This window comes from Panthera tigris, chromosome A3 (genome assembly GCF_018350195.1).
Source record: "Panthera tigris isolate Pti1 chromosome A3, P.tigris_Pti1_mat1.1, whole genome shotgun sequence".
In the NCBI taxonomy this organism is placed as follows: Eukaryota; Metazoa; Chordata; class Mammalia; order Carnivora; family Felidae; genus Panthera; species Panthera tigris.
The window spans coordinates 95,792,003-95,864,091 of NC_056662.1; the positions used below are offsets into that span (position 1 = coordinate 95,792,003).

At 35.3% G+C, this 72,089-nt stretch overlaps 1 pseudogene; it reads right to left on the bottom strand.

Moving 5' to 3' along the window:
• Nucleotides 1–557: 557 nt before the first annotated feature.
• LOC102950582 lies at nt 558–44,290 on the bottom strand (annotated as a pseudogene).
• Between the last annotated feature and the right edge of the window lie 27,799 nt (nt 44,291–72,089).

Sequence of the window (72,089 nt, forward strand, 5' to 3'; positions counted from 1 at the left end):
GTCTGGAAGGATTACCAAGATAAAGAGGAAGAACACATTACAAACAAAGAGATGAACAGAGAAAATTTCTTGAACGAGGGAAAGAGCAAGAGAACTTGTTACATAAAATAAGCATCTCCTGCCTCCATCCACAGCACCGTTGGTTGGGGATTACTATCTGAACTGTGCCTCTGTGGCACTGTGTTACTCTGGAGGGTAGCGTCCTTTAGACGGGTGTGGGGTGGACACTACTAGCCCTGGGTTTTTTTCACCCAACAGCTTCTCCAAACTCAAGGAATCAATGCTTTGCCAATTCTTAATTTTTTATTCTTGGGTTTTGTATTTTGCCATCTCCTCCTTCACCAACACTTATTTTCAATATTTAAAATATTAACCACACACATTTCTCTCTACTTTGATCTGTATCTTTTAAAATATTTCTAGTTCTTTATGCCTATCCATGTATCTATTGGGAGATGAGAAAGAATGTGAAAAGGCCAGAACCAGCCATCAGGAGGGTCAATTACGAACAATGAACTTTTATGTAAATAGCCTTTAATCCCAAGATGTATGCACTTTCAGAAGAACTCTAACATCTGGTCTGTTTGGCAAAAGTAAAGCTGAGAATAGAAGCCATAACCCCGGGTAATTTTGGAAGTAGCTTTGTTTTGTGTATGTAATTTGGCTGTAGCATCTATCAGAAGAGAGTAGGGGAAATGTACTGCAGGAAGAACAGCAGTAGCCCTTCTGAGGAGCTCAGTGCCCAACTCCGCAATGGAAACCTCTCCTGCTTTGGGGAAGGATTTGGAGAGCTTTTTCAGAATCCTGCAACATGAAGTGAAGGGTTAAAGCTTGTTGAAAGAGGCCTCTTCAGATGAAAGAAAAGAGAGAGAATGATACCAAGGCAAGGAAGAGGATGCAAATGCAGATTGGGAATGCTGTCTTCAGAACCAGTCTTCCCAGCCTTGAAGCCCTCAGTTTTTACACTGTCAGGCAGTGAGTAAAGAAAGGGAAAGGATCTTCCTCTTGGCAGCTCAGGCTGCCATAACAGAATACTGTACATTGGGTGACTTAAATAACAGAAATGTGTATTCTCACAATTAGGAGGCTGGAAATCCAAGGGCCAGGTACAGACTAATTTGGTTTCTAGTGTGGGCTCTCTTTGGACTTGCAGAGGACCATCATCTGGTGTTTTCAAATGGCAGAGAGACAGGTCACAGCAAGCTCTCAGGTGTCTTTTTTCTATAAGGGAACTAAACCCATCACTAGGGTCCCACCCCCATAATGTCATTGAAACCTAATTACCTCTCAAAGGCCTGATCTCTAAATATCCTATCACTGTGGTTATTGCTGCAACAAAAAAACAGTGTGTGTATGTCTGTGTGTGATGATACACCACTGATTTCATAGTAACCCTGAACTAAATAAAAGATGTCTATTTAGTGATGCTGCCTCTAACTAATCATTTGACATCAAACAGATCAGTATAATTCTGTCGACTGCTCTGTGAAATGACAATTAAAATACATGATCGCCTATAAACTGCAGAATGTCAAAATAGCTTGACTTCCTCAATCTATCTGCAGGGAACAATCAAAGTGGGCACTTAAACAATAATTAGAAGCTATAGGAATTATAAATTTCCTCTCAGAGTCCTACAGATGATTGGCTTGTTTTGAGAGTTGTTTGGGATTGTTTTTCTCCTTTTTTTTCCTGTCACGATAGCTAATTTAATGGAAGCTGGGTGTGCATATATCTGAAATCTCTTATCTGACTCTTAGCATCTTTAGCATCTCATACTACAAGTTGATTTTCTTTTTTTTTTTTTTTATAAAATTATTATTTTTTTATTTAAGTAGGCTCCACATGTAATGTGGGGCTTGGACCCACAACCCTGAGATTAAGAATTGCATGTTCCACCAATTGAGCCAGCCGGGTGCCCCTACAAGTTGATACTATACTTTTTCAGTGACACCAGCAGCACTTAGCTTTGTGGCCTCCACAGAAGGGGGTTTTATCAGTGATGGAAACAAGTCAGGTTTCTCCCAGCTGATTTCTGCCAGGGATGTTATTTACCATATACCCAAGCTGTACTGTTCCTCTGGGATTATGTCTAGGTGTTTCCCCTTTGGAGCTATCAACATATGTGGACAAAATCTCAAATATCTGTATGTAGGAAATAAGTTTGGAGGTATGTATGCTAGAACTTCAAATTCTTTATGGAAGAGACAATGTCCTCATTCTTAAACCATTTCTTAGATCTCATTCCTCTGACCCTAGAAGTCCAGCATTTCAAGATTGGGCCTAAATTTTCAAATTTCTGTGTTCAACAATGGTAACTTGTATTTATTACTATTATTATTATTATTATTATTATTACTATTATTATTATTATTTCATCATTGTCATAATGATCATCATCGCATCCTCTCTGGAAGATTCATAAGCTCACAAATTACAAGGCAGGTCTATAACATTGTGAGACATTATAATATAGGCACTTAATATTTGAATTTGTGTGAAAGTTAAAAGCATGTGATTGAAATAAATGAGACTAACATTTTTACCTCAGAGAAGTAATTTAATTTTGCAGGTGTAAACCTTACTATTTACAAGAAAAAAGGGTATCTAGACATGGAAACCCAATATCTTGCTTTTCGGGGGTTGTTTTTATTTTTGTACTGAGAGTTAAAAGTGAAGTTAAACTATTCCATACCCTCATTTATTAACAGTAGACCACAATACTGTCTCATGTAGATTTCATTAATTTATTTGCTAATATTAGGGCCAGAGGCTGAGATTCTATAGGATTTGCAAAAAAGCCACATTTGAATTAGCATAGGATTAGGAATTGCCTCCGGGATTGATATTAGAGAAATTTTCCTTAAGACCAGTTACTATTCAACAAATATGAAGCTATCAACCCTACTGTTTTGGAATATATTGGGGGTTCCCAAATTTTCTTGTTTATTTTCTTTACCCATAACTAATGTTTCTTAACACTTATCTGACAGTTTAGCCTTTATCCAATTTCTAAGGCCAGTACTGAAGGGGTTAAGGCCTCCTCAACCTGATTCTAAGGAATTCAATGTTGCCACCTTTTACAGGTTGCCCCTGACTTGTAAGTACCCAAGTACTGATTACCATGCCTTGCTTCCTTCCTAGAACTTAAGCTTCAGCTCAGGCTCTACTGGTTAAAACAGGGTTTGTTTGTTTTGTTTTATTTCCTCAAATGCTTGAGGTTCTGTCTTTATAAACTATACATTACCCAAATTTCTCTTCAGTATCCAGTTTCTGATGGCTGCTGCCTATGAGCTGCTTAAAATTTCCTTAATGCTAACTGCTTATCTCCATCTTGAATGGTCAAGATTCTCAAATCTATTAGATGCCTAAACACACCTACTACCTCTTGTAGATATCTTTATCTGTGACCAAACAGATTGATTCTTATCCTGCTCCTTGTGCTGTGATTCTCACCACACCTTCAATCTTGTCTAGCTTCCCAGTGCCATGGTCTCCTCCATGCGTCTGTGTGATTCCAGTTTCCAACCACTGCCAAACCACCCCATTCTCTTGCACTTAATAAGAACTTGCCTTAAATAGCCATGTTCTGAGGTATAAATGTACTTCATACTCCATATACATATTCTGCTGAAATTACTCTGAATAGAAACTTAGGATATGTAGGCAAATTTGTGTTAGATTCGGGGTGGACTAAAGAAGAGGAAGTTAAACTGTATCTTGGCACATGGAACTCCAGCATAGAATTACTCTTTTATTTTTGCTTTTTAAGTTTATTTATTTATGTTGAGAGAAAGAGAGAGAGTACAAGAGGGGAGGACAAAGGGAGAGAGAGAGAGGGAGAGAGAGAGAGAGGGAGAGAGAGAGAATCTCAAGCAGGCTCCACATTGTCAGTGCAAAGCCCAAAAACCATGAGATCATGACATGAGACGGAATCAAGAGTCCGATGCTTAAAGAGTGAGCCACCAAGGCGCTCCAGAATTAATTTTTTTTTTAAATTTTTTTCTTTAATGTTTATTTATTTTTGAGAGACAGAGAGAGACAGAGTATGAGCGGGGGAGGGGCAGAGAGAGAGACACACACACAGAAGCAGAAGCAGGCTCCAGGCTCTGAGTTGTCAGCACAGAGCCTGATGCAGGGCTCGAACTCACAAGCCATGAGATCATGACCTGAGCTGAATTCGGACGTTTAACCGACTGAGCCATACTGGCGCCCCAAATTTTTTTAACTTCACATACCCAAATCACTGCCATTCCCTACTTTAATTCTTTGCATGATGCATTGCTGAGAACATGATCCTGTGTCCCTTTATGGCAGCCTATGATTACATTAATCCCAAAGAGTGTGTCTCAGTACTGTTTGGGACTTCAAATTCACATTCCTATCTTGGTGAATTGGGGGGGGGTCATTAATAAGCCAAGATGACTCATTACTTGTTAATTAAACCAAGGGGTAGTAAAGAACAGAGTGACTTACTGAGCAATTTTTTTTTTTTTTTTAGATTCACTCTTAATCTTGTCCTTTTGATCCTCATTCTTCACTTTAAGACAAGAAAGCGATTGACAAGACGTCTTCTTCCTGATGCTGCCAAGTTGAATTTAGCCTTTTCTTGGACCTCTCCTCCAGGAAACTTTCAGACCCAACAATTAAATGTTTGTCAAGGGAATGAAAACACATGTGAAGTAAATCATTTAAAGATAAATGGAAGGTTGTTTTTTCACTTACAAATCCTTTTTAATTCTAAAAGTTTTATTCAGTATGGTGTTGTCATCTCATAGTCCTGATAACTCTATTCTAGCATTGACCATATCACAACTTCTATGTTTGGGTGTGTTTGTATGATCACCATGTTAGCGATTTAATGTCATGTGACAGCTTTGTACAGAGTTACTGGGAGGAGAAAATACATATTAAAGAATTTCTAACATCAAGTAGTTTCCTTCCAGGGATGTACTTTACTTTAGTGTCTACTGGACGGATTTTTCTGGAGGTTCCCACAGCACACAAAACTGACATTCAGGGACCTTCTCATTTTTCTATTTCAGTGATACATAGAAAAATGGTAAAAACAAAAACAGTGTCTGAGATAACTTTTTTTCACTCTAAACATCCTTCTTCCTAATTATGGCTACTTATCACCTCCTTACTTCCCATGAATGCCTAGCCTGAGTACAATTACAATGTAACCTTGATATAAGCCAGTACCTATTCTATGCCTTCCTGACAAATAGTAGGTTTTCATATACCACCTTAGACCAGTGTGGAAATGATCTCACATGTTTTATTTATATTACTGTATTTTAATCACCTTCTAACTTTGTCTCCCTAAAGTGTCTATAAACTGCATGATGGCAGGACTAACTACAAGCTGGCTTCGTATGTCTGCTCCCTTATGATAAATGAATTATTATTCTCAATTTACCAGTCCACTGTAGGAGTTATGTACATGCTCACGCTCACTCTTTACCATGGTCTCCCCATGACTTGGTCCTCAGTCATATCGCTTGTTTTGACCAACATAATGTTAAGGGACAAAAACATGAGTAGCCTCTGGAAATGTGAATGTAGGATTGACCTTGTGCTCTTCTCTTCTTTTTGCCATCATCCAAGGATGATGAGTGATAATTGAAGTAGGCCTAGGAAATAATCAGAGCTAGGTGTCAAATCTAGTTAAACCTAGCCAAGATCAGCTAAACCTGAGATGATTTGTAGACATATGTGATAGAGAAATAAATACTTTTTATTGAAATCACTGAGATTTTCTGGTGGTTTATTTTGTAGCATTATATTTACAATGTAAGTTTACAATTTATAATAATTATAATGTTTAAGATATAGTAGGCACTTAAATGTTTGCTGAATATGAACTATAACTATTAAACACTTTAATGACCAAGTAACTATTAACTGTCATTTAAAAAGAACCTATCAAATAAACACATGCAAGCACATACGCATACACATAGTTTGGCTGCTACACTCAATTACCATGACCACAGGTGGGAGTTTTTAAGAAAACTAATAAATGCATCATAATATATCTCCATCAGCTGGCCAAGTACTAACCGAACCCATTAAATAAAGAAGATGACATATATTTCCTATTATTGTGGAGAAATAAATACAGTTAAAATGACAGAAGTGAAATGGTGAAATAGCATTTTTAAAACTCGTGGGATTTAGGTAGGCGAAGGAGAAGAGCAGTCATTCTAGACAGAGTGAGGAACATAAAAGAAAGGTGTCAAGCAGTAGAGAGTGACTTAATGTGGGAGGAGAAAAGGTTTATACTGGAAGGTAGATCAAAATAAAAATAAGATACATTTGCATAATTTGAGTACAATAAGACACTGGGGGACACCGAAAGTCAACTAGGATTCTGAAAATGGTATGTACGAAAACAGGAAATCTTGGGCCACAGAGTGATGTAGTGAAAGAAAACTTGTTCTAGCAGGAGTACTAGAGTTGTTTGAAAAGGAGAAAATTACAGTCACAGAGCCAAGGTGATAAGTGGTGACCTTCCATAAAGCCTGGCTTCATAACCTGGGATTTCATTTTACACTGCTGAAGAAAATGTGTATGTTCTCCAAAGTTATCACTTTCTCCATAATGCAAATACTGAAGTGAGTTTAGAAAGTCAAGCAGCAGGATACCGCATTATTAGGAAGAACAATCCTTCAGTATACCCTTTCAGCCAGATTCTTTTCTCTGAAATATATTCATTATTTGAGTCACTGGTATTAAAGACCACATTTACCCAGTGGATGAAGAATTCATTTAAACTATTCTTCAAGGAAATTGAAAAAAAAAGTTTTTTTTTTTTAATTTTTATTTTTTATTGCCATGTATTAGGAGCTGTGGGTTGCTACTTCAGTGCTTTACTCATTTTTTTTAATGTTTATTTATTTTTGAGACAGAGAGAGACAGAGTATGAATGGGGGAGGGCCAGAGAGAGAGGGAGACACAGAATCTGAAGCAGGCTCCAGGCTCTGAGCTGCCAGCACAGAGCCCGACACGGGGCTCGAACTCACAAGCTATGAGATCATGACCTGAGCCGAAGTCGGACGCTTAAGCGACTGAGCCACCCAGGCGCCCCTTTACTCATTTTTTAAGGATGACTGTGGGCTGAGATTGTGGAGGTTGTAACTCAACTATAAACATTAAAACTTACACACAGTTATCCATGTTTGTAACATGAAAGTGATATAGCTGTTGCCAGCAAATTACGGGTTATTAATTGCTGGGGGAAAAAAAGAAAGAAAGAAAACTATAAGAACCTGAGTTGATTCAATTACCTCATATTTAGCATTATTTTCTGCATGTACATGCTTAAAAATGCTACATGAAAATGTTAGAACTTGATAGAGGTACATTTTTCAACCTGTTACCAATGCCTATGTCTATGCATTCATTATGGTTCTGCTAAGTCGCCTCGGTTAGTTAATTTCAAATATACTTTTACAATGATACAGAATTTTAGAGCTGGAAGGGACCTCAGAGAAACCTCATCTCATTGTGTCATTTTCTGAAATGGAAATGGTTGTCTAAGTAGGGACTGCCATGAGGGGGGTGCTCTGGAAAGCTTATTTTGGGGTTTCTTATGGTACTACTGCCCACCTATCAGTCAAAGGCTCACAATCATCTAGGTCTCTCTCTCTCTCTCTCTCCCTCTCACCTGCTATTCATTCTAAAAGTGAAATGCCCATTGTTTCTGACTCCCCTTCAAAGTTCCTTTTGAAATACTCTAATTTAAACCTCCACTGCCTCTCACCTGGACAATTTTAATAATCTCACAATACACCTGGACAATTTTAATAATCTCACAATACATTTCTGTGCCTATTTTCTCCTTTTCCATCCATCTTAAACATTGTACTTCCTGAAAAATCATCCCTTATTATATAACTCCTGATTAAAAATATAAACTCTTAATCTCATTACATGTCAAATAAAATTCAAAGTTAGTAATATTCATAGCACTATTTGATATGACCCCAGTCCATTTCTCCAATCTTATGTCTAATAAATACAGAGAACTAACTATGAGCAAGATACTGCTTATTGGACAAATATGCCTCATAGTTTCCAATTTTTGCAATATCTTACAGCACTAGAACTTATAATTTTAAGTAAAAGAATATACTTATAAATGTAAGAACACTTACAATTCTAACTCTGAACAATAAAAAATAGCTTCATTTATATTTAATACCATCTGGGATAGAAAAGCTACATTTTTGTATGTAAAAATGTATATATTTATATGTATGTGTGTGTGTGTGTGTAACCTAATATAAAAATTACCATCATAAATGGTTCCAATTTTTGGAACATTTTTATATTTTGAAAATTAATTTGAATAGAATTCTTCCAAACTAAAAAAAAAAATAGTTATAGTAATTACACCATCCCAAATGTTGCTATCTTTACATTAAAAATTTATCTCCTTTTAGTACTAATTTTGATGGAGAATTTCAAAACTTTCTCAAATTTCATTTGATATTCCATTGCTTACATTATATCACAATGATGTCTTTCCTTTGAGAAGTCAATTTCTTTTATAAGCTAGTTAATATTTATCAAATGATATCACAGCATTGTGCCTTTTAATCATGACCTCTTGCTCAGACATGGCAAGAAGACCATTGTCATGGTTAAGAGCTTAGACTCCACAAGCTGATTGTTTAAATTAATAAACATTGCTCTCCCTTAGTAGTTTCATGAATTTAGCAAACTCTGTAACTTCTAGATTCCTCAGTTTCTCATATAAAAATGGGAATGATACCCCATAAGTTTTTTGCAAAGATGAACTAAGATTATACATACATGGACCTCCAAAGAAAATCTGATTTAGAAAAATCATTCAGTAAGTACTAGCTATTATTATTATTCACTACTACCTGACCTCCAACTTTATATTAACTGTCAAATATCCCCTTAAGCTGTTTTATTCTCAAGCTCTATTTGAAAACCATAACATTTATTAGAAACTTTCTAAAGATCTTTGGCACTAAATTTTAGTTAAATGGAATGGGATTTACATACTATTTTAATAATAGTACGTCAAGTAAGTAACTGTTGTAAGAATACAACAATTATTTTGGATTATTGAAAGTGGGAGTTAATGCCTCTCGGAGCAGATTTCCTAAAATTAGAGTCTGTTGAAGAATTTTGACCTCCTAATCTTCAAGATTAATCTCCTACTTAGCTGGGACTTTGAATGATTTCAAGAAGAAATCAGAGGCTTCATAAAATTTTTTGTCTGGGTATTGTCTTTGTATCTGTCAGGTTTGTACTTGATATTGGAGATTAACCCTTTGTAGTGCAGACACAGTCTACTCAAGCTGTCTTTGTTGATAAAAAAGGAAAGGTACCTTTAACTCTACTTCAGTGGTTATTAAATGTTACTATACATCAGAATCACCGAGGGCTTATTAAAATAATAAATTATTTTGGTTCTGTAATTTTTGAGTGAAGCTGGAAAATCTGCATTTCTAAGAAATTCCTATGTGATGTTGATACTGTTATCTGGGAACCACATTTTCAGGAAAACTGCTCTACTTCACTCAAAATTGTCCACTTACCTTCACGTCACTATCTCCTCTTTATTATTCTTCCTCTTCATTATTCTCTTTTCATTATTGTTGCTCTCTCTGCTTAGGAAAGAGCTTGGGCTTCTGGTGCACACATTCAACAACAGGTACTAGAATTTATTGAAATATACCATGCTTCAGACATGGTAGAATCAGATGCAATTTAGAATAATACTTTTCCCAGGCAGGCTTATTTTCCAAGACTCATCCTCTCCACTCCCTTGATTATGTATTCTCTGGCTAATCGATGCTGTTTTGATTTTCCTCCCTTCTTAACTCACAAACTAGTACTTACTAGCTCATTGTGTATCATTATTCATTGTTACTTCCCCTGGGATATTTCTGTCTGCAAGACCTGATTACTAACTTTTAGAGAGTAGAAGACTTTGTCTTATATATCTTCTGTTTCAGCATGATCTTCAGCAAGTAGATTTTACTTTTAAATATGTGCTGATTTGTTTATCAAAATTCTTCTGTTAGAGCTTTTCATGATATCAACTAATGCAAAGGCAAAATCTATAGCATTAATTGGTAGGACTGCCAGATTCAGCAAATAAAAATGCAAGACTCAAGTTTAAATTTTAGATAAACAAAAATAATTTTTAGTATAATTATGTCTCATGGAATATTTGGTACATACTTATAGTAAAAGATCATTTTGTTTTCTGACATTTAAACTTAATTGAGCATGCTATATTTTATCTGGCAACCCTTTTCGTAGATCTTCAGAACTTCTTTTTCAAAACTTCATTAATACGGTCATTTGAACATATTTTGCTCTTAGAAATAGCTCTTCTATCGTACTTCACCATACCTTAGCATTGTAATTTTGTGTAATACACCTTATCTCTCTGAGCTTTACTTGACTCATCTAATCAATGAAGATAATAGTTGTAATTGTTCAAGCAAGTAGATCATAATTTCTCCAGTATTTTAACATAAATACTTAGTAGGATTATACACATATGGTGACCATTAATATATTTGTGAACTGGTCATCTAGCAAAGATCTAAGCTAATGTAATTCAAATAGTACATGCCATATATTACATTTCAGGCCAATGGTAGATACTTTTAAGGTATATTTATTCCCTCAGGAAGCTTAATGAAGTGGCAAGCTTTTAAATGTATAAGATCTAGTTTAAGAAATAGGTCATTAATAATTTTAGAGCTCCTGGGTCCACTAGCCACAGAGTCTGGAGCCAAGTCAGCTGGTGAAGAGGGATAGTGAAAAGCCAGACCTTGGGTATTCCCCTGGATTAGGCTCCTTCTGACTAGACAGGTCCCACCACTATGTTTTTCATGCCCCCATCACCATGACCACAGAGCTGCAGTTAATGAAATTAGACTCTGGTGATAATAGTTTAAGCTGGCCCCACTGGCAGAGAACAAGGAATCTGACCACAGGTGTGGTCTGAGAGCTTTAATTTCTCTAAATCATATTAAAATAAGTAATTAATGTTCTGATGCTAAAAACTTATTCGTTAGTTAACAGGTGTCTGGAGTGAGTCCTCAGGAAATTGGAATTTAGAAAACAGGTTCCTGAAAGGATTCTAGGGACACCAATAAATATATATATGAGCACCAAAGACAGAATTTACTACCCATCACTATTTTTTCAAGTCTCTTTCTCTCCCAGAAATATGGGCAATCATTTGTTTAAATCCTAAGGAGAAAAAGCAGAAAGTTCATCAACTCTGACCTGTTGTATTTGCTTGATGCCCAGATACTGACCTAAATTTCTTTCAGTTTCTGAATCTCACACCTGTGTCTGCAAATATGAACTCTGTGGTCCTGGTATATTTTACCCCTCTTTAAAGGAATGTGAATGGTCCTACTTTGTGCTTTACTTGCCTTGCAAGGAGACCTGTAAATGTTTAAAGGTCTGAAAAGTATCCTGTGTTCAAACTGTGATGCTTTAGTAAATAATAAATGAGGATTTCTTAACTATTTGCAATTATTATGCAGCCTAGAGAAAGTTTTTGGCTGGTTTATTAGGGTTTGCAAGTTTCTTCGTATTGCTTCAAATCATGTATTTATTCTCTGTTGGTGAACTAACCATTATTTTCTTCCTTTTTTTGTTCCTGATGTCAAATATGCTTCTCAGTTGGGCTGTATTTGCCAACTCTCTTTCATGTTATCTTTCTAGATGTGTTTGTTAATGTAAAATTATTTGCTCTCCAAGTGTGTTCTGCTTTGTCTTTTCTCTCATCATATTTTTAAGATTTTTTGTGTTATAAAATTATACTAAGTCAGGCAATGGATATGCCCATGCCTTCTCATTTAAGAAATGGCTACATGCAAGCACTTATCCTGTATAATTTTATTTTGTGACATGCATATTTGTTCACAGCAAAAACTTGGTCAAAAAAATTTTAATCATTTTGCCACCCATTCCTTAAATTGAACACAGCTCCAAAGTTGGTGTTTTGAAAATAAAATGAAACAAAAACAAAAACGAAAGGCTCTTAGCTCTCAGCAATAAATGTAGCATGAAATAAAAGAGAATGTAAAAAGGTAAAGTGTGTGTTGCCGAGAGAGGAGAGAGATTTTTAATTTGACACTTACCAATAGCCCTAAATGACAAAGGTCAAATAAACATCAATAGAATTTAAAAAATTAATTTTAAAAAGGTTTCATTTACATGCAATAAAATCCACCCATTTTAACAAGTGCTGGCAAGGATGTGGAGAAAAGAGAACCCTTGTGTACTACTGGTATGTATGTAAATTGGTACAACCACTGTGGAAAACAGTATGGAGGTTCCTCAAAAAATTAAAAGGGGAAAGATCATACAATACAGTAATTCAACTACTGGGTATTTATCCAAGGAAAATGAAAATACCAATTTGAAAAGACATATACACTCCTATGTTTATTGCAGCATTATTTGAATAGCCAAGATATGGAAGCAACCTAAGTGGTTGTTAGCAGGTGAATGGATAAAGAAGATGCGACATACACACACACACACACACACACACACACACACACACACACACACTGGAATATTACTTAGCCATAAAAAAGAAAGGTATTACCATTTGCAACAACATGGATGGACCTTGAGGGCATTATGTTAAGTGAAATAAATCAGACAGAAAACAGCAAATACCATATGATTTCACTTACATGTGGAACAAAAAAACAAAACAAACATACAAATAAAACAGAAAAGAATCATCAATACAGAGAACAAACTGGTGACTGTCAGATGAGTAGGGTTTGCGGGGATGGGCAAAATAGCTGAAGGAGATTAAAAGGTACTAACTTTCAGTTATAAAAGAAATAAGTCATGGGGATTAAAAGTACAGCAAATATAATGCAGTTAATATTGTAATAATGTTGTATGATGACAGCTACACTATTATGGTGAGCATAGCATAATGTAAAGAATTACTGAATCACTATATTGTATACCTGAAACAAATATAACATTGTATGTCAGCTATACTTCAATAAATTCAGCCAGTTTAAATATAAAGTTAGATAATTTTTTTTAAATGTACACTCAGGTAACCATCATCAATATATTACTATCACCCCCAAAATATCCCTATTGACCCTTTGTGGTCATTCCTATCCTTGCCACTGTGATCCCAAGCAACAATTAATTTGCTTTCTTTCATTGTAGTTTTTGGCACTTGTCTGATGACAAAGTATATTAAGCTTCTTTTCATGTATGCATTTGCATCTGGTATTTTTCTTGGTAAATATATTCTCAAACTGTTTGCCCATTTTATAAAAATCAGTTGTTTGTATAGTTACTATTGTTGCAAGAACCTTTTTCTAAAAATAGATTTTGGATATGAATTCCCTGAGTAACACATATTTCGCAACTATTTTCTTGGATGTCTTGACTTTACATTTTTGTAACAGTGTCTTTCAGAGTGAAGTGTTTTAATTTTAAGGAAAAGTCTAAGATTTTTCTTGCATATTTGTGTTTCTCCTCATTTTTAAGTAAAAATTTTTATATCATGTGAAGTAACACTTGAGGTCCATTCTCTTCCAATGTACATATCTACTGTTCCAGCAACATTTGTTGAAAAAATATCTTTTCTCTCTTGAGTTTGGTTAAAAGCAATTGTTCACACAGTGTGCATGTATCTCTGTTTCATTGATTTATCCTCATGCCAATGCAATGCTGTCTTGATTATTGTAGTTTTATAGCAAATCTTGAAATCAGGGAGACATATTCTGTTCTTCTTTTTCAAAACTGATATGGCTGTTTTAGGTATTTGTATTTTCATATACATTTGATATTCAGCCTCTCATTTTCTTCAAAATGTTGTTGGAGTTTTGGATTTCATCATAATTTATACATCAATTTGAGAATTTCCATCTTATATAAGTTGGTTTTTAATTTTTCTCAGCAAAGTTTCTTTTTTGTATGTTTTATATTTAAGTCTATGTACTTCACGTTTTTGGTGAAAACATAAAAGATATTTGGAAAATTTAATTTACAATTTCCTTGTTAGTATATAGAAACACTACTATTAGATATTGATTTTAAGTCTTGTAAGTATACTAGTCTCCTACTAGTTCTGGTAGCATTGTTATAAACACTAGGATTTTCTATTTATTTTTGCGAATAAAGAAGGTTATCAGGTAGCCCACTCTTTTTTCAAAGTTTCCCTCACCTCTTCTTGCAGCCTTCTGGGGATACCTACCTTAATCTTGAGTCCCTTGTTCTTGTCATTAAACAAGTATGCTGTTTGGAGCCCATCATTACTTTTGCAGACCTCAAGAGAAGAATCACTTCTTATTTGCTGGTTTTTATTGCTTGATGTTGGCCCCGCAAGTTTTACCCATCAGTGGAGCTCTGATAATGCAGAAAGGTGTGTCAGATCCTAGTTTTTCCACTGCATCAGTCCTTTGGGTTTGTTGTTGTTGTTGTTGTTGTTGTTAGTTTTATTTTTATTTAGTAAGCATTTTTTAATTTGGGAAATAATTAACACAGTACAAAATTGACCATTGTAAGTGTACAACTCAGTTGTTTTTAGTGTATTTAAAATGTTGTGCATTGATTACCACCGGCAAATTCTTGTACATTTTGATTACTCCTCTCCCCCTATAAAATCCCATGCACCCATTAGCGGTAACTACGTTTACCCACCTCCACTAAGGCCTTGACAACCACTGATCTACCTTCTGTCTCTATGGATTTGCCTATTCTGTACAGCTCATATAAAGGAAATAATATCATATGTGGCATTTTTTTACTGGCTTATTTCATGGAGTATGATGTTTTCAAGGTTCATCCATGTTGTAGCACTTATGAGTACTTCATTCCTTTTTATGGATGAAAAATATTCCATTGTATAAATTGTAATCAGAGGGTGGATTGTGCAAGAATCCAGGTCATCTATTTTTTGGTGAATATTTTTGACTCTCACAATCTGTACAATACAGAAGAAGTGAGGCTACATGAATTCTGCAGCTAAATTATAAATATGCCATAATTTTTTGCCTTTGCTTTAGGATGCTTGCTCTTAAAAACCAGCCACCATCCTATAAAGAAGCTTGAAGAGTCCATGGGAGAAATGTTCATCCCCAGTGTGGCAACACTGAGAGAACACATACAGGCGTTCTGGCCAAAAACTCAGCTAAGACTTCAGCTGACATCTAGCATCAACTGCCAGACAAGACAGCAATGATATTTCCAGATGATCACAATAAAGGCTGAGACATCACCAGTGTTTGAGTTTTCCCAATGATGTTATGGAATACAAGCAGCCCATCTATAGTGTTCTCTCTCTGAATTTCTGGTTTGGAAATGCGATAAAATGTATTGTATACAATAAAATACAAAAATATGATTGTTTTATATTTCTAAGTTTGCTGTTTATTGGTATACAGCAATAATATCTTGAGCATCTTGCCTTACCTTTTTTTTTTTCAGTAATCGTCAGTGTATACAAATGAAAAGAGATTTTATGTTTATAAAAATATCCCTTCACAGCCAGCAACTTAAGAGTAAAAATCAGTGGTAGCAATTTTAAAAGACAAGGAGGAAAGGTTAAAGCAAGAAATAACAGGGTAACAAGAAACGAGGAAGGTGCAAATTCAACTTCCAAGGGATTCTAGCTTCCTCAGCAATTTTTAAAACATTGTCAAACTCCTCAGTGTTTATTGGAATGGTATAGATAATAATCCATTGTTTAACTTTATCTATTTATGTCATGGTACAATTTCTGTCCAGCTGAACTTTTGTATTTCATATATATGTGTATGCATGTGTGTGTGTGTGTATATATATGTATATCTATATATGTGTGTGTGTATATATGTATATATGTGTAAATATATGTGTATGTATATATGTGTATATATATGTATATATAGATACACACACACACACACACATCCTCTCTGCTTTTTTACCCTATTATTTTGACCACTACCTCTATTACATACACAATATTCCACTCAAAAAAAGGGCAAAGACAGGCTAAAAACTTCAGGTATTACTGAGTATGCCCCAAAAGGCTAGCAATCTGGTTGAGAAACTATGGATGGAAAGATAACTTCATATTAAAAATGAGGTGGGAAGAAAAGGGGAGGAGACTGGATGGATGGAATTTAGAAATATTTTTATAACAGAGCTTTAAAACATTTATCAATAGAAGTTCAGACTATAAAACAAAAATTCTGAGATACCTTGATCTAAGTGTAGATGGACATGTTTGAAATTATGGGTCAGTTTCCCCGCACATATCCTGGTAGTCCCAGAGACTCACAGATCTAGGAGTAATCTGTTTGAAAACAAAAACCACTGAATTAATCTATGCAGTCTTGTTTGGCTCCAACACTCACCTTATGGCTAATAAGCAATTACTAATACACAGGAGAATGAGCTGAAGTGCACATGAACTTGGGTGAAGTCTTGCAGACAAGCGGAATAGTTACCAGTATGCTTAATATGCTTTAAGTAAGAGAAGAATTCAAAGTTCCAAAATACGTGCCCATCTGCCCCATGCCCCATGACATCTGTCAGTAATGTTTACTGCCCAACAGAAATGGCACAATTGAAATTAAGTCTAGCAGGGATTACAAAGAACAAGTCAGTTTTAACCAAGCTCCATGTCTTGTCTAACAGACTGGTCTGCTGTGACAAGGATTCAGTAGACAGTGCTGAATTCCAGTAAGGCAGTGTAGTAGTCCCTTGTGACAGTCTTATCTGTAACTGGAAGGTGGTTAGGTAGAATAGAATCCAGTCCAATAACCATTCAAATGGTACTGGTTAACAGAGCACTGTCAATCTGAGTGATATTTCTGAAGTTTTGTCTCAGGGTTGCAACCTCCACCCTATCATATCCACATCAATGATTTAGATGACCATATGTAAATGTGTCAAAAGGAGAGACAAATATGCTAGATGACAGCATGAGGATTTCAAAAATCTCTGGCAAGCAGGAACAAGACATAATTCCAATAATATATGATTTAACAAATATTTACTTGAGCTGGTGAATCCAATACTATAAAGACTAGAAAAAAATATATTTTAGCAGATAAAAATCACTACAGATTTTGAGGCACAGTAAATTCAGTGTAAATTGGGACAGTGTAAACTAGAACACCATTTTTGGTGTTCACGTCCAATTTGGAACAATTCTTAAGGATGCAGCAAAGGATAAAGGAGTAAATTGAGCTTTGTAATAAAAGTTGTGTAATAGTATTTACGTAACAGATAAATAGTATCTATAAAATGGAATTCCATGCGGCATTGAAAATTCACTAAATAAAGCTACATGTAACAGTATTAATGAATCTCAAGAAATATATATTTAGTGAAAAAATTTCAAATTATAGAAAGAATATAATTTCACTTATACAATTTTCCAAAACTGTCAAAACTGTAATATATTGCTTCAGGATAAAAGTGTAGGTACTTATTTTTTAGAAAGAATGACAATCACATCCTAAAGGCCAGTAGATGCTTCTGATGAGCACGGAGTGAAGAGCATCAAAGAAGCATACACTAAATGTAAAAATATATTTTTTAAAACTGTGTGCTTGGTGAATGCATTTCACTGAAATGTTACCTTTTATTTCTCATGAATATTTAATAAATACACTTTTGCCACTTTCACTATTTGGTAATGGTAATTGTAAAAAACAATTGCTAAAATCTTAGGATGTCTAGAAACCTTGTTACATGACTTAATGATCAAACACCTTTTCGGGGTGAGGTTTTGTTAGGATAATTTCACCTCAGTTATTGGGAACTTATCTTAAGAAACCTACTTTGGTAACACAAGAGTTACCAAAAGGCATCTGAATAGCCACCGAAATCTTAGGAAAATGCAATATGACTCAGGATGTTGTGCAGGTCTGGGAACCTAGTGAACTCAGTATCCTTGCAGCATTTAGGACACACTGTCCCCACTCTAGATTTCCTCCACTGCAGGCCCCAGCTGATTTCTGCCTCTGCTTACTTTATACTACCACATACCTGGCTCTGCATGCCTTCCCACCTCCATCTAGATACCCTCAGAGAAAGCTTCTGATTGGCTGGGAGACAGGGTCCAATACAGACTGTCCCTGAAAAAAGGCCACTTCCTACATTTTGGGGAATCAGAACTTCTTTCAAGTCAAGCCCTCTCCTTTACCCACTTAGTAAAGCAGAGTCATCTTTTGTTTTCCACAAACAGGGATTGCAAATACAGCTGTCATTCAAAGAGTCATTTTCTGCCATAGGGATACATATATTAGTTATTAGGAAAAAATGGTCTATAAGGCCATTCTTTTTTTTTTTTAATTTTTAATGTTTATTTTTGAGAGAGAGAGAGAGAGAGAGAGAGAGAGAGAGAGAGAGAATACAAGCAGGGGAGAGGCAGAGAGAGAGGGAGACACAGAATATCAAGCAGACTCCAGGCTCTGAGCTGCCAGATCAGAGCCCGACGTTGAGTTTGAACTCACAAACAGCAAGATCATGACCTGAGCCTAAGTCAGATGCTTAAGCAACTGAGGCACCCAGGTGTCCCTATACAGTCAATCTTTTAATCTTGAAATTTAATAAATATCACTTTTCCAAAGCTAAAGCCATACATTATCCATCAATTTTTTATGACCCATATCATTGTATATAGTGTTCTACAAATATATCAACTTAATGCTTGGTAAACGTAATAATAAATGTACATTTAACCAAATGAATTAATGTAGTTATCGAAGATTATTATGCTTGGAAGATACTAGTAATTAACATATAAGTCCCTTCTTTGTTTTTTGAACAATGGTTGATCTCATGAACACAAAAAAATACTCACCAAAAAAGCCTAAATGTGAGACCTACAAACAACAAAATCCTAGAAAAGAACACAGGCAATGACTTCTTTGACATCAGCTGTAGCAACTTTTTTTTCTAGATAGGCCCCTTGAGGCAAGGGAAACAAAGGTAAAAAACAACTATCAGCACTACCAACTATCAAAATAAAAGTCTTCTGTACAGCAAAGGGAACAATCAACAAAACCAAAAGACAACCTATAGAATGGAGAAGATATTTGCAAATTACATATCTGATAAAAGGTTGGTGTCCAAAATATATAAAGAATGTATAAAACTCAACACCCAAAAAGTGATTAGTCCATTTAAAAAATGAGTGGAAGGGGCGCCTGGGTGGCTCAGTCAGTTAAGCGGCCGACTTCGGCTCACGTCATGATCTCGTGGTCAGTGAATTCAAGCCCCGCATTGGGCTCTGTGCTGACAGCTCAGAGCCTAGAGCCTGTTTCAGATTCTGTGTCTCCCTCTCTCTGACCCTCCCCCATTCATGCTCTGTCTCTCTCTGTCTCAAAAATAAATAAACGTTAAAAAAATTTTTAAAAATGAGTGGAAGACATAAATGGACATTTTTCCAAAGAATACAAACAGATAGCCAACAGGCATAAGAAGAGATGCCCAACATCATTCATCATCAGGAAAATGAAAATCAAAAGTACAATGAGATGTCAGAATGACTAAAAATCAACAATGCAAGAAACAACAGGTGTTGGTGAGAATGTGGAAAAACAGGAACCCTCTTGCACTGTTGGTGGGAATGCAAACTGGTGCAGGCACTCTGGACAACAGTATTGATGTTCCTCAAAAAGTTAAAAGTTGAACAATCCTATGACATAGCAATTTTACTACTAGGTATTTACACAAAGAATAAAAAAAATACTAATTCCAAGAGATAAATGCACCACAGTATTTATAGCAGCATTGACTACAATAGCTAAATTATGGAAATACCATGTGTCCATCGATTGATGAATGGATAAAGAAGTGATATGTATACACAATGGAATATTATTCAGCCATAAAAAGAATGAAATCTTGCCATTTGCAATGACATAGATGGCGCTAGAGAGAATTATGCTAAGCGAAATAAGTCAGTCAGAGAAAGACAACTACCATATGATCTCATGCACATGTAGAATTTAAGAAACAAAACAAGTGAGCAGAGGGAAAGGAGAGGAGGGTCAGAGAAAGTGGCAAACCAAGAAACAGATTCTTCTTTATTTTTTTTTTTTTAATTTTTTTTTTCAACGTTTTTTATTTATTTTTGGGACAGAGAGAGACAGAGCATGAACGGGGGAGGGGCAGAGAGAGAGGGAGACACAGAATCAGAAACAGGCTCCAGGCTCCGAGCCATCAGCCCAGAGCCTGACGCGGGGCTCGAACTCACGGACCGGACCGCGAGATCGTGACCTGGCTGAAGTCGGACGCTTAACCGACTGCGCCACCCAGGCGCCCCACAGATTCTTAAATATAGAGAACAGACTGATGGTTACCAGAAGGAAGGTGGTTGTGGGGAATGGATGAAATAGGTGATGGGGATTAAGGAGTGCACTTGTTGTGATCAGCATTAGGTGATGTATGGAAGTAGTGAATCACTGTATTGTACACCTGAAACTAATATTACACTGTACGTTAACTAATTGGAATTTAAAAAAAAACTTTATTTTTTAAAGTTTATTTATTTATTTTGAGAGAAACAGAGAGGAAAGAGAGAGAAGGGGAGAGAATCTGAACCAGATTCCATGCTGACAACAGAGAGCCTGATGCCGGGCTCAAACATGAGCCATGAGATCATGACCTGAGCTGAAGTCAGACGCTTAACTGACTGAACCACCCAGGTGCCCCTAAAAAAACTTAAAAAAAATCAGTCATTAAATACAAAAATGGACTCAAGAACTGTTCCATATTAAAACAGTCTAAGGAGACATGACTATAAAAATGTCATTAGGATAAATGATGAAATGAGAATAGGATCTGCAGGTGTATTGATGTTTATTTCTTGATTTTGATAACCATTCTGTGATTAATTCAGGTAATTTTCTTGTTTAAGGGAATACACACTGGATTATTCAGGAATAAGCTGGAATCTTGCATCATTCTACAACTTAATCTTTTTTTTTTTTTAATACATGTTTGTTTATTGTTGAGAAAGAGAGCATGAGCTGGGGGAGAGGCAGAGAAAGGCAGGGACAGAGGATCCGAAGTGGGCTGGGTGCTGACAGTAGAGATCCCAGGGCAGGGCTAGAACTCAACAACTGTGAGATCAGGACGTGAGCTGAAGTTGGACGCTCAACCAATTGAGCCACCCCAGTGCCCCTCTACAGTTTAATCTTAAATGGTTCAGAGAAGAAATGATAACAGAAAGAAAGTGGATGGGGTGGAGAGAGGGGACAAATATAGTGAAATGCAAACATGTGGAAGAATCTGGATGAAAGGATTCCACAGATTTTTATACTACTGTTTTTTTTTAAGTCTGAAATAACATGAAGATACTTTTTAAATGAAAAATATTATTCAGATTTACTGGTAATTATGAGACTGGGTTCCTGTACTCTTGATTCTACTTCTGCTAGTTTTTTGGGGTGTAGTCCCTTCCTAAAGCCCTGTTGCTGACTATACATCTTCTGTTCAGACTCTAGTTAGAATCTCCCCTCAGTGTTTCTTATTTGATGCTTTAAAAGTCTCTGTTCTGAAAGACAGATACCATATGGTTTCACTCTTATGTGGATCCTGAGAAACATAACAGAAACCCATGGGGGAGGGGAAGGAAAAAAAAAAAAAAAAAAGAGGTTAGAGTGGGAGAGAGCCAAAGCATTAGAGACTGTTAAAAACTGAGAACAAACTGAGGGTTGATGGGGGGTGGGAGGGAGGGCAGGGTGGGAGGGAGGGCAGGGTGGGTGATGGGTATTGAGGAGGGCACCTTTTGGGATGAGCACTGGGTGTTGTATGGAAACCAATTTGACAGTAAATTTCATATATTAAAAAATAAAAAAAAAATTAAAAAAAAAAAAAGTCTCTGTTCTGCAAAAGCTTATATCCATACTTGCTAGAACTATGCATAAAATGAAAACAAATAGACACATCATGGTTCAATTGCATTTTATAAACATTTTTTGGAGTTCTTCAAGCACATATTTACAAACTATTTGGTCTACATGAAATAGTTGAGGATGCTAGATATAAGATATTAGTTTCAAGAAAGTCAAAAAAATTTTGATGTATTTGTATAATACACAATTATATGCTGTTAATGTGTGTGCCTTTTGGACTCATTTCAAAAGTGTTTGCCCTGATTTCACAGTATATCACAACAACCTAGCTTAAAATAATATGTGAAGGTGTGGAGCTCTTCCATTTTGTTTGCAGAGAACTCCATATAGTAATTCTCTATGGGGTGAGGAAGAAGTTCAAGTGTAATAATTTAATCTAGAAATATCATGTCTAAGGGTGCCTGGGTGGCTTGGTTGGTTGTGTCTGATTCTTGATCTCAGCAGAGGTCATGATCTCATGGTTTGGTTCGAGCACCATGTAGGGCTCTGTGCTGCAGCATTGAACCTGCTTGGGATTTAATCTCTCCCTCTCTGCTTTTCCCCCACTCGTGCACATGATCTCTCTCTCTTCACTCTCTCTCTCTGTCTCTCAAAATAAACAAATCAACTTAAAAGAAAAAAGAAATACCATGTTCAGTACTGGCTAAGCAGTAATTAAGTACTCTAATCCTCATTTCCTTCATCTATGTACTTACTTTCACCATCAAATGAACATTCCATAAAGAAACAAAAAGGAGGGGTTTGAACCTGTAATGTTGTGGGAGTTAGAAGCCTAGTGTATTTGAGAGGAAATAAACATGCCAAGTGTTATTCATTATCCTTTTGATCACTCAACAAATAATTACTAAGTTGAACTTGTATGAGACAATGTTATAGACTCTGGTGTTACGTAAAACAGAGATAATCATTGCTGTCATTGAGCTTACTGTCTTCTGGGCCACTGAAAGAAAATAATAACAATAATAATAAATAAAATCTAAGAGAAATGGATATGTTGTCAAAAATATTGAATGTGATAGATGTCATGAAAGTAACTTTTTGGGAATAAAGATGATATTGTCAGGGAGATATGGTAGAACTATGTTTTGCATGCCAGACTGAGAACTTTAGATTTGATGGGCATGTCATCAGGGTCCTTTTAGATTCCTAAGTAGGACAGCAAGTTTTATGGGCTTCAATGTCATCTGTAAAATAAGGGGTTTGAGGTAATTTTCAAAAGTACTTCTGGCCTGGCATTCTCTGGCTTTACCACAAATAATCATGCATGAAAGACTTTGGAGGCAGAGGCGGATCAGATGTGTATTCTGTTGATAAGTGGTAATGGCAATGACGCTACAACATATGCCAGAATGCTGGGGAGTTAGTTGTCTGTGAGAAGGATTTTGGGAAAATGAATGAGGAAATACATGAGGATCAAATGAGATCATGTATGTAGAAGTTGTTTGAAAAAGAAAACACAATGGTCTATACAAGTGTGTCATTATTTGCAAAGCTTACTCTTTAGTACATATATACATACAAGAGCATCTTAGAGCTTTTTGACTATAAGGAACTTTATAAATCGAAGGAGTTATTTTTAAAGAGAACAAAAATAGTACATGATAGTGGTTTGAAGTCTGCAAGCTAAGTGGCCTATAAGTAGGCTTAGTCCTCCAGAATGAAATTCTTAAGGGACAGGGATGGATCACAATCTCCAGCACAGTTTGAAAAAGCATATTTTATTCATTCATTCATTCATTCATTCATTCAATTAATTTATGTTATTTATAGTGTCTATTTTATTAAGCATTGTTTCAGAATAATTGAAAAAAATTAATGTTTTTTTTTTGAAAGAGAGAAAGAGAAAGAGAGAGAGTGTGAATGGGGGAAGGGAAAAGAGAGGGAGACAGAATCCAAAGCAGGCTCCAGGCTCTGAGCTGTCAGCATAGAGCCCAATGTGGGCCTTGAACTCACGAACCATGAGATCATGACCTGAGCCTAAGTCAGACGCTTAACTGACTGAGCCATGCAGGCACCTCGATAATTCCAATTTCAGTAAATATAATTATCTTTTTTTAAGAGTTTGATGAGCTTTTAAAAAAATAGCATCAAGGTAAAATTGCACATATTTAAGGGATAAAGTTTTATGTTTTATTAAGTTTTGACATATTATGTACCTATAAAACTATCACCACAACAAAGTAATGAACACATTAATTACTTCCTAAAGTTTCTTGGTGCCTCCTTATAATCTCTTCCTTGATTTCCCTCTCTCCACCCCCAGACAACCACTGGCATGATTTCTGTCAATATATATTAGTTTGGATTTTTCAGATGTTTCTATGGATGAAGTCATACAGTATGACTTCTTTTATTATCTGGCTTATTTCTCTCAGCATAACTATTTTGAGATTTCTCTGTATCTTATATATTAATAGTTTATTCCTTTTATATTGCTGAGTAGAATTCTAGTGTATGGATATATTACAATTTGTTTATCCATTTATCTATTTATGGGGAAATTGAGTTGTTCTACAGTTTAGCTATTACAAATAATGTTGCTCTATGTGTAGAAGTTTTTCTAGGAATATATGCTTTCTTTTCTCTTAGGCAACTATGCAGGCATGGAAAGGGGAGATCATACGGTAGGTGTATATTTAATTTTTTAAGACACTGACAAATCATTTAACAAAATATCTGTACCATTTTACATTTTCCTCTAGAAGTGTGTAAGAGTCCTCCCTGCTCAGAAGCATGTGGTATGGTCAGTTTTTAAAATTTTAGTCATTCTAATAGATAAGTTGTTATATGTCATTGCAGTTTTAGTTTTTGAATTTTATTTGCCTAATAACCAGTGATGTTGATCACCTTTTCATATACTTGTTTACTATCCAAATATCTTATTTGTTGAAATGTTTATTCAAATATGTTGTCCATTTTCTTAATGGGTATCTATTAACACTGCATTTTGAGACTTCTTTATATACTCAGGATATGACTTACCTTATGTATGATTTTCAAGTCATTTCTCCCAGTCTATGTGTTATATTTTTATTGTCTTAGCAGTGTCTTTCAGAGAATAAGTTGTTTTAAATTTGGATTAAGTCCAATTTATCAATGTATTCTTTTAGGGTTCATGTGCTTTGTATCTATTTAAAAAATCTTTGTCTAACCCAAGTTTATAGAGTTTTTCTCCATATTTTCTTTTAGAAATGTATACTTCTAAGTGTTACATTTTGAGCTTATTTTTGTACAAGGGGCAAAGTGAGAGTCAACATTATTTTTTAAATATAGACATCTAATTCTCCCCAGTTCCATTTGTTGATAATAATATAATTTCAAATTTTAAGTAACATTAAAGGAGGTCATATATTATTCTGTTGATCAAAGTAAAGATCGGGTAGAAAGTGTTGAAATACACTAGTCTATTTTATGGAAGAAATGCTTAGTGGCATGTAACTATTTACTAACATTTACAACTAAATGAAAAAATATTTTATTTTAATTATTTTTAATATCCTTCTTTCTCAGCCTCTAGTCTAGACGGTCTGTTTAAAAATGTGCTTTCTAGAACTGCCCAGATCTAAAGTACTGTTAATTGTATAAATCTTACCTTTATTTTGATTTGATAAACCTTCATAGCAAAACTAATCATTCCATTTTGCTAGTTCCTTTAACTAATTCATTCATTCAACCAAGAAACAAAAACATCATCATATGACTAGCAGGCACTGGGTAAAGAAAAAAAAGAGAGAGACAGAGACAGAGAGAGAGAGACAGAGACAGAGAGAGACAGAGACAGAGAGATTGTTTCAAAACAGACAACTGCCAGAAGTATAGGCAGTGGGAAGAGAGACTGTGTCTCAAAGCACTCAACCTTTGTAGAAAGTGGAGATGATACTGACCTCATTGTGCAGATACAAGATTTAAACAATATAGTTTGTACAGGGCTTAATGAATTACCTGACACAGTCAGGACTCAATCAGGAGGAGCTAATTTATTTCAACTAATGATATTAGAAAAGCTTCTTATAATTTTTAAAAGATTTCAAAGATATTGGATATTTTAGAAGAGTCCCTGGAATAAACATATTACAAGGGAAAAAAAGACTAAAATATCATAGTAAAAACAATGTTTATCGCTAACTATTAGACCTTTAATGTGCCCAGATGGCCAGCAGTTCTCATTCATATATCATCAATGTTCTAGAACTAGTCTGTTAGATACATGATGTGTTGACATTTGAATATGAAAAACCAAATCGAATATTATAGAAGATTCAATACTGGAAAGCAAAGAATGGATCTTTAATAATTCCATTCTCAAAATGGCATTTAAGGAATGGGAGTAGAGGACCTTCTTAGTCCCCTTTAACCCAGAGACACTTTGGAGATTTCAAAACTAAGTAGTGTGTTCCATTCAAAGAATTTCTACATTTTCCTAAGTTTCATTGGAAATAATTTATATGTCCATTGGCTGATGAATGGATAAAGAAGAATTGGCATATATATATATATATATATATATATATATATATATATGTATATATATATATATATATATATATATATATATAAACTCAACCATCAAAAAGAATGAAATCTTGCCATTTGCAACAATGTGGATGGAGCTAGAGTGTGTTTGCTAATGAAAGAAGCCAGTCAGAGAAAGACAAATCCATATGATTTCGTTCATGTGTGGAATTTGGGAAATAAAACAGAGGAACATAGGGGAAAGGGGAAAAAATTAAAAGAAAGAGAAGCAAACCATAAGAGACTCTTAATTACAGAGAACAAACTGAGGGTTGATGGAGGTAGGTGGGTGGGGGATGAGCTAAATGGGTAATGAATATTAAGGAGGGCACTCATGATGAGTACTGGGTGTGATATGTAAGCAATAAATCACTAAATTCTACACGTGAAGCCAATTTTATTATACATGTTAACTAACTAGAATTTAAATAAAACTTGAAATAAGAAAGAAATAATTTATATGTGGATTATAATAATATCTCATCTTTGAACTAGTATATATATCAGACCTCCCATTGTAAAGAACAGAAGAAACGTCCACCCCTTATACTTTTTAGTCTATTTTTAACATTTCTAGTGTCACAAGCAATAATTTGGGATCAAAAATGCTACTAGTACTCACAATTCCCTTCATAAAGTATTCCTTGAGTCACTGGATTAATAATTAATAATAATAATAATAAAACTTTAAATGCATTGTATTTTAACATCATGAGAACACTGGTACTATTTTTATCTTTTTCCATGAGAAGAAACCCCAAAATCAGACAGTTTCATTAACTTACTAAAGATCACAATGTACCAGAACCAGTAATTGGAACTAGGAAGTAAGATTACAGAATATTTATGTTCAACTACCCTGCTAGCCAATAGATATCAGTTAAGAACAACTTCAAGTTTGAGTGAAGGCTAAACAGAGAAAAATCAAAGCAGAACTGAGAAGACATTTATATTAAACATAAATGGTATGGTATGGCATGGCATGGCATGGCATGGCATGGCATGGTATGGTATGGTATGGTATGGTATGGTATAGCATGATGTGGCCTAGTCTCTGTTTGAAAATACCTAACTTTTAATACCCCTACAATAAGCATAGTTGATTTCCATGACATAAACTGAATACTATTTTACATTATTATCATTATGACTCCTTGGAGTTAGAAAAGTTACTAAGAGTCACAACAGTAACTTGCAACTATTGTTCTTTTCTAAGCCTTGGCATTTTAAAACATTGATGGGCAGGAATGGGAGTAAGTACCAATCCCAGTAAGTCCCCAAAAGATTTGTCTTTTCCCCAAAACACAACATCTGACATCGTGGAGGCAACTGCCAGCACACTCATGGGTTAGCCCAAAAAACACTTCCACTAAGAGGCTGCTAATTCTGGAGGTTCTAGAAGGAAATCTAGTGTTCCAGCCTGAAAGTCAGTAGAGGCTCTTAAGTACATTTCAGATCAATTCTTTGCATGGTCTTCTGTTAGTCCTGGCTCTACAGCATTCTGCAGCATTTACCTTTCAAGCTTCATTCTTGGCAATTTTTATGGCTCTATTCCAAAGGTAATATCCTCTACAACTTACATGATTCCATGGCCTCAAACTGACATCCATGTGGATTCTGTAACTTTGGACTGTAGTGATACATGGGAAGAAGACTCACTTCTAAGCTTCATGAATCACATTATATACGAGCCTGATGATGCCAACAGCAATACACAGCACCTTAGTGTGATGGGGCAGTGGGGACTACTTCTTCCCAAAGCTAGATAATAAACAAAAATTCAACCTCAGTGTTTGCAATTCAAATAGCCCATTCACCACCATCTGGACAACACTGTATAATGTTCTCTGAGGCAAAATATTCTTACAAAATTATTTGTGCAAAACAGCACAACCCACCTTTTCTATTAAGAAAAAAACCGTCTTAGTACTAATGTGCTTCTCCAAATAAAAAAGTAAGTATAACTAGGTAAAAGTATTTTTCATCCCTTCCTTTCTCAATTCATCTGCCCCTACCCCTTTCTGTTTTTTTTTTTTTAATTTTTTTAACATTTATTTATTTTTGAGAAACAGAGTGAGACAAAGCATGAGCGGGGGAGGGGCAGAGAAAGAAGGAGACACAGAATCCGAAGCAGGTTCCAGGCTCTGAGCAAGCAGTCAACACAGAGCCTGATGCGGGGCTTGAACTCACGGACCGTGAGATCATGACCTGAGTCGAAGTCAGACGCCTAAACCCTTTCTGTTTTTTTTATCCTCAGAATGCATGCATACAGCGTGAAGTTACTATTATGTATACGACTGCCACCTTATAACCTTACAGTGATAAGTAACATTCCTGTTACTCCCAATATCCAAATCCCCCTGTGTCATGGCTACATACAAAGGGCATATACCCATTGCCCGATATGACAGAATATGGATAGACATGTCATGTGTTGCTTTCAGGCTGAGGCAGTGAAAAAACCACAGTGTTACTCTTTTTTTTCATTTGCATTAGGGGATATGGAAACATCGTGATGAGATGGCTGAACCAACAGATCAAAGTGGCTTGGAATGTTTTGTTATAACATGGAGGAGGGCTGCCACAGAGATTTGTTTGGATGCACATTGGACTCTGAGTGAGCAAAATACACTTGGGTTGTGTTGAGCTTCTGAGGCATAGGTATATGTAAATACCACAGAATCTTCCTACCTATCTTAAGTGATAAAAGGGGTAAGTGTAAGGGTGAAGGCTTATGCACTAAAGATGGTATAACACAACTATTAAAATAGCCCGCTTCCAAAAGCATTACCAAGCTTTAGTGGCAGCCCTGAATGCCTGCAAGCAGGCATGCTTGCAGACTTCTGAGTGAAAACAGAACAGAACAAAACAAAAAAAGAAACAAAAAAAACATACACCTATTAGTTAAATGACTTAGTTGTTTTTGTTTCAATTTGTTTTGCTTTCTATTTTGTAAGTGAAAGCATCTACTTCTTCATTTTACTAGATACCATGATACAACACATAAATGTTTATCTCATTCATCACTTGTTCCTTGACTCCTGGCAGCTGTGTTCACCCCAACAATGATCCAGACAAATAACTCCAGTCTGTATTACCATTAGGGGATACACTGGCCTACATGATGGGGACACATCACTGAAATTCAGTCCTTCACAGTGTAATTTTTCCTGCTTTAAACAGCCTTGCTTTATTATTTTTTTTTCACTACGCTGAAAGCATGGAGAACAATTGCTCAATATCTGAAAACTACGCACTACATGAATAATAATATTCTGCAATGTGGGAGAAAAATCCACATCTACTTTCTTTTATGCCAGACTGATGTGTGCTTTGTTATTTTCACTGGATAAATGTAAGAACTATCAAAGGACAAACTTACAAAACAAAATAAACTGTTTGTACTTTCTTTCTTGTCTCAGATCCAACAGCTTTTCAGATTTAGTTTCCATTTATTAGAACAGATTGAAATTACTTATTGGAATTTCTTAGCACTCTTTTATAAGCCCAGTGAACAGGTGTAATTGTGTTTGGTAGATCAATTCATCCATCGCACTATGCCCTGAAAATATGCTAGTTACCAAATAACAGCAAATAGCCGGGTTGTTTAATTATATCAAGTAAATCTATGCCTTTTGATAGAAGTAATCAATTCAAAATGAAATAATAAATCTTACAAGTTGGACAATCTATCCAATTAGTTATTTTTTTTCTCAAACTCACATTTCAAATTAATGGGCATAAATTCACCACCTATACAACCGACTGATAGAATCTTATCAACATAATGCATGTTAGTGTCTACATTATTAAAATTCTACCAAAGCCTAAAATGGAGAGAACAGCCATGCATAATCATTTAACATTAATTCTAAAGACAAATTTTTCCATTGCAATAGGGAAGTTTTATTTTATTTTCACTTCTACAAACAAGAAGTACTTTGAAGTATTCTAATCAATCACATGTACATCAGTGCAATACTTCAAAATGTCTTCATTATTGAGATGCAAGAGTGTACATTTATCTTTCCCTTGACTAATATTTTTTATGGTAAAAAAAGCACTGCACAAAACGCAAAACACATCATTCAATTCAACAAGTATATGTTAAGAACTGATTGGTGACCAGTACTGGAGTTTTTAATGCTCCCAGGTAATCTTGATACTGTCTTCACATATCTAGGTTCTACTGAACTCTTCAATTTAATTTATTGATTTAGTTGAATCAATCAAATCACTTTTATGAGAATATATTCTACTTCCTTAGTAATGATAGTCTGTGAACTTTTCACCAACAGTTATGTTTGCTTTACAGACATGGTGTCTTATCCATTTCCCTTTAGATAGTAGCATCTCAGAAGTGTTTGGTGAAAAAATAATGAATTGATGTCTTTTTATGTTAATATCTAAATGATAAATACATTTTTAACATTTTTGATGTATTTATTTATTTTAGAGAGAGAGAGAGAGGGAGCAGTAAAGGAAAGAGAGAGAATCTTAAGCAGGCTCCATGCCTGGCACAGAGCTTGATGCAGGGCTGGATCTCACAACACTGAGATCATGATCTGAGCCAAAATCAAGAGATGCTCAATTGACTGAGACATCCAGGTGCCCCAAAGAAGAAAGAATTTTTAAAATAGGAATGGGAGTATGACTAGTGATCCCAATTTCCAGGGATAGCTGTTTATATTGAGAAAGTAAATATCAAAAGATAGAAAAAACTATTTTTAACACAATTCTTTAAGAATGCTATGGGCTTGGCATTAATATCCACCATGGCTTTATGTGTTGAACAAACTCTCCAGTCAAGAATTGTTTACATTCTTCCTCTCACACAACAATCTCTAAAACCTGTGTTAATGTTCATTAATTTACATTAAGTACAATGAGAGAATCATAAGATATAAAGAGATTATATGTTCATTTTGTTTATAAGGGTTAGCTTTTGGTGGAATGAATAAAATTAAAGAAGAAACCTAAACGTCCATAGATGGATGCATGGATAAAGAAAATGTGGGGTGTGTGTGTGTGTGTGTGTGTGTGTGTGTGTGTGTCCTGATGTCAAAGTCAGGACAACAGAGTATAGAATAGAATGGTGGTTGCCAGGGGTTGAGATATGGGAGAACTGGGGAAATGTTGGTCAAAGGATAAAAATTTCCAATTATAAGAGGAATAAATGGGGGGCATTTTTTGTACAGCATGGTGAGTATAGTTAACAATACTGTATCAAATACTTGAAAGTTGCTATGAGAGTAGATGTTAAATGTTCTCACCATAAAAAACCCAAAATGGTAATTACGGGAGGTAATGGACATATAACCTTATTGTGGTAATCATTTCACAATACATATGTATATCAAATCAACATATTGCACATTTTATAATTATACAATGTTATATGTCAGTTCTATTTCAATAAAACTGGAGAAAAGGAAGACCAAACAGGTTAAAAAAGAAAAAGCCAAAAATTATGATAATGGTTACCTTTAGAGAAAAAACGGGCATGAAAAGGTTTCTATTATCCTCACAATGCTTTATTTCCTGTCCTACATGGCACTTAATGGGTGTGCATAATTTATTATAATTTCTCTGCACAATCAACTATTTGCATATTTTTCTCTATGAATGATCAATTTAATATTAAAATTTTATTTTTAAAAAGGATATAGAGAAATAAACATTTTTCAGATGAAAGATAATGAGTCCACCTTAGATATGTTTAAATTGAAATGTCAGTGATGGAGGTGTCCAGTATATAATTAGATAAATCACACTGGGCTAGAGATTGATATTAGAGTTAGCACAATGTAGTTCCATTATAACTGATAAAAGTTTAAGAATTTATGATTAGGAAACACGACCAGAACACAACCTCAGAATGCAGTCACACATGCCATTAATAAAAAGGGCTTTTTCGTTTGGCACTCCTCCCTGCACATCTCTCCTATAATCACCGGAAGATAAGATGAACAGTCAGGCCCAAAATTCAGCTAGTTGAGAACTATTCACAATCAATTTTTAATGTTTAACTCCTCTTCACAAGTCTTGTAGGTATGGTTGTAAACTATATGGCAAGACAAATTTATTAGGAAGCCAGGACTCGTGAACACTGCTGGGTTGGATGCTGTGATGCACTACTTAGATCCCCTTCAGAAGAGAGGAACATATTTCTCTAATAGCTGCCAGTGCTGTGGGCAGACAGCCTTGAGCTTTTAAACCCTTTGAAAGGATTTTTCTAGTTGAAGAGAACTGTCTCACCCATGTCCAAATTTCCTTCTCAATGTCTGCATACAACAACTACTTGGTGTAAAGCCGCACTCTTCATGTTCTAACTCAGGAAAACTCCAGAGAGTCATCTCAACTTCTGAACGGCCCATAGGGTTAGCTTAGGCCTCCGATGAGATTGCATCACACTTCAACTTTTCTTTCTTCCCAATCCTCCTTCCTTCTCTCCAATAGGTGTTGACCCCAAAGAACCTTTTGCAGGTTAATCTACATCTCAGAGACATCTTCTCAAGGAACCTAAATTGTGGCAATTACCCAATGCTGCTGAAATAGGGAATACAGATATATATTTTAATTAATTAAACTACAATGTGGTCTTTAAAGATGATTTTGATATAGTTTCAGTGGTGTGATGATAGGTAAAGAAACTTTATTATACCAAACAGTGAGTGGGATTTGAAGAAACTCATTCTTCAAGTAGAGGTAGTTTTTAGAATATTTTTCCATAAATACAATGAAATAATAATAATGTTCCATTAGATGTAAGATCAATGTTGGCTTGTTTGTTCGTTTGAGGATGGTTTGAATGTATTTATGTTTGAGGTATGGAAGCTGAGAAAACCTACGTGGAAAAAGTTAAGAAACAGGATAAATAAAAGCATAATGCAATTTTATCCTTAAAAATGCACAATGCTATGGAATCCAGAGAACAGTGTACGGTTGTAAATTAAGATAGAATGAAGTAACTGTTATATTTCATAAATAAGAAAGGGAGATAAAGATAGATACAGCCACAGTTAAGTTTATATAAGAGGTAGATAGTTTAGAAAGTCTTATCAAATTGTTCTCTCTGTGGTGGCAGCAAAAGCTCCCTGAAGGCAGTTGGAAGTTGGGGAGGAGGGTGTGGTGGGGTAATTTTTTTAGGTACCCCAGTAAAGAATGGAAAAAGGCAAACATTTATATTGATCCAAGTGTCCAGTTTAGTGTGGGGATAGCAATGGAATTGCAAGTGAGCAAGGGAGTTGAGTTTGCTTGTAAATCTGAGTTTAAAATTATGGAAAAAGAATCATATACTGAATAAACAAAGATATCAAGAAAGGAGAGGTCACTAGACTGAAAACAAAGGGAAGGAGCTAGGCACTCAAAGTATTAATAAGGCAGAATAAAGGAAGTGAGAGTCCTTAGAAATAGGACACAGTCAGAAAATGTGTTATTGTAGGAAGAAAGAACAAAAGAGCTTGGGCTTAAAAAGCTGTAGTCAGAATGTGATGTAGTAATTAGGTATTACAGGAGCACCATGATTCCCAGTAATAACAAGACCCACGGTCTTGCATGTTTATAGAATTAAGGTCACAAAAATTGTATATTAAATAACTTAAAGACTAGAACTTGGATAGGTTACCCCCAAAAATATTGAAACTACTGCAGGACCAGGATGGGATAAGTTATTTTTAAAAGTTTCTCAGTTTATTATCAATATATTTAACAAATATATGGGAGAGATCAGAAGGTGGATAGTCATAGTCAGTGAGACAGCTGAGTGGAAACATTAACTTCCAGGATATATTAACTTCTACCATGAAGTAGAAACATGCTTATCTGTGTTGTGATCCAGTGGTAGTGCAGGAATGGGCAGAATTCTATTAAAATGACTGCTGTCAAAGCAAAATGACAAAGGACAATCAAAAAACCATTTAAATATATGGAAATTTGTGTGTTGTGGAACAGAGGTCCAGAGATCAAGGAGAACAGCAGACAGTTGGGACATGGGGGATGGAAGCTCTGAACAATCTGGGAATGAGAATCCAGAGAAGATATAACCATAATAATTTGAATTTGAACTATAACAAGGAAGATGGATCTGTGTCACACAATTAAGATAACTGGCTTCTCAAGTTCTGAATAGACACTGGTATGTCTATTCAATGCTGGCATAAATGAAGGGCCCTGCAGTATCAAGGTTATGGTGACACCAGCAGCCATGAAATATCTACATATTCATTAAATTAAATTTCTTGTATTTGTATAATGATGGTACCATCCAATTTAATCATCACAGGTCTTTACATGAGGTAAAAAGAGGTAACACACATCAATCACTTTTCTCTATGATTTATTTATGTATCTCTCTAGCTGTCTAACTACTTACAGTGGTTCTGTTTTAAGGCGACCCTCTTTATAGTGTACATCAGTAAATTGGCCCTTAATATAACTGCTGATATATTCAGGGTTAAATCTACTATCTTACTACCTTTTTGTATTTGTCTCATGTTCTATATCCACAAATATCTCTTTTTGTAACTTGTGTTGGGTAAATTAATTATTAATGTATTGTTCCATTTTATCTATCAATGATTTTATTATTTACACATTCTCATTTTTCTTTTAGTATTTACCCTAACTATAACAAATATACACTTTATTCAAGGTTAATATGAATTGGTCCTTTATCCACTTTCCAAAAATGAGTGCTGAGAATATTTTAAGTTGTTTATTCACTTTCTGCCCTATGTTCCATTATCACTATGCATCTTAATTCTCTTTACGTTTAGGACCCTATGCCAAGTAATAATTATTTCATTCTATAAATGTTATATCAGATGTACCCACATGCATACCCTTCTCCAACCTTGATTGTACCCTGAATCTCTAGGATTATTATCAGGAGTCATCTTTCTGCCATGAAGTACCTTTTAGGTAGGGGTATGAGTGTGTGTATGAGATAGAGATAGAGATGATAGAGGAGATAGAGATAGAGATAGAGATAGAGATAGAGATAGAGATAGAGATAGAGATACTGGGTCACTAAAATTTCATAGTTATGTTTTATCTAAAAGTTCTTTATGTAAACTTCATTTTTAATTTTTCAAGAATTAAATTCTTTTGGCTTCCATATTTGTGATGAAAATTCAACAGTGCATCCTTGTATTGTTCTTTTAAAGATTGACTTGTCCTTCCTTTGGCTGCCTTTAAGACTTTATGGTTTTCTATATATTTCTCTTGAATATGTTGCAGTTCTTGGATCTGTGGCATTTTTCTCAGTTTTGGAAAATTTTTTCTGTTTTCATTCTTTTTACCTTGTGTTCACTGTCCTATTCCTCTGGGATTCCATAGATAAATATAGAAATAAATTTAAATTATATAAATATATAGTTACATAAATACCTTTCACTTTCCCTATATTATTACATACTTTTCTATTGGCATTCTTCAGCTAGCATACTTTTCTCTGTCATATCATTCAATCCACTAATTCTCTTCAACACTTTTTAATCTGCCATGTGAAATACATATATTGAGTTAATTTCATTTTACTTTTTTTAGTACTAGAATTTTTCAATTGATTTATATTGTATCCCATTCTTTGAATAATTTTGCATTATTTCCTTCATTTAATTAATATTTCATTCAGCTGTTTTAAAGATTCATGTCAGTGAAGTTTAAAAAGTAGATGATAGCGTCACCTAAGTGGTTCAGTCAATTAAGCATCCTACTTTTGATTTCGGCTCATCATGATCGGTCATGAGATGGAGCCCTATTGAATATGGGATTTTCTGTGTCCTTCTCTCTCTGCCTCTCCCTCATTCCCTCTGTGTCTTGCTCTAAATAATAAACATTTGAAAAAAATAAAAATAAAAGTTCATGTCAGATACGTGGCAAGTATTTTCATTCTCACTTTGTTCAGTTCTTACATAGTCTTAATCTTAGTTCTTATTAAAGAATTTCTGAATATTATAGAAAAAGTTGTAGAGATTTTTTAAGGCTCTCGATGACCTAGTAGAGGATATACTGTTATTGTTTGTCTCTCAGATTAAGGATAAATCTCCTTTATATAACGAGGATTACAACAATTCAAAACTGGGGGGCACCCAGGTGGCTCAGAGTCGGTTAAGTGTCCAACACTTGATTTCGACTCACGTCATGATTTCACAGTTCGTGAGATCCAACCCCATATTGGGCTCAGGCTCTTTCCCTCTTTCTCTGCCCTTCCCCTGCTCGTTCTCACTCTCTCTCTTTTCTCCCTCTCTCAAAAATAAATAAATAAACATTAAAAATTCAAAAAAAGAAAAACCAATTCAAAACTGGGATTTAATCCTTGTGTGGCTTATTTTCCATTCACATTTATTCTTAGGATGCAGCCCTTTTAGCTGCTTAGTGAATGAATGACCAAGGTTTCCATCAGAGAACTTCTTTAGTAGGTCCTGAACTCATTTTTTTATTCCTAAGATCCATAGGTCCACGGAGAATTCAGTTTCACCTCTGTGGTTCTCAGCTCTAGATTCTCTGCCCCCATCTTCTTCATATTTCAACCACGCTTTCTAGTAGATCAAGAACAAATCAACATCAACAATTAGCCTCTTTTCTCTATCCTGTTTCAGGTCTTGACTGCAAATCCTAGCTTCCTTGAAGACTGTGATGCCTTCAAATATTAGATTTTCCAGTTGTTCTCAGCATGTGGGTTGGTTCAAAATTGCTAGCCATTTTTGCAGAAGCAGAGTTTTCTTATTTCTCTCAATAAATGGCACTGCGTTGAACTTATTTCCTCAAGCCAGAGATATAAGGAATCATGTACACAGTGATTTGTCCTGTCCTTTATTTATCCAAGAAATAAGTTAATTCTGTCAAGTTCATTTCTTTGATACCTTTCAATTCCATTCCTCCCTCCATTTTCCAGTACCCCCATGACTCCTGGCTAGCACATTTAATTTACAACTGGATTAAGAATTCAGCCTTCTAAATGATCTCCCCATCTTGGTTTTTATTGCTTGATTTTTTATTCTATTATCATACTGCCATTCAGAATGTTTGTCCTAAAATTCAATTCTTATTGAGTAGCTTCCATACTTAAATTCCTTCTGTCCTAAAATTCAAAATAAAAATTCTTTAACATTATATTATAATATTTTCATGAATACATATGTGTTTATCTCAGCTATGTCAGCTCTCATGCTTCCATGCTTACCGTATGTTTCCACCACATTTGACTAGCTTAAGTTCTTGAAAACACCATGAACTTGACTTTGTGCATACTCTCTCCCATTGTTTTTGGAGGACAAATTTTGGTACTGGTTTCTCAAGAATGATTTCTCTGATCAATAGCCACACTTATTCTGACTCCCAGGTATATATGAGTGTCCTGTCCTGGCTCTTCCTCAAGCTACTTAAAGATCAGGAAGTATAGTAAGTGCAAAAATCTATTTTTTTTTGTAAATAGATATATAGCACATGTAGCTGAGGCATATGAGTGAGGGGAAGAGACATATAACAAGGTCAAAGACAGTAGAAATAAAAAAAATATGGGTGAAAGATGTTTGAAGCATTTTTTAAAGTGCCATGGGAATCTTTGGAAGGTTTATGCATGGCATATTCATGCACCCCAAAATTAGGCCTGTGTCTAACATATAGTATAATTCAACATATTTGAATTAAATTATTCAACCAATTTATTCATGAATTGAATACATGTTATACACAAATACTCTATCTGACGCTGAAAAATACATAAAAATGCATAAAGTACTTAGTCCTTAAGGTCCCTGCATTCTTCCAGTGAACTTACAACATGAATACAAATATATTTTATGTAAGTTCAAATGTGAAGGTGAAATACATTAAAAAGGCTATGGCTTTTTTTTTTTTTTTAGGTTCTTATTTTAATTCCAGTTAGTTAAGTAGAGTGTTCTATTAGTTTCAGGTATACAATTTAGTGATTCAACACTTCTATACAACACCTAATGCTCATCACAAGTGCTCTCCTTAATTCCCATCACTTATTTCACTCATCCCCTACTCACCTCCCCTGTGGTAACCACCAGTTTGTTCTCTATAGTTAAAAGTCTGTTCTTTGGTTTGCCTCTCTCCCTCTCTCTGCTTTCCCCCTTTGTTCATTTGTTTTGTTTCTTAAATTCCATAGGAGTAGAATCTTATGGTATTTGTCTTTCTCTGACTTATTTCACTTAGCATTATATTCTCTAGCTCCATTCATGTTGCAAATGGCAAGATTTTATTCTTTTTTATGGCTGAATAATACTCCTCTGTGTATATGTGTGTGTATCTGTGTGTGTGTGTGTGTGTGTGTGTGTTTGTGTCACACCATATCCATTCATCAGGCAATATTGGGCTCTTCCCATAATTTGGGTATTGTAAATAATGCCACTATAAACATAAGGATGCATATATCCTTTTGATTTAGTGTTTCTGTATTCTTTGCATAAATACCCTGTAGTATGGTTAATGGATCATAGAGTAATTCCATTTTTAACCTTCTGAGGAACTTCCATACTGTTTTCCACAGTGCCTGCACTAGTCTGCATTCCCACCAACAGTAGAGGATGGTTCCTTTTTCTCTGCATCTCCAAAAAAGCCATGGCTTAAAACAAACAAACGAAAACAACAAAAAGACACTCATTCTAATGAGAGAGACCTTCAAAGTGGTGAAACAGATTATCTTTCTAAAACATTTTATAGGAAAAAAAATCTGTAAAGATTTTTTGAAAACGGTATAATGATCTTCTGAAAAAAATTCACCTAGGTTCACCAATTGTTAATATTTTGGCATATTCTTTTTCTTCTTTTATTATTATTTTGCTGATCTGTTGAGAGTAAACTGCAGTCATTGCACCCCTTCAACCTAAATACTTGAGCAAGTAGCTACTAAAAACAGGACAGATTCCTACAGGAACACACCACAAGCATTCAATATAGAAAGTTTAGCATTACTATCATACTATTATCTAATATATAGTCCATTTCAACCTTCACAAATTATTCCAGCTCTGTCTTTAATAGGATTTTTTTCTATCCAGGAATCAGCCAAGAACCAGGCATTTCATTTAGTTTTCACATTTTTATAGTCTCTTTTAATTTGGAACAGTTGTCAGCTTTTTTTTTTTTTTCTGTCTCTAATAGATCATCATTTTTTAAGACTACCATTTTTTAAGAATACAGGCTAGTGGGGCGCCTGGGTGGCTCAGTCGGTTAAGCATCCGACTTCGGCTCAGGTCATGATCTCGTGGTCCGTGAGTTCGAGCCCCGCGTCAGGCTCTGTGCTGACCGCTCAGAGCTTGGAGCCTGTTTCAGATTCTGTGTCTCCCTCTCTCTGACCCTCCCCCGTTCATGCTCTGTCTCTGTCTCAAAAATAAATAAACGTTAAAAAAATAAAAAAATTTAAAAAAAGAATACAGGCTAGTGTATGTGCATTACCAGGTGTGTGTGTATGTGAGTAGGATTGTTTGATCATGATCATACTCAAGTTATACATTTTTGGAAAAATTATCACATTCTGACAGGTGATATTTTATACAAGTTTTGAGAAGTAGAAAACAATTACACAGAGAAATGTCACAGAAGACAGAACTAGGAATTGAATTTAAGATTCTTAATCCTAACACAAGGCTTTTACCATTCACTATAGATACTATGGATGACTGATTGACAGCCTGAGACTTATATTTTTGATCAACGTGGAATTATTAAAAATTAGGTGTGTCCAATAGAAGGCTTGAATGATTTTTTTTCAAAAGACAGACTGTGGAGCACTTGGTGGCTCAGTCAGTTGAATGCCTGACTCTTGATTTTGGCTCAGGTCATGATTCCAGATCTTATCTGCTTAAGATTCTCTCTCCGTCTCTGCCCCCTCCCCCACTTGAGTGCTTCCTCTCTCTCTAATAAAAAAAAATTTAAAAATTAAAAACAAACAAACAAAAGATAGAGTGTGGTATAATATAACTAAAACTGGTTGCCTAAAGAAAACATTCAACGCTAGTCTGTAGTTAGCGGAAGATATAAGCAATCTCTAATTAGAAATTGTTTTATTTTTTTATTTAAATTTAATATTTTTTAATGTTCATTTGAGAGAGAGAGAGAGAGAGAGAGAGAGAGAGAGAGAGAGAGAGAGAGAGAGATTGTGCATGGGTGGGGGAGGGGCAGAGAGTGAGGAAGACACAGAAATGAAGCAGGCTTCAGGCTCCCAGCTGTCAGCACAGAACCCAATGTGGGGCTTAAACTCATGAACCATGAGATCATGACCTGAGCCAAAGCGAGATATTTAACCAACTGAGCCACCCAGGCGCCTCCAAATTCAGTTTAGATCTTTAAGGTGTTTATCCTTTTTGATAGGAAAAGATGAAGAACTTTTGCTTTAGGGTCAAAAAGGTATACCCAGTATTAAAGCAGGCCTCAATAAACTATTAACATCTGCAGATGTTAATAAATTCATGATAGTAATGATAGTGATAGTAAATTCAGAAGATGTTAAAATTAGGTGAACATGGTATGGGATATTGTAGAATCACAGAGACATAAAACAATCACATTCTTACAGACCATCCCCTTATTTGGTAGATATAGTAAACCCAGAGAGACTTACCCAAATTTACAAAGCTGGAAAGTAGTGTAGACAAATCTCTTTCCTAGGATTCTCAATCCATTGTCCAACTGACTGATTCCTAGAATACGCTTACAGAAATGACAGAAATTCTACTTCATGGATAAACAGCCTCTTGCCATGACTGCCTCCTTCACAGATTAGGCCTTTTATAGTTGGGACCTCATCTCTCAATGGGGATATGCCAGAAAAAAATTCACAACTGCTTAATAAGACCCACTTTTAGCCTCATTTATTTTGACCTTCAAGCATTTACTTACTGAAGTGCATGAAGTTTCTATTCAGATTAATGCCAAGTTTCAATTGCCATAGACCACAAGAAAAATCATTTTTTTCATGTGATTCCCCAAAAATGAATTCAACAACACTTTTATCAGCCATGTTTTTAATCCATTAGCAATATTGACTTTGCCATGAAATGAGAGTAATTCAATTTTAGATTATATTATAAAGCTGAAATTATTATAGCTTTGCCTGCTAGTTTTACAGTAGTTACGGCTATGTCAGGGTTTTCATGCTGAAGCTTTATATTTCAAAGTTTTACAATCAGACATTAAAGAAAAAAAAAAAAAAAGTCAAATGGCTTTTGAGACCGCATTGGCGCCTGTGAGAAATCCATGTCAGGCTTTTTATTCAAAGAGATCCACTTCGATGGGCAAGTCCCTCTGCTTAACAACTTTCATTATTAGATTGGCTACGGGTGCTACTGACACATTTTCCTAATGATACAGAGTGGGGCCCACTTTGGGGTTGTTCCTCCTCAGTATCAGGCATGGAGCTCTAGGTGGCACTATAAGTAGAAGACAGAAGATACAATACAAGCCACCCAGACTTTTAATACCTGACTATGGGCAGATTACTTAATATTGTTGAGACTCGGGGCACCTGGGTGGCTCAGTCGGTTGAGGGTCCGACTTCGACTTCAGCTTGGGTCATGATCTCGGGGTCTGTGAGTTAGAGCCCCGCATCCGGCTCTGTGTTGACAGCTCAGAGCCTGGAGCCTACTTCGGATTCTGTATCTCCCTCTCTCTCTGCCCCTCCCCCACTCATGCTCTGTCTCTCTCTCTCTGTCAAAAATAAACATTAAAAGAAATTAATATTGTTGAGACTCAAGTTATTTAAAATGAAGAATGAGGAAAAATCTATCCTATCTTTCTGAAAGCAAGTGACTGGACCTTTTGTAATCCTTTCCAACACTCATATCTATGAGTTTAAAATCAGGAGGCACCTGGGGCACCTGGGTGGCTCACTCGATTAAGCATCTAATTTCAGCTCAGCTCAGGATCTCATGGTTCGTGAGTTTGAGCCCACATCGGGCTCTGTGCTGACAGCTCAGAGCCTGGAGCCTGCTTCGGTTTCTGTGTCTCCCTCTCTCTCTCTGCTCCTCCCCTGTTCATGCGATCTCTCTCTCTCTCAAAAATAAATAATAAAACATTTAAAAAATAATAAATTGAATAAATATAAATAAGTAAGTATGTAAATAAATAATAAAATGAGGCACCTACTATAAGAAATCCTTAGTAATAGAAAAGAGATTTTTATCTCCATCTCAAATTTGAGACATTAAAAAAACATCATTCCCAAAATAACCAATATAAGGCAAGTACTGGCCTTAAAACATATTTATTTAAATTATATCCCCCAATAAATTGCAAATGAACATTGTAGCTATTGATCACTTGGCATGAATATTCTGAAGACAGATCTATATTAAACATTCTTTATGGGCCATGTACAGGAAATGGACATAAATTACTATTCTTTGATGGAAAGCTCCCTGAAGTCAGAAAGAATAGTGAACTAAGAAGAGAATGGACAACAGTGTTGAGTAAATTGAAACTTCCTCCATAACTCTGCTCAGGATCACTGGTGTCATTTATATTTAGTTTCACGCCACATGGAACGCTTGGGTGGCTCAGTCAGTTAAGCTTCCAACTCAGGTCGGATTTTGGCGCAGGTCATGTTCTCACAGTTCAGTTCGTGAGACTGACTCCTACATCAGGCTCCATGCTGCACAGAGCCTGCTTAGGATTCTCTCTCTCCCTCTCTCTGTCCCTCTACCATTTGCTCCTTCTCTCTCTCTCTCTCAAAATAAAAAAAGTAAAAAAATAAAAATTTTAGTTTGACTCCACACAAATTTAAGCCTCTTATAGGCATAGCAATGTTCTGACATCATGCTTTGTTTCAATAAATAAGATGGCTTTCATGCTTCCTGGAAATGTATGACTTTATGTTGAGGAAGCTATGTAAATTCTTAATGACAGTAATAGTTTCTGTACCTTCTGCATTTACTTAGTGGCCAGCATGAAGCTACATAATTTATATATATCCTCTCGGTTAATAATCATAACGATCCATGGAGGAGTTATCGTCCTTTCACTGGTAATGAAATGGAGACTTAGGAGAAATAACCTCATCAAGGTCATTTGTGAGTGACAAATTCATTATTAGGATCTGGCTTGCTTAAAGCCTGCAGGTTTTTTGTTTGTTTGTTTGTTTTTTCTCCAGGTTATAAATGCTTTGTGCTTCTAACACAGAAGAAACTTGGTGATGGATATATAGCCATTTGATGTTTCTCTGAGTAAGAGTTCCAGTTCAGGCTCTCTTTCTTATAGAATGTAAATGAATACCTACACATACATATGTAATTGTTACCAAAATTAAGCTTAATCACTAAAGGAAGATTATCTGAACTTTCTCTTGTATTTCTTTCACCTTTGCCACAAGGCCCTGGAGCCTCTGACCTCTCAAAGAAGATGTAGGTCCTTCCAATATCATTTTTAAAATCTTATTGCCATCACTGGAACATCCATTTGAGCCACTTTGAGATACATGGCACATCTTGGGTCCTTGGCTATAATTATTTTCTGATGTTACTTCACTTTCCTATGGTCCAGAGTCTTATCAACTGTTTTGCTGTGATTGCTCTGAAGTGGTTTCAGAATACAATTGATTTACTTGTGACATCAGTGTCACTTATAGGAGATACTTCAAGTGTGACATCTAGGCCTTGGATAGATGACAACTTTGCATCTAAAATACTGAGAGTTGTTTCAATTTGTTATATATGACGAGAAAGATCTGCCAGTTTCTCCTTACAAACTGTAGAAATGTGGTTGAGGAACTGTACTGTGCGCACCACAAATTGGTTTAGAAATGCCACCGTTATTTTCTGGTGAACAGCTGGTACTTCTGTTGGTTCTATGCCTGACCTCGTAAGAGGAAGCCCACCTTCATCCATCTCGTTAACAGGTGGGAGACCCAGAGCTCACCCATAAACCCCTCACCAGTGGGGTTGCCCAAGCCTGCACTCTTAAATTATATGTTACATAATATACAATAGAATACTACTTGGCAATGATAAAGAATGAAATCTGGCCATTAGTAGCAACATGGATGGAACCGGAGGGTATTATGCTAAGTGTAATAAGTCAGGCAGAGAAAGACAGATACCATATGTTTTCACTCATATGTGGATCCTGAGAAACTTAACAGAAGACCAGGGTGGGGAGGGGCAGGGGGAAAAAAGTTACAGAGATGGAGGGAGGCAAACCATAAGAGATTCTTAAATACTGAGAACAAACTAAGGGTTGATGGGGGCTGGGGGAGAGGGGAAAGTGGGTGATGGACATTGAGGAGGGTACCTGTTGGGATGAGCACTGGGTGTTGTATGGAAACAAATTTGACAATAAATTATATTTAATAATAAAAAAGATAAAAAAATAAACTCTCATAATTTCCTAGGAGGACAGAAAAACAAATTAATCTCTCAGTGAAGACAAGGAAAACATTTTGTAAGTGAAATCTCTAGCACTCAACATTCCCTAAGTGAGACCAAGTGGTACAATCCAATCAATCTCTAAGCCCTGCAGTTTCTATTTCCAAACATCCATCATCTACTCCCTTCTTTCTATTCCCAGAAACCCTACATTTGTCCAGACCATTCTCTTGCTCCATACGAATCACTGAACAGTCTCAGAGAAACTTTTCATGCCCCACCCACCCTCCTGTAGGCAACCCAGGTTTAAAGACCTGGATATATGCACTCAGTTGTTTAGTAACAAAAAACTAACTGGAAATCTCCACAACATCATTGTTAGTTGATTGATTCCTAATCTATTTTAATTGAGAATGCTAAATAAAAGATGCACCTGCTCCAAATAGGAGAATCCTTGGGAAAATACTCAGTTAAATTTTTAGCATCATCAACATGAAAAGATGTTCAACATCGCTCCTTATCAGGGAAATACAAATCAAAACCACACTCAGATATCACCTCACGCCAGTCAGAGTGGCCAAAATGAAGAAATCAGGAGACTATAGATGCTGGAGAGGATGTGGAGAAACGGGAACCCTCTTGCACTGTTGGTGGGAATGCAAACTGGTGCAGCCACTCTGGAAAACAGTGTGGAGGTTCCTCAGAAAATTAAAAATAGACCTACGCTATGACCCAGCAATAGCACTGCTAGGAATTTACCCAAGGGATACAGGAGTACTGATGCATAGGGGCACTTGTACCCCAATGTTTATAGCAGCACTCTCAACAATAGCCAAATTATGGAAAGAGCCTAAATGTCCATCAACTAATGAATGGATAAAGAAATTGTGGATTATATACACAATGGAGTACTACATGGCAATGAGAAAGAACGAAATATGGCCCTTTGTAGCAACATGGATGGAACTGGAGAGTGTGATGCTAAGTGAAATAAGCCATACAGAGAAAGACAGATACCATATGTTTTCACTCTTATGTGGATCCTGAGAAACGTAACAGAAACCCATGGGGGAGGGGAAGGAAAAAAAAAAAAAAAAGAGGCTAGAGTGTGAGAGAGCCAAAGCATAGGAGACTGTTAAAAACTGAGAACAAACTGAGGGTTGATGGGGGGTGGGAGGGAGGGCAGGGTGGGTGATGGGTATTGAGGAGGGCACCTTTTGGGATGAGCACTGGATGTTGTATGGAAACCAATTTGACAGTAAATTTCATATATTAAATAAAAAAAATAAAAAAATTAAAAAAAAATTTTTAGCATCATCAGCAGTTACTCTCCATTCTATCCATGGCATCCGTCATTTTGTCTTTCCTTAAATTCCTCAAACAGGTCATGCTTCTTTTGCCTTAGGACCAAGAAACACACTTTCTGTTTTCATTGTTCTTAAATACTTGGCTCCCATGTGGAGCTAATTCCTACTCCTCTTGCAGACTTCCACATAAATACTATTTTCTTTAGTACGCCTTTCTGTCATGACGGTCTTAGCAAGGTTTTCCTGTTAGATAATCCCAGAGCATTTTATACTTGGCAACAATCACCATATAATCATAATTGCAATTCATTTTTTCATTCACTCACAAAATATTTTTGAACACTAATTATGTGCGAGGAACTATTCTAAATGTTTTCTCTAATCTACAGGGGGAAAAGACAACAAATAATATTATATATGTATATTCATATGCACACATATGTACATATATGTTTAAATATATATAAAATAAGTCTAATGGGAAGAAAAATAAAAGAACAGCAGGTTTTGTATCAGCGATGCTGAACTGCATATATGGCATGGACATAGTTTACAGAATAAGTGGCAAGGGGTAATAAAGGTAAGCCTCATTTAAAGGCTAAGAATTTAGATTGAAGAAGGTGAAGATAGCAGATGTACATATCAATGGAGAGAGCAGTCCAGGTGAAGGAAAAATTTTGAGAACTTGTTATTAGATGTGAACATAACTACTATGTTTGAAGGACAAGTAAGAAAGCCTGTTAGGACTGGAATGGAGTGAACCATGCACAATAGACACCACTGTAGTAATGGAGGACATGATCAAGTAGAGCCTTAAGGTAATTCCATTTTTATTGAGTATAAAGAGGGACAGTTAGCAAAGTTTGAAAAGAATATCTATGTGAGGTGCCTGGGTGGCTCAGTCACTTAAGCATCGAACTCTGATACTGGCTCAGGTCACAATCCCAGTGTCGTAGGATCAAGCTCTGCATCGGGCTCAGCACTGAGCATGGAACCTACTTAAGATTCCTTCTCCCTCTTCCCCTGCCACATGTGTGTTTTCTCTCTCTTTTTCTCTCTCTCTCAAAAAAAGAAAAGAAAAGAATATAATTTTATATTTAAATAAATCCTTTCTGCAGCTGTTGGAAGACTATACAATTTCACGGATAGGAACAGGGTGATATGTTATGAAGCTATTGTAGTAATCCAGATGAGAGATTCTTATGGCTAGAACCACAGTGGCTATAGTGAAGATGGAGGGAAATGAATAGATATGTGGCCATATTGAAAGCACAATCAACTAGATTTTTTTTGACAGATCAGACACAAAATGTAAAAAAAGCAGAATACTTAAGGATGAACCCAGGTTTCAAATGACATGAGCAACTGGTGAAGTTCCTAACAAAATTACGGAAAACTGTGGGTGCAAGGCAGAAATCTGTTCACGAGATCATTGAGAAGCATATTGCTAAGTAACATTGACATTGGGGGAATTTTTTGGTTTTCAAAAAAAACACAAAAATGCAGTATATACAGATAAAACATAGATGTAATTGCCCTTCTCAGGTAATGGTACTAAACTGTCCCCTAACCACAACACAGTTATTTTATGGTTCAACCATTTTATACTAACAATGTAAAAGGTACAATGAAAAGTGGTAGCAATTGAAAATGTTTGATCAATAAGTGAACTGCTAAGACATACAAGGAGGTGAATGGTATATTCCATTACGTGAATGAGCCATTATAGAGAGTGATGTAGGCATAATCCATGGGGATACATTTATAATGGTAGAATTTGTGATGTTAGAATAGATACAATGCAGGTATATATCTTCTCCATCTATAATTAAGATCATCAATAAACTTCTGAAACAAAAGTAGTGTGGAGTAACAGGCCTACTACATTCCAGGCACAGTGCAAATTTGTTTTGTTGTTGTTGTTGTGTTTTGTTTTTGTTTATGCTTTGTTTTTGTTAGATAACCTCTTTATCTCTTTTTAGCCTTCTATGTGGTAAATACTATTATTATTATTTTTTTTTTTTTTCAGTTTCCAGACCTGGGAGATTTGGGATGGGGAAATTAAATAAGTTGCCAGCTCATATAACTATAAGTTGGTAGAGCGTGAACTAGTATGTAAATTTGACCTGTGCTCTTCACCACCATGAAATAATACCTTTGATGGGGAACCTCAAAACATAACAGGAGCTTTTTAACTGAAGATTTTGGTAATCTCTCTAGTTGTAATCATATCTCATTCTCTTCTGTTGAGAAAAGGCTCTCTTAGCTGATGTACCTTTTCTCCCTTTCAGAACACCTAAATTATGGCCAATTACAATCCCACTTCCTGAATCCTTTCTGGCTTTCAGCATTTTCCCGCTCTGACCTCTTCTAACACTTATGGTGAGAAGTAAGCCATTTAACTCTAAATTATTGATTGTTCTATACTGCATATTACTAGTTTTAAATTTTTTTTTCAACGTTTTTTATTTATTTTTGGGACAGAGCGAGACAGAGCATGAACGGGGGAGGGGCAGAGAGAGAGGGAGACACAGAATCGGAAACAGGCTCCAGGCTCCGAGCCATCAGCCCAGAGCCTGACGCGGGGCTCGAACTCACGGACCGCGAGATCGTGACCTGGCTGAAGTCGGACGCTTAACCGACTGCGCCACCCAGGCGCCCCTGCATATTACTAGTTTTAGATTATTTATTTCACACAATGGCACAACACAGAGCTTAATAAAGTGACTATTTATTGCATAACTCTGAAGTAAGCTAAAATTAAGAGAAATAATGATTTAAAATGTTAAATTATTATAGAATTTTCTCAATGCAAGATTCTCTCTACCTACTACTTAGTTGAAAGGTAAGCCATCTCATAATTCAAATAAAAAAGGATTATACTAGAGTGCATGGGTGGCTCAGTGGGTTCAGCATCTGACTCTTGAGTTTGGCTCAGGTCATGATCTCAGAGTTGTGGGACTGAGCCCTGCATCATGCTCCACGTTGATTGTGGAGCCTGCTTAAGATTCTTTTTTCTTTTTTTAAGTTTATTTATTCATTTTGAGAGAGATAGAGGGAAAGAGAGAGAGAGAGAGAGAGCGAGCACGCGCACATGGGCACACATGCATGGGGAAGGGCCAGAGAGAAAGGAGAGAGAACAAATCCCAAGCAGGCTCTGGACTGGCAGTGCAGACAGAGCCTGATGCTGGGTTTGAACTCAAAAACTGTGAGGTCATGACATGAGCCAAAATCAAGAGTCGGACACTTAAATGACTGAGTCACCCAGGTGCCCTAAGATTCTCTCTCTCCCTCTACACCTCTCCTCCACTTGTTTACTCTCTTTCTCTATATAAAATAACAAAAGAAGGCAGGAAGGCAGGCAGGCAGTCAGGTGGGAAGGAAGGAAGGAAGGAAGGAAGGAAGGAAGGAAGGAAGGAAGGAAGGGAGGGAGGGAAGAACAAATTATACTAGTGGAGGGCCTGGGCTTAATATTCCGTGGTAGAAAGCAGTAACATACAACTTTTATGAGAATTACTTCATGGATCTTGTTCTAATTTGAATTTTCATTATACCAAACGCAGAAATTATGGGACACCAGAAATCTCAACAGATTTTAATATTCATTTGAATTCAGATTTTCAGATGAAATTATTTCCTATAATCTTTCCAAATTTAACAGACAGAATAAACAGTGTCTTCCAGGAAGAAATCCTGGAATGATTAATTGGAAATTATGCTGAGTATTAACCCTGAATGTATTACTGTCAGACTCAGGTATAAAGACTTGTGCCCAACTATGAGGATAGAAAAATAAAACTCTTTTTTTTGTTGTTGTTTTAATATACTCCAGGGCTTCATTCTCTATCTCCTACTCACATCCTCTCCCATGGATAAATGATAATCTCTAAATATGTAGCATCATTTAGGGCTGAACTTCACATGCAAGTGAATTTTCTATTTCATTGTTTTCTCAAGTGACAAAATTCTTACATTTTTATAATTTTTATGGAATGCATCATATATTTGTGTATAAAATTAAAAGAAAATTATTAAGTAGACTCAGTTTCAAATCAAAGGAAATGCTACAACTTTATATACAGATTGTAGTTGGTCAATATGAATGAATAATTATTCAGTTATAGAGTTCATGGTGAGTAAGTGTGGTAGCTTCTTTAAGCCATGCAACCCTTTCATGATACTCCTTGATTTGATATTCAGAGTGAAAATAATAATAATAAAAATAATGCAAGAATTTTAATGGACAGGCCCTCATTATCTAAAAGACACTGAAGCTTTTCAGTTATCCAGTTACTTAGCTCACAGTGTAAAATTCAAAGATCATGGAATACAGATCATGGAATATAATTTGATGTTAGGGTGGGAGAAGGTCTAAAGAAACTATGTGTCTAGGGTTGGATGTGCATGGACTTGGGCTGAGAGATGGGCCTATAGAACCAAAGGGCTCCTGGAAGTCACTATGGAAATAAAGGGCTGGGAAACCTGATAAAAGATGTAGGAAAGACATCATATTCAAACATTCTTAGTTTTCAGCTTTAAGAGAGTTGGCCTGTGCTTAGGACCCTGTGTGTTCAAGTTTAGCCTCTGCACTGTGTTTACCATTATGTCAGGGCTCCAGAAATAGTTAGTGGTCTTGCCCAAACCACAAAATAGCAGCTCCAATTACTGCTGCAGCTTACAGATGCCTGCACCATATGCTACCATTCTGAAGTTCTTCCAGATATAAGCAGGGATGCCATTTTTCAAGGAAGAAAGGGGCTAAATTATTAGGTAAATTGATCAGAATTAATATTAGTCTGATTAAGTCTGAACTTAATCTACTTTCGACATTCTCATTTTGGTTCTTTTCAAAATCCAATTAACTTATACAGCTGATTAGCATTTGCTAGTTCTGATTTTACAGCCTGCAAATTTCTCTCACCATTGCCTTCTTTTTCATTTTCATGACTTTAATCCAAATATTACAAAGAGATTTGACAAAGTGTTTGAACATTAGCCAGTTTAGAGGCTGAAAATTGCATGTACAGCAATCATTAGTTACGTTTTCAGAAGCCAAAGTGACATCCTTAAAACAGACAAGCAGGAGGAGCCATAGCTGTAAAAAGAGGTGCCAAACCTATAGAAATAGCATATTTACTACATCTAAACGCTTCCTTCTCTATTTTCTGATAATAAGGAAACAACCAACAAAATAGTATAATCATGCTTCTCCCTGGAGAGACTCAAGAAAGTAGACCTTTCCATGTATTTGGGAACTGACCTTAATTTTTCAAGGTCCTTAAAAGACTAAGTCATCTTTTTATTTCACACCCCAAAGTCAGTGTCAAGCTCACAGTTTCTATAAGAACAAATGAAAGAATAAATGACAATTCCATGTACTTTCTATGAATCTAATATGTGAGTATGAAATTCTTTTTAAAAATTACCTAAAATGATTTCCAGTTTACATTTAAAACCATAGCCTAAAATTTGTTTTACTGTAGGATGACAGATTGAAGACCCTGAACAAACTTCCAAGCTGAAACTACTAGACAAGCAAGGAAATTGTAAAGCTCCCAAATTTAGTGAAATTAGTAACTCTTAGAGGTAAGTGAAAGATAGTCACCTCTTAGCCTATGAGTTTCTTTGGAGGCCTTGAGTTTACGCTTTTGAAATCCATGAGGCATGAGGAAGAAGAAGTACATTCAGAATCTGTCAAAGTGGAAACACTAAGGAAGACTGGGAAGGAAAAAACAAACCAACAAAAAAGCCTAAGGACCCAAAGAAGACATTCCTCTTCCAAGAAAGCATGCTTCTCTTGACCCCTGCACTCAGTGGAAGGGAAAAATAATTTCCATTGGGAATTCTTACTCACAATGAGGAGTAGGAAAAAAAAAAGTTTCTTTTTTTTTTTTTTCAGTCCAAATCCTTGCTATGTTGTTGCCTGAGAAAATTTGGTTATTTCAGGATTTTCCCTTAACACAAAGTATAAATTTATACAAGAAAAGTAGAAGAGAAAGAAAGAATAGAAGAAAAATAGAAGTTTGTACATACTGTCCGGTGCTATGAGGCCTGTAGTGGACTTGTTACTCAATTGGTTTGTTTTCAATAAAAGTATCAGCTTTTGTAAGCTGTAAGTATCAGCTCACATAACCCCCCAACATCGAATGACTGACTGAGTCAAATCGATTGGATCATTGTTGGACATCTGACTCTAGGTGAGTCAAAACTATTTTTTTCTCCTGGTAATTTGTAATCAGAATACAAAGATTCTAGGCAATCTCTATAGACACTTCAACCAGAAGATCATATAGAATTGAAATCAGAGATAGTTGATAGAAGCACAGAAGAAATGTAGAGAAATGCATATGGAGAAAATGCATATGTGAAGACAAAGAAGAGGAACTATAGGTGAATTTTCACTTCCTACTTGTCATTTTCAGCTTTACTGAGGTATAATTCACTTTCTATATTTAGTCCCTCAAGAGAAACTCATATTGTTCAAGCAAATTCCCCTTTAGTAGTTAACACAAGTTTGACTGGGTTTCTGACCCTTGACTCTAAATGATCTCAATTTAGTAATAGGACTTTCATGTTAATAAGGTAAAACTTCTTACTTTATAGATGGGGAGACTTAGATCTAACAGAGTAAAGGACATCTTTGAGGGTAACACGATGACTTATCTATAAATGAGTTCTAGGACCACTACACCCAAACTACTTCATTTATACTCTCTGAAACTGCTTCTTTTTGCTTTGGTTATTTAACAAATTGAGACAAGTTGTTTTTCCATTCTTACTCTACCATTGGTAAAGATATAATGAGTTCACTTTCTAATCAATATTGAATAAACTAACTAGTCATTTATGCAATCAGCAGAGGCTGCCTGAGGAATGCATTTTCCATAGTAGATATGTCAAAAAAGCACGAAGCAGAATATTGAAAATGTTAGAAAATACTATTCATAATACAGGGCCTAAGAAAGAGTATGTTCCTGGTCAATGAACAATAACTCTGTTATAGCCAATCTATGGTTATGAGGATGTACCACACTGAATCCATTCATTTCAACAATCTTCACCATGGTTAGTGCAGTGTCTTACAACAACTGGCAAGAAAATACAAAGTTTGTCAGCTGTAGCCTGTTTGTTTTCCATGACAGGATGAGGACAAAGAATCATTGATCCCAGCAGACCAAGGGTCACAGAAAATGCAATGATTACTACTTCACATAAAGAAGTACCTACCTCAGCTTACTTAATTGGAGAAAATTAAATAATTCATCAGTTTAATGACTTTAAATGAATTACCTGTTACACAATGTATTTTTTTTCTGAACTAACCAAGTATTACTGCAGTGGTCAAATTATTATTTTTTATCATGAGATGGACACAAATAAAATCTCGTGAATTATTATCTACCTTCCTGTCATGAGAGTTTGTTTGCTTTAGTAGATTTTTGGAATTCAGATCTGAGAGAGAACAAACAACCCAGGTATCTATAAGGCTTCAAAAGCAAATGAAATTAAATATCAAGAAAAGATTCTTATCATGATTACCATTATTATTAACAATAAGAATCACTGTCAGGAAGATTCAGATGATGCATTTATTTATTCACTCAGAAAACGTTAAGACTTAAGTTTCCTTCTACTAAAAATGGCAGAAAGATCTTTATATATTTGTTGTGGTTTTTTTTTTTTCAGTTCAATACACATTAATTGAGCCCAAATTCCATACCAGATAATGTTTGAGAGACTTGGAAAATATCAGTAAACAAAAGAGACAAAGATTCTTGCTCTCATGGAGTTTAAACTAAGTAGTTTATATCATCCATTTGCTTAACACCTGCCCTGGCTTCCCATCACACCTAGAATAAAGTCCAAACTCCTTACCATGGCTTATAAAGTCTGAAGTGATCTGACCCTCATCTATAGTTTGTTTACTCAACTGCCCTTGATGTTCCTGAGATGAGCTGAGCCTTCCTCATTTCCTCTGTACTTTCTTGTGCCAGAACACTCCTTGCTCATATGTCCGAAGGGCTAACTCTTCCTGGTTTTACAGTCTCAGGATAAGCATCAGTGCGTTAAAGACAACTTTTCTTATCACACCATTAAAAAGACAAAAAAAAAAAAAGAAATAAAAAAAGAAAAAACACATCCATCCACTCCAAGTCTATCATGCCATGATTTTTTGCCTTAATGCAGCCAAAATTATCTTATTTGTTTGTTTATCCTATCTCTTCTCTCTTCACACATTGTAAATTTTGTAAGAGTTGTTTCATTCTTAGTCTTATTTCCAGTCCCTAAATTGTGTTTGGAATTTATTAAGCTGTCATAAAATACACTGTAGAAGACATAAATAGGTAAATTCATGAATTCATATTTATTTATGCTTTTCTTAGTGTAAAAATATCTAACCAATTTTGTAAAAGAATTTAATTACTCATTACAACAGTAATGCATTGCTGAAAGTAATGCAAGATGGGGAATATACTTAATTTCTCTAATTGACAGACTGATAAAGAGGTGAAAAGTAAGAAAAAAGGCTCATTTCAGAGTGGCTTGAGGTCATCTAATCTTTTCCTTTTTTTAGATTATAAACAGCATGATTATTAGAATTATGCCTATACATATAATAGACTTTCTTTGAGATATATTTAAATCAGGATTATAAATCACATAGGGAAATGATTTATGTAAATTGAGAATTCATTAGTATGTATTGAATTATTTTCCCTACAATTCAAGCAAATGGAAGAAGTCAAATGGATCAAGATGGTTTAAAAAGAAAGAAAGGAAAAGCAACTTGCTAATAATCTCATTACTATGTTGATAAATGACCAGAAATGGGTAACTCCCAGGCTGCAGAAATCTTGTTACCTTCATTATAATTCAAACAGTACAGGAGACCAGTTTTTCCTTGTTTGCAATAAATAGTTGACTTTATGGCTCAGCTTATAGGCATCTTGCTAATGACACTGGGTAAAATACATTTGATTATCATAAAAACAATTTCCATTAACTATTATAAAAGTCTTACTATCATTTAATTATTCTAGTTATTGGAAATGTCAAGTAACTTGATGGAAATGAGAGGAAAGTGGGATAATAAAGAGTGAAAGTAGCTTTAATCCTGATTCTCCCACTAAGTGGCTTTCCGAGATCTTCTAGTTTATCTAAACTCAGAGGCTAGGTTTTCTCACATACGAAATGGAATAAATAATTCCAATGGGACATGACTGTAATAAAATTCAAGATAATGCATAGAGTATGCCTGATATCCTATAAGCACTGAATAAATATTATTTTTAATCCTTTTCCAAATATATTCACCTTTTGGGGGCAGAGTAAATTTTTTAACTTTCTCTTTCACATACATTCCAATATCCCTACTTGCTATGAAAGGTTTGCCATAAAATACATTTTTAACCAATTAATTATGCTAGCCAAAGAGGATCCAGGTTCTCTTCATTGTACATAGGATTAGTTCGTGTTCTTTACCATAATATTTGAGCCTTTTGTGTTGTGACCCTACCATTTATTTTCAGGTTCCCATCATTATCAGGTTTCAAGGTTTATGGTTTCCCTTTTTCAAATCTGACCTTCCTGGCACATCTCCTATTTTCTTTCAGCCACTCATTTCATTGTTCACCTTTTACACATTACTTTCCAATAATGAATCAGAAATAAAAATTCTAAAATTAGTGTTCAAATCCCTTTGGCCTAGAGACCTTGAGGCCAATCAAAGCCACTCTTTGGCTTGTAATATCTCTGTGGTGTAAAGAAGAAATTTGAAGAAATTTTTCTCTCTGTTACTATTATTTGCCTCACTGACACAGTTACAGATTTATTCTGAAAGGTAGATTTCTTCTCAATTTCTTTTCTCTGGTCAATATATTAAAAAAAATTTTTAATGATATCATAGAAAATAATTGAATTTGGATTTAACACGTCTGCATTTGGAAATAATATCTGCAATTGATTGTTTTGACTTGGGCATGTTAGAATTTTTTATATCAATTTCATAATTTATAAACTAAAACTAGTATAACAAAGTGGAGTGCTTAATAAGTAGATTAAAATCATCTATGAAGTATCTTTTCCAATTGAGCAATATATCATTCTTCCACTTTTGCTTATTGAAAATTAATTATTCTAGCTATGTTATCATTCTTTTGTGTTTCAGTCTTTATTACAAATATGCCTATATTAGATCATCTCTTTTCTTCTCTTATAAACTTGAAGTTGGCATGATAGTTTCTCTTTGAGTTACTTTTTTTTTTTTTTTTCATTGACCAAGTCTTTCCAAGGCGTCAGGAAAAGTTTTCAGGTGGGCTAGAGACTGGCTGGAAGACTTCTCTTCCATCAGCATAGGTACTGCATAATTGCATTAGATTCTCAGTGTATTCTGCCAAAGTTAGCATATGTTATCCTAATGACGTTGTTGCAAATAATATGACGTAGAGCGGTGGAATGTATCGCAGGATAGCTTCCGTTAGCTCAAGAAATTCCTAACTGAATGGCTGGTGTGTATGTGTCAAAGAACCTTGTAGATCTAAGATAAAAACTATTTAAAAAGACTTCATAAAATATGTTTTTAGTACTTCCATTTAAGTAAATATTTATAAGCATCAGGATCTTCTGTTTCTTTAAGCATTACCAATGAGTTCAAAATCACGGTCACTACCTGAGTACCTCTTCTGCCTCTCACCTTTCAAAGTCCTGCAAAGTAGTTTTGCTAAAGCCAGAATTAAGGCCTGGGCAATTCTCTTCTCTAATTTCTTCCTTTATTCATGAATAAATGAATTTATTTATTCTTTAGGTTAAGCCGGAAATGAAATAAAGCAGTGCTTTTCAATTTCTAGATCATGAGCCATACAAAGCACACACTCAGAAAAAATTTTCCCTCTTTAACAAAGAAAAAAATTATACACACATATTGAAATTAAAATTTAACAAAACTACATGTAATTGTATATGTTATAATCTCTAATCTATTTATAAATTTAATTTTTTTAATGATAATTGTAATCAACTAAGTTGGTTTTATAACAGAGTAATGAGTGGCATCAAGTACTCTGAAAAATACCAAATAAACCAGATCAAAATAGTGAGGTCCTGGTTTTGCTGGTCAGTTACAATCTGCGGGTGTTACAAAGTGACCATTTACTATAGATTTGACTATGTTTGCCACTTCATCATGACAAAAAGGTAGGGGGAAAAAGAGAGGTACTAGATGGATATGGATGAGGAAGTGCAAAGTTGAGATTCTCTGGCTCAGCAAACATTCACCTTAAGATTGACAGTGGGGTGGGGTGGGTTCAGGAAGATTTCTGGGTTTCCAAGTTTTAGGCAAACTGTTAAGAACGTCAGGCTATATTGTTAAAAAAGGAAAAAAAAAGAATGGAATTAATTCTCCGTAAGCTATTTATTACCTACTCTCTAATACTAGCACTCAGGTAACAGCAATTGCTGATTGCTAGGTGCTCTTGTAAATATTTAGATGTATTTAATTCATTTAATGCTCATAAGTATCTTATGAGATAGGTACAGTTATTATTCCTATTTTGCAGATCATGAAAAAGAAACCCAAAGTAGTTAAGTGATTTGTCTAAGTTACAGAGCTAATAAGTGTCGGGAATTTTAGTCATTATGGAACACAACCTAAAGTTTCTTGTAGGCAAAACTGCATTAATAATTAATAAAAAGAATAATGCATTGTTCGTTGTCAGTGGATCATACCTTTCTGAGATGTTTCTTTTACATGGAACATGATGTGTTTATAAGGAAAAGTTGCACCAATTGCTTGTGGTAGTTAATTCTGCAAGCACTCTACAGAAGGCTTAAGTTAGGAATACTAATGATTAATCCAAAGAAAGATTTCAAGGCAATATCACTAGGGAAAAATATTAAGGCAATGATTTTGAAGGGAAAGTGAGGAGCATACAAAACTTTTCCTTAATAAGGAATAACCGTTGGAGAAAAGATATCCTGAAATTATCAGTAAGAAATGGCCATTCAGTAGTAGAAAAAACAAAACTGAAAAAAAGAGGTGTCTCCACACTAAAGTCTTACAAATAAAACAATACTGTATATTTATACAAAATGTAAAATTAGGGGCGCCTGGGTGGCGCAGTCGGTTAAGCGTCCGACTTCAGCCAGGTCACGATCTCGCGGTCCGTGAGTTCGAGCCCCGCGTCAGGCTCTGGGCTGATGGCTCAGAGCTTGGAGCCTGTTTCCGATTCTGTGTCTCCCTCTCTCTCTGACCCTCCCCCGTTCATGCTCTGTCTCTCTCTGTCCCAAAAATAAAATAAAAAAAAAATAAAAAAAAACAAAATGTAAAATTATTTTTACAGGTTTCTCACTAACTGCTTATGTTTCCCCCCCACACACACCCCAGATTCTCTAGTCTTCCAAATATACATCAGTTTTGCTTTCAGGATGATGGGCAAAAGTTCAGAATCTCTCAGGCTCTTTGTTGTTCAGAGTCTTAAGAGAGTTCTTTCTCCACTCTGACAATAGACTGACCACTTGCAGGTGATAATTTAGCTTCTGAAAATAGCAGAGACCAAAGCTTTTATCTCACTCTCCAGATTGTCTCTGGTATAGGAACTGTAGCCATTAGAACTCTGTCAGCCATAAATGCATAATGGACAATAACAACATACCCAAGGGAACTTTAAGTCAGAAAAAGAAAAAGATGAACACTCTGATCATGTGCTCCCAGAAAATTTAAGACTTCTGGAGGAGAGAGAGGACAATAAGAATAAAATGGTTATAATGACGGTGGTGATGGTGGCAGTAACAGTAATAATAAGTCATTATGATTAGTAATATTCATACTAATAATCATTGGTATAATCATTAATCACAATATTAACAATAAGATGTCTTCAACTGAAGACAACTGAAAAAAAACTGGGACGAAGTATTATTTTGTATTATTTTAAATATCTTCTGACATATTCAATAGACTCATGATAAATTACTGAGCTAATACCCTGGAGAGACCAAGATTTCAGCAGTTTTCCAGCACATGGGGCTACCTCTTCTTGAGATTGACAAAATAGAAAATGAAGCATAGAGGCTTTGTGTTTTTGATAGCTAACTGGACAAAAATGATGATAGGACCTGACAAGTGTGAGAATCTGGAGAGATCATTCCTTGGGTTTAGACCCCAAAGGGTTGTTCAAAAATTGAAAGGAATTGGAAGAAGGGAAGCTACTAAATGACTTTCTGACCAATTTCATGTCATTTTCATAACCAAGAAAAACTTGGTTTTCAAGACTTGAAATAAGACTAAAATCTTTCGTTATGTAAGTCCTCTGGCACTTGGTAAAGGAAAGGAAGATAAGGTCATCTAAGACTCAAAATATTTATTCAAATTATTTTCTCATATAAATGGCTAAAACACAAAGATAATCAGATATATGAAGAGAAAATTAAATATGAGTGAGAAATAAATGAGAAGAAAACATGCTTCCTGGTATCAGAAATATTTTAATTGTCAAATGTATTTCAAAAACAAAGTATATTTACTACAAATGTGCATGAAGATACTAGTCAAGCTTAAAAATTCAGCAGGAAACAAAATATTATTTTTGAAAAATCACTTAAATTATTTGAAAAATATACAAAAAATGATAAAAGAATAAAATGACCTGAATTAATAACTCAATGGGTTAGTTTAACAGTAGATTTTACCAGCTGAAGACTGACGAACGAAAGTCTCAGGCAAAATCCTAAGTAATTAAAGCACTATAAATACATTCTCTTTAAGATAGATAAATAGATAATAATGGATACGTAGCACAGAATTGGAGAATGTGGCATATAAACTTAGAGAAGGAAAATAAAGAAAATTATAGGATTAAAAAAGAAGAGTTGAAATGCTGTCCTTCTTTGCAAATGATACATTCAATTAAGTAGAAAATCCAACAGAATCTACAGATAAACTACAATGATTCAGCACAGTTTTGGTCACAAAATCAATATACACAATTAAGTGCTATTCTGTAAAGGCTATAATCAAAGAAAAAGGAAAATAGAAAAGATATATGTTCACTCAGAGCTTCTAACATATAAAGCAAAACCTCTTAAAATGTAATGTTGACTTGATTAAAATAGGATTATGGTAGCATTTTAATACATTTTGCATTTAAAATCGGCTCCAAAAAGTAATTTTGTTTCAAGGATTAATATAATACAATTAATTTTAAAAACTTAGGCTAATAAAAATACAAACAGCTTCTAATACTTCAGAGAATAAGTGTGTTTTCTCATGTCTACAAAACACCAATAAAAACTAAATACAATTTAAATAAAAAGAATGGTGAGTTACAGACTATTATCTGTTTATAATTCAACAAAAGTTAATTTTGAAGACTTACAAAAATATTTCTTTGGAAACAAACATTTGCAATAATATAAGTGAAATATAAAATAAATTAAAACTAAAATGGCAAATTAGGGGTGCCTGGGTGGCTCAGTCAATTAAGTGTCTGACTTCAGCTCAGTCATGATCTCATGGTTCATGCCTGGGATTCTCTCTCTGTCCTTCTCTCTGCCCCTAACCTACTTGCATGCAGATTCTCTCTCTCTCAAAATAAATAAATAAACTTTAAAACAGCAAATTAACTAGAAAGTAGACTAAACACATTAACATGAAATGTATGCAAAAGTACAACAGCTAAACTCTAAATACATTTATAAACTTAAATGCCTTTATCACAGAAGGAAACACTAAAGCCATTGGAACTTGGAACATACCTAATGCGAGTAAAAAGAAAATAACATAATGAAATAAAAGATACAGGAAGAATAATTAAAATACAAGATGAAATTAATGAAAAAGGTTGTTTAAGTAGAAAAGATACATGTATTCAAAGTGGCTTTTCTGAAAAAACAAAGAAAACAGTAGCATCAATTAGTCCTTTATGAGTGTGACTGAAGAAAAAGAGGGTAGAAAAGAGCAGACATGAAGGTAGAGCATTCCAAGATGAAATTGTTGGAAGACCTTGGACTTACCACCTACCACAGACACACCAAACATATAGCTACATATGGAACAATTCCTTATGAAAAAGAACTGAAAACTAGCTGAATTGTTCCTCCACAACAAAGGATGAAAAGACACGATGGGCAGGGGAGCCAGGGACACTGTCTGGAGAAAAAGCCCACCCCTGGCATGGTGACCCTAAATAGGGAAGGATCTCACAAGTCCATATATTCTCCCAGAGAAGAGAAGGGTTTGTGCCCCATATAAGCCCCAACCCTTGGGGCCTATACCAGAAAAATGAGCCTCTAATGTCTTAGAAAACCAGTAGGGCTGACCAAGAGACCCGAAGGGCTGTGGGGACCTGAGATACTCCTTTCAAAGGACTTACAAGTGGTTTCACCTGGCCCAGGACCCAGTGCAAAAGCAGCTGTTTGAAAAGCAGCTAGACTATGTATGAAAAAGATTCATTTCTTAATCTTAAAGCATCTTCTGAAGGGATAGGGAACAGTTGAGACTTTCTCTGGAGATGGAGGCACCCAGGTGCATCACTTTTGCACTCTCCCTCTATCCTACTTGGGTACACTGGCGCACATGGACATGTCACTCCGCTCCTCCCTTGCTAAAGCTGGCAGAGGCAAGCATTCATCTCATTTTCCTGTTGCCTTGCTGAATCTGGTGGCCGGCACCATTGTACCACACCCACACTGCCTTGCTGGGGCAAGAGAGTATGAGAGGTCACAACATTCCCCTGCTGCCTCGTTGGAGCTAATGGGTGCGCACTGCAGAGTAGGCACTTTCTTGCTGCCTCACTGAGGCTTGAGGGCACATGTGGCCAAAGTATTCTCCTGCTCCCTTGCTAGAGCTGGTGGCATGCCTGCTTCCTGCCCTCTGAAGCTTCATCACTAAATCCAGCACACACACAAAGTATTTTCTTGTAAAGCCAGTGGGAAGAGCCTGCCACCTTTGCTCTCCAGCTACACTGCTAATGCTGGCAGGCACGTGCAATGATGCCTGTTGATCATCTGGCCCAGGCAGCCTTCAGGTTTGAGTACCTAGGGTCCACAGGACTGTGACAATGAGAAAGACAGCTAGTTCCTGGTACGTAACTACCCACAAGGCACCATGCAGACTGTAGACTGAAACACACTCCAGTCTTCCTATGAAAATGGCCTATTTATGTGTCCTGCAGCTTCACCAGAAGGACAGGCTTCAGATTTGCCACACATCTAGAGACTATGGAGTAATTCCTGAGCAAAACCAGAGAACACTATTCTTGTGTTTTCCCCTGGCCTCACTACAGCTCAACAGCAGCCCCCCAGAAAGGAGCTTATACATCCTTCTGGAGCCCCCTGAAACAGTCACCCAGAGGACATCTTCAGATCTCCTCATCTGGAGGACAGCAGGGTTTATTATTACAGCCCCACAGGACTGTACAGAGTTGCAGACTTTCAGAGCTGCTGCCTTGAGGGCCTGGCTTCCAATTCTCTTGAAACTGGGTGCTGAGTGAAATCTCTCTCGGAACACTGACAGAACTTTGTCCATCCTCAACAACAGGAACCTATCAAGAATAAATTGGGCTGCCAGGACAACCACAAAGATTGAGAAACAACCAAGAGGTAGGGCAAAGTTGAAAAATAAGTTTCATCACCTACACAAAACCATTCCTTCAAGACTGAGAGGGCTTTTTAGCCTAATACACTAAAAATAATTAATTAATTAATTAATTAATTACAAACAAAAACAACACAGAAAGAGTCAAGCAAAATGAGGAAACAGGGGAACATGTTCCAAACCAATGAACAAGATACAAGCGCAGAAAAATATTTCAATAAAACAGAGATAAGTAATCTACCTGATAAATAATTCAAAGTAACTATTGTTAAGATTCTCACCAAACTAGGGAGAAGACTGGATGAACACAGTGATAACCTAAAGAGAAGGGAATATATAGGAAAATAACCAACAGAAATCACAGAAATAAAGAATAAGGTAACTAAACTGAAAAATAAGGAAAGATGAGTTCAAAAGAAGACTAGATGAAGCAGAGAGACAGGTCAATGATCTAAAAGAGCAGTGGATGGAGCACCTGGGTAGCTTAGTCAGTTAAGCATCTGACTCTTGGTTTTTGGCTCAGGTCCCAATCTCATCGTTTGTGGCTTTGAGCCCCATATCTGGCTCTGCACTGCCAGTATGGAGCCTGATTGGGTTTCCCTCTCTCCCTCCCTCTCTCTCTGTCTCTCAAAACAAACAAACAAGCAAAGAAACAAACAAACAAATCAAGCAAGCAAGCAGTGGAACTCACCCAAACACAGTAGCAATAAGAAAAAAAAAAAAAGAAATTAAGTAAGCATAGCTTAAAGGATCTATTGGAAAATACAAAGTAAAATAACACTCACATTATATGGATACCAAAAGAGAAAAGATAGGGTGCAAAACTTACTTGAAAAAATAATTAAATTTCCCTAACCCCAGAATGAAAAATGAGATCCATGAAGCCCAGAAAGTTCTGAATAAAATAAACCCAAATAGATCCACACCACACAATATAATTAAAATATGGGAAGTTAGAAGATTATAGGGCATCTGGGTGGCTCAGTCAGTTAAGCTTCTGGTACTTGATTTTGGCTCAAATCATACTCTCACGGTCCATGAGATTGAGCACTGCATCAGGTTCTGTGCTGACAGCATGAAGCCTGCTTCGGATTCTCTCTCTCCCTCTCTCTCTGCCCCTCCCCTATTCACATGCTCTCTCTCTTTCTCTCTCTCTCTCTCTTTCTCAAAATAAATAAATAAGCTTAAAAAAAGAGAGAAAAGCTTAAAAGCAGCAAAATAAATACAATTTGTTACATATAAGGAAACCTCCCATGAGACTATCAGTATATTTTTCAGCAAAAACTTTGCAGAAGGGAGTGGCAAGATACATTCAAAATGGTAAAGGAAAAAAACAAAAACAAAAACAAAACTTCCAAGCAAGAATACTCTACCCAGCGAGGTCATCATTCAGATTAAAGGAGAGATAATTTTATAGACAAGCAAAAACTAAAGGAGTCCATCACCACTAAACTAGCCTTACAAGAAATGTCTTAGGGCCTTCTATAAGCAAAAAAGAAAATTCACTAATTAGTAACAAGAAAACACATGAAAGTAAAAGTCATGATAAAGCTAAATATATAGTAAAGATAATGGATCACTTTATAAAGTTAGTATAAAGGTTAAAGACAAGAGTAGAAAAATTGTCTATAACTATACTGGTTAAGAGATACACAAAATGAAAAGATATAAAATGAGACATCAATAACAAAATGTGGTGGGAGGGATAAAAATGTAGTTTTAAAATGGATTCAAACTTAATTAGCTATCAACTTTAAATAGACTTATAAATATAGGATGCTATATTTGAACCTCATAGCAATCACAAAGCAAAACCTGTAATAGATACACAAAAGATAATGAAAAGATAATATAAACATAATACTATGAAAAGTCATCAAACCACATGAAAAGAGAGCAAGAAAAGAAAAAAAAAAGGAAAGAGGAATTACAAAAGCAGCCTGAAAACAATGAACAAAATGGCAAATAAGTACAGATCTATAATAATCACTTTAAATGTAAATGGATGAGACTTTGCAATCAAAAGACAGAGAGCGGCCTAATGGATTAAAAGCAAGACTTAGCTTTGTACTATGTAGAAGACAATCACTTCATTTAAAAAAAAAAATGTTTATTCATTTTTGAGAGACAGAAAGAATGTGAGTGGGGGAGGGACAGAGAGAGAGGGAGGCAGACAATCTGAAGCAGGCTCTAGGCTCGAGCCGTCAGCACAGAGACCAACATGGGGCTCAAACTCATGAACTGTGAGATCATAACCTGAGCTAAAGTCAGACACTCAACCTACTGAGCCACCCAAGCATCCCAAGGAGACATTCCCTTCAAATGTAAGAGCACACAGACACATAGACTGAAAGTGACAGGATAGAAAAAAAAGTATGCCATGCAAATGGAAATTAAAAAAAAAAAAGTTGAGGGAAGTATGAGGGAAGTTCATAGCAATACAGGTAGACCTCAAGAAACAAGAAAACTCTCAAATAAACTAACTTTACACCTAAAGTTGTTACCAAAATAGACTTTAAAATAAAGACTGTCATAGGGGTGCCTGGGTGGCACAATTAAGTGTCAGACTCTTGATCTCAGACTCTTGATCTCAGTTCAGGTCATGACCTCACAGTTCATGAGTTCTAGTCCCATATCAGGCTGTGTGCTGATGGCACAGAACCTGCTTGGGATTCTGTATCTCCTTCTTTCTGCCCCTCCCCTGCTTGCTTGCTCTCTCTCTCTCTCTCTCTGTCTCTATCAAGAAAATTTAAAAAATAAAAATAAAATAAAATAAACACTGTAATAAAGTCAAAGAAGGACATTCCATATTTATAAAGGGATTAGTCCAACTAGAAGATATAACATCTGTAAATATAAATGTGCCTAGCATAGAAGCACCAAAATACATAAAGCAAATATTAAGAGACCTAAAAGGAGAAACTGTCAGCAATACAATGATAGCAGAGGATTGTAATATCCTACTTATGTCAATGGATAGATCATCCAAAGAGAAAATCAATGAGGAACCATTACCGCTAAACAACACATTAGATTATATAGACTCAACCAATATATACAGAACACTTCATCCAAAAGTATCAGAACATACAGTCTTGTCAAGTGCACAGCAGACATTCTCCAGGACAGTTCACATGGTAGAACACAGAACCAGTCTCAACAGATTTAAGAATACTGAAATCATATCAAACATCTTTTCTGACCAAAATGGTATGACACTAGAAATTAATTATAAGAACAAAACTGGAAAAAAATGCGAAAATAAAACAACATGCTACTGAACAAACACTGGGTCAATGAAATCAAAGGAGAAATTAAATCTTAGTGATTCTAAGAGGGAAGTTCATAGCAATACAGGCAGACCTCAATAAATAAAAAAACTCTCGAATAAATGAACTAACTTTACACCTAAAGGAACCATAAAAAAAGAATACAAAGTCCAAATTTAGAAGGAAGGAAATAATAATTATCAGAAAGGAAATAAATGAAATGGAGACTAAAAGGGCAATAGGAAAGATCAATAAAACTAAAACTGGTTCTTTAAAAAGATAAACAAAATTGACACACCTTTAGCTAGATTCACCAAGAAAAAAATGAGAAAGTGTTCAAATAAATAAAATCAGAGACAAAGGAGAAGTTACAATTGGTATTACAGAAATACAAAGTATCATAAGAAACTGGGATGAATAATTTCAGGCCAACAAACTGGGCAACCCAGATGAAATAAATAAATTCCTAGCAACAAACAAAAAAAAAATTTCAAAACTGAATCATGACAAATTGGAAAATTTGAATAGACCAGTTACTTGTAAGGAGATTGAATCAGTAATCAAAAACCTTCTAACAAACCAATCCAGGACCAGCCAGCTTAACTGGTGAATTCAAGCAAATATTCAAAGAAGGTTTAATACCTGTCCTTCTTAAACTCTGCAAAAAAAAAAAAAAAAAAAAAAAAACCAAGAAAGGAAAAGAAAATTATAAGCTGATATCCCTGATGAACATGGATGCAAAAATCCTCAACAAATATTAGCAAACTAAATTCAATAATACATTAAAAGGATCAAGCGCCATGATCAAGTAGAATTTATTCCAAGGATGCAAGGATGGTTCAACATCAATACATCAAATCATCTTGATACAGGACATCAACAAAATGAAGGATAAAAATCATTTGCATCATTTTGATATATGCAGAAACATTTGACAAAATTCAACATACAGTCATGATAATAAATCTCAAAAGTGTGGGTATAAAAACTATGCCTCAACATAAAATATATGACAAGCCCACAGCTAACATCATACTCAAAAGTGAAAACCTGAATGCTTTCCTAATAAGATCAGGAATAAGATAAGGATGTCCACTCTTGCCACTTTTATTCAACATATTATTGGAAGACCTAGCCAGAGAAATAATGCAAAAGAAAGAAAGAAAAGGCTTCAAAATTGGAAAATAAAAATAAAACTATCAGTAGTTGCAACTACATGATTTTGTATACAGAAAAACCTAAAGATTCCTCTAAAAAACTGGTGGAACAAATTCAGTAAAATCTCACGACACGAAATCAATACATAAAAATCAGTTGTGTTTCTATACGCTAACAACAAACTATTAGAAAGATTAAGAAAACAATGCCATTCATAGCTGCATCAAAAATAAGACCTTAATCAAGAGGGTGAAAGACCTATATTCTGAAAACTATAAGACAATGACAAAAGAAATGGAAGAAGGCATAAATAAATGGAAAGATATTCCATGCTCATGAATTGGAAGAATATTGTTAAAATGTCCATATTACCCAAAGCAATATACAAATTCAATGCAATCTCTATCAAAATTCCAACAGCATTTTTCACATAGGACAAACAATCCTAAAATTTATGTGAAACTAAAGAACATTCCAAATAGCCAAAGCAATCTTGAAAAAGAATAACAAATCCGGAGACATCATGTTCCTTAATTTTGAACTGTATTACAAATATATGGCAATTAAAATAGCATGGTATTCACACAAAACCAGATATGTAAGTCAATGAAACATAATAAAGAACCCAAATATAAACCCACACATAAAGTCAATTAATTTACAATAAAGAAGGCACCGGATACAATGGGGGAAGGACAGTGTCTTCAAAAATTGGTTCTGGGTAAACCGGATGATCACATGCAAAAGAATGATACTAAACTACTATTTTATACCACAAACACAAATTAACTCAAAATGGATGAAAGACTTGAAAGTAATACCTAAAATCATAAAACTCCTAGAATAAAACATAAGCAGTAAGCTACTTGACATGAGTCTTGATGATAAATTCTTGGATCTGATTCAAAAAGCAAAGTCAACAAAAATAAAAATAAACAAGTGGTACTTCATCAAAGTAACAGCTAAGGAACATTTACAAAATGAAAAGGCAATCTACTGAATGTGAGAAAATGTTTGCACATCACATAAAGGGTTAATACCCAAAATATATAAAGAACTCATATAACTCAATAGTAAAAAACAAACAATTCAATTTAAAAAAAAATGGGCAGAGGTGCTAAACAGACATTTTCCCAAAGAAATACAGATCTCCAACAGGCACATGAAAAGATGCTCAACATCACTATTCATCAGGAAAATACAAATCAAAACCACAATGAGCTATCACCTCACACCTGTTCAAATGGCTATCATCAAAAGACAAGAAATAACAAGTATTGGCAAGGATGAGCAGAAAAAGGAACCCTAGTGTACTATTGGTGGGAATGTAAACTGATGCAGCCCTATGGACAGCAGGGTGGAGGTCCCTCAAAAAATTAAAAATGGAATCACAACATGATTTAGTAATTCCAATTCTGCATATTTAATTGAAAAAAAATGAATTCAAAAAGTAATTCAAAAATATATATGACCCATATGTCAATTGCAATTTACAACCGTCAAGATATGGAAACATCCTAAGGGCCCACTAATGGACGATAAAGATGTGGCATAAACATACTCACTTGCGTGCACACACACACACACGGAATACTATTCAGTCATTAAAAATATATATAATCTTGCCATTTGTAACAACATGGATGAACATAAAATAAGTCAGACAAAGACAAATATTTCATGTCTTACACTTATATATGGAAATCAAAAAAAAAAGACATACAAACCATAAACCATACATACAGAGACAGAAAGGTGGTTGCTAGAGTGCAGGGGGTGGAGGTTTGGAAGTGAGTGAAATGAATATACGGGATCAAGAGGTACACACTTCCAATTATGAAATAAATCACTCATGGGGGATGTAATGAACAACATGGTGACTGCAGTGAATAATATTGTAGTGCATACTGGAAAGTTGTCAAGAGAATAAATCCTAAAAGTTAACTTTGTTTATGGATAACTAGATTTAATGTGGTGGCAACTTCACAATGTATACATATACTGGATCATTATGTTGTGCACATAAAATCAATAATGTTGTACGTCAACTATGCCTCAATACAAACTTTTCTAAAAGAAGAAATGAAATATAAGACATAAGTATCAGTATAGAAGACATTAAGAATTATATTTCTTTAAAAAAATAAACTTAACATTCTTAACCCTGAATACTCATTATGATCACTGCATAGAATTTAGAAAAAAAAATACCAATATTTAGACCCTACCACAGATCTATTAAATCAGGATATCTGGGGATGGAGGCCAGCTTTTTTAAAGCTCCTCAGTTGGTATTTATGGATGCTGAAAATGGAAAGCTGATATTTTGGTCAGAAGATTCATTTTCTATGTTCTCATATCTATTATCATTAGTTTACTTAATATTCTCTTGCTGTAGGATATATTGAAAAGGAGGTTAAAATACACCAATTAAAAGATACCAGAATCACATGAAATCACAGGTGAACTCCATTCGACTTTTAAAGAGAGAGGTGGGAAGTCATTTTTAGTATTTCATTTCATAGTAAAAGATGAAAAGCCTCCCAATTCATTCCATAATAACACTAGGAACTTAAAACCAACATTTGATTAAAATAATAATAATACCAAAATAAAAAGCTCTCACATTCAAAAATGAAACCCAGGACCTATGCAGACAAATTAAGAGAATTAAGCAGCACGAAGGCATCTAACCTAATTTTAACTGCCCTATTCAGGATAAATTCCATCATGGCCTTTCTTTCATTAATAGAGAAAGCATCTGGAGAGAGCTGCACTGTGGAAATAACCTCATGGAAAGAAAGCTAACACATTCTCCTGGTGACACTGCAACCTAGCCTTAAAAGGCCTTAAAGTCATTTTATCTAATCTTACTTTTTCACATTTTGCCATTAAAATTATTTCTTGGTAACTTTAGTTCCCCTTATTCATAATTATCCTGTGTTCAGTAAGATGGAATATTAATTATATGTCGACAAATAGAGATTTTTGTATCATGGGACTCTACCAGATATTCAGATAGCTGGAGTATCCTTATAAATAAAAGAACAAATAAAACACATACTTTTTCTGTGTGAATCACTATTATTATTTTAAATCTATACTAATTAATTATTGCTCTAATTTTCCATCTGGTATTTCTTTTGTAAACCTACAAAACCAGTTTTGTGTCTTTCTCTTTTGATCTACACCCAAATGGTTCCCATGAACTGCCCCTTATTTTATGAATTTCTATATAATACATGTTTGTGTGCAGCAGATTCTGGGCATAAGGAAATAAGATAGAAAGAATGCCAAAAATGAGAGAGAGAGAGAGAGAGAGAGAGAGAGAGAGAGAGAGAGAGAGAGAGAGATAAAGGAAAAAAAAAGATACTTTGCAAAGGCCAAGGAAAGAACCTAATGCAAATTTGTCTTATTTAACAAATTACACTAACCAGGCGTTGAACATAAACGATACTTATCTTTTCAATGGACTTCTGTGGTTTCTCAACACACAGAAAAATCACAATCACTTAATTGATATCATCACAGAAACTGCAGTTTTTACTGTTTTTAGTGTTATGAATCTTATAGTGAGAAGGTTCTTTTGGTTAGCATCAGCAAAGTGGGCAAATTTATGAACATAGTTAACCAGGTTTTTTGTGTGTATTGTCCAATCTCAATTCAGAGAAAATGCATCATTCTCAAAATATTCTCTACCATGTTTAGTGTTGTCAACATTGTATCTAACTAATATGCCAGTTTCCTCTTCTTTTTTAGTAATAATTTTCTGGGTGACTTTTTCACAAAGGTGCAAAATTCTATAGGTGACCTTTTCACACCTAAAAACTGTGGTGCTATTCAAAGCTCTCAGAAAATAAAAACTGTACATAGGCCATGACACTCTGAGTCCTCATTCCTACCAATGGATATAAAGAGGGAAAAGTTGACAAATGTCATTACAGTACAATGTTGCAGAAGTATGAAAATGAATGTCTATAGGGTCACAGACATGAACAGATTCCTGACCACATATGAAAGAGAGACTGGGAAGAAAAAAAAATCTACCTAGGCAAATAATACTATGTAAACCCTTTTCTACAGCTTATCTCCTAACACTATGGCACATTTTAAAAGATATAAAAGGCCATGTTTTAAGAATGAAATTGAGAGCATAGAAAACCAATAATTTCAACAACGTATGCTTGTATTATTTTTGGATTGTGTAGCCACAGGTTGTAGTAAGCTGGAGAACAAGTATGAATGGGTTCACAAACATCTTCTTGATTTCAAGAGGGATAATGCAGCATTGAGTTACTGAGCAGATTAGAATACACTAGTCTAGACTATCTGGGTACATGGATATTATTCTATTTGATTCAGCATTTCCCATAAATTGCAAAGGGAAATACATAAAGACCTGAAGCACTTGTTTACCTTATGATTAAATTTCACCTCAATAGTATTTTTTAATGTCTGCGTGCATTTAGTATCATTAGGTGTGCTATCAAACATTTTATCTTGATTATTCCCTGGGCCCTCATGGGTGGCAGTGGCATTGTGTCATAAGGTTTAGAACATGGGAAAAAGAGATGGCTGAGACTTGAGGCTCATAAATGGAGAGATGAAGAGGCTGTAGTTGCTGGAGATACAAAGAAATTCCAGAGTCAAGAAACAAGATTATCAGGAAAGAAGAAGCTCTGTAAGGACAGAATTGGAAATGAGGTATAGCAAGTTTTTGAAAATAGATACAACTGAGGGGGAATATATCAGTAATGTCAATATTGCAGTAACAAAGGTCCAAATCACAAAAATCAGGACAGAGATGTATTAGTAACAAAATACTGAATGAATACAGCCTATAAATAAGCAAAATAAATGACAGTATTATTATAAGGGAAAGAAAAGATGTATTGGAAACACAGAGCTTAAAGTCTGTTTGCATCCATGGAAGTGATCTATACTATTATTTGAGAGTGGAGTTAGTAAAATTGTAATGTATGTTATAAATAAACACT